General features: G+C 38.2%; 1 protein-coding gene and 3 pseudogenes across 1 annotated transcript; all 4 read right to left on the bottom strand.

Annotated features, from left to right (window-relative positions):
* Positions 1-1,246: 1,246 nt before the first annotated feature.
* Positions 1,247-7,378, bottom strand: LOC138146108 (major histocompatibility complex class I-related gene protein-like; annotated as a pseudogene).
* A 41,412-nt stretch (positions 7,379-48,790) lies between these two features.
* LOC138146105 (transcription factor BTF3 homolog 4 pseudogene) lies at positions 48,791-49,260 on the bottom strand (annotated as a pseudogene).
* A 3,537-nt stretch (positions 49,261-52,797) lies between these two features.
* LOC138145631 (uncharacterized) lies at positions 52,798-54,897 on the bottom strand (annotated as a pseudogene).
* Positions 54,898-58,925: 4,028 nt separating this feature from the next.
* On the bottom strand, positions 58,926-71,578 carry LOC138146098 (zinc-alpha-2-glycoprotein-like). Its single transcript, XM_069067783.1, has 6 exons — positions 71,371-71,578; positions 68,762-69,022; positions 68,080-68,346; positions 66,086-66,364; positions 65,760-65,876; positions 58,926-59,023 (listed from the first exon to the last, which is right to left on the bottom strand). The coding sequence occupies exons 1-6, from the start codon at positions 71,453-71,455 to the stop codon at positions 58,959-58,961; spliced, it is 1,074 nt and encodes a 357-aa protein (XP_068923884.1). The 5' UTR covers positions 71,456-71,578; the 3' UTR covers positions 58,926-58,958.
* Positions 71,579-72,089: the final 511 nt, after the last annotated feature.

The following is a 72,089-nucleotide window of genomic DNA, read 5'->3' as shown; positions in this document are numbered from 1 at the left end:
AATGGCCAGTCAAAGAAGGAAGAGGAGGGGGGGATCTTCCTCAATCTTGCTGCTCATTCTGGGGGTTTGTATGGTATACAGTCTCTCCCCTCTGCCTTTTTTTTGTGATCCAGACCCATGTTGTCAAGGGTATAGGAAAATCTCAGTGAGGAGCTCCTTCTATCAGTGAAGATTTGAACCTTCTACAATTAAGTCTTAGAGAGTTTCCTGGGGATCTCAGTATGACTTGTTCGGGTCACACCATAATTATTTGTCACAAGTAAGACTTGAATCCAGATCTTCCTAACTTCAAGACAGGGTTTCTATTCACTACAACATAATACCTCTTACTGTGATAGTAACATGTACTTAAAAAATATTAGTTGTGAACATCCAGCAAGTGCAGTTTGATTACTAAGGGCCACCATGGTTTGTGATGAGTTGGATGAAGCCATATATGGCATGTTCAACAAATATGGAGATGACTCAAAGCCAAGAGGGATGGCTAATACCATTGTATGAGTATAAATAAAACCAGCGGCCTAATCAGATTAAAAAAGATATTTAAAGGGCATAACAACAAGCAGAATGTAATAAGGTGGTTGTGTCACTCCAATAGGATGAAAATTCATTGAGAGCAGGGACAATTTTTCTTCTGTCTTTGTGTTATAAGAGTCTAGCAATACACTAATCAGACCTTGACAAATGCTTATTAGATTGGATTGGTTTAGATTAAATGTTGTCTTATAGTTGCATCAAAAGTGGCAGTAAGTAAAAAACAAACATACACCCAATATTTTCTCAGTGGAAAAGGGTATAGGACATTTAGGAGACTGAAATCTTAATATAAGTCAACAGTGTGACTTGTCCTTGATGTGAGAGAAAAAAAAATCAGAGTAGTCTCCAGCAGTATTACTAATTAATGATCAACAATGATAACCATAATTAATAATTAATAATTAACAACATTTGCATAGCACTTCAAAGTTTGACTGGCCCTTTATATGCATCATATTACTGTGAGGTAAGTTCTATTATTATCCCCCTTTTACAGATGAGTAAGTTGAGGGTTGGAGAAGTTGACTTGTCCAGTACATTATTGAGGAGTTTTTTGATCAAGTATACTTTGGATTCCATAGCTTCTGTGTCCCACTTTGACCCTGAGATTCTGGTATTGTCTTCTCAAACATTTTCCCAAATCAGTTATTGAGGTTGCTATAATAGCATCTCCTGGCCCCTTGAGGGCTCCCCATCAAATACCTTTCTGTCACCTCTCTCTCATTACATGCATACCTGCCTTCCTCTTCTTCCATGCTATGAAGGCCCCAGCACAGGTTAGCAATAGGATGACAGCCAAAACAATGCCCAGTGCCAGGGCTGTAATAGTAATTGAATTTAAAGATCCCCCTGTATTGGCTTGGTTTTTGGATTGATTGTGTTAAAACCCAGAGCTTGTGAATCCCACTTGTGGGATGGACTTGTTGATGTGAAAAGAGAGTCCTGAACTGGGACGAGCTGGTGACATAAATTTAGAGAGACACAAGCAAAGAGAGAGGCAGAAGAATTTTTTGGAAGCAGAATTGTGGAGGCAGAGAGAGACTGAGAGGATTTCTGAGGGCTAGTTTGAATTGCCCAGGACTTTTGAGACCTGCCACCCAGAGCTGCCAAGGACTGAGGAGACATGGCTGTTATGCTGGTACTTTGTCTGTGTGTTTTGATGTTGTTTTGCCAGATTTGTTCACTGGTGAAAGACAGTCCTGTTGTTGAAGAAGTCCTGGAACCTTGCTATTGGTTCAGAGCTCCTGAGACTGTTCTGCAGACAGAGAGAGAATTCTGTCCACTGGTGAAGGATAGTGCTGTTGTTGCAGAGGTTCTGGAACCTGGCTGTTGGTTCAGAAGCCCTGAAGAAGGATTTTCTTGTTGTATGTTTACAGAAATCCTGGAAGAGGGTCTTGCTAATGTTTTCATGGATCCTAGGACTGTTCTGCAGACAAAGAATGAATTAATGAAGAGACTGGCAATGCATCTTGTGGTCTTGCTAAGCTTTGTCTCCCCAGGAACAAAGATTGCTGAGAACTTGCCTCCTGTCAAGATGAAGAAAAGACCTCTCTTTGGGTATTAAATGCCGTGCTTAAGCTTGTTGTAACTCTGGGGTAGATTTAATTGTGACCCAAGGGTGGGGAACTTTTGACTTTTTGTGCTGTGATTGAACGAATGAATGTACTTTACTTATGATTGGAAACTAATCTCCATTTGAGAAGAGGGGCTTTGTGGTTGACTAAATGAATGTACAGCCTATGGGTGGAGTAGTACTTAGAAGAGGGTCTTTGGGATTGACTAAATGAATTATAATGTCCAGGGATGGAGTAGTACTTGGAGATTATAGAATTATACTTGGTGAATGCTGTATTTTGAATGATGCTATATTTTGATTTTCTCTGTTCTTAATTTTTCACTGAATAAAATGGAGAGCACCTATGCTGGTATTTTGGACCTTGGGAAGTTGCCTTTGCTTGGCATTACAAGGGCCCAAGGCTTCTCCATCATGGCCTTTTCAGGGACTATAGGGAGAAAGGGTAGAATGTAAGTGTGGGTATATTCAGTGAAAGAGGGAAGAAAGGAATGGAACTACACTCTGGGACCTGGTCTCCTGGGGATGTGATGAGAGTGTCTGGCTGAAACACTGACCTGGATACACAGCAGGGGTCTTCAGCTCAATGTGTTCCACCACACAGGTATAAACTCTAGCTGAATCCTCTGCTGGGAGCTCTAAGGTAAGTTGGAGGTAGAAGGTGTCATCCATATTGGGCATGATGCCACTGGAAATCTCCTTTCCCCACACACCAGCTTCCCATTCTTCTCTTAATGCAGCAAGATGGATTAAGGGTAGAAGCCTCTGACTGTACAGGAGAGAATGTTGCTGACTTCTGGGTTGACATGGAGAGACACGGTCACCTCAGGGGGCACTGAAAGCAGAGATCAAGAAAGAAAGCATCGTGTCACTATCTAAGTGAATGTTTGGTGTGTCCCTTGTCTCTACCTTTATTGATGTCCCTGGTCTCCTTAATGTAGTATCCCTTTTCTTATTGGACCCAATGGATCCATCAGTCCCTTGAGAGTAGCAAGATAGTTTATACCCATTTGTATCTCCTTGTACACCCAGGAGAGTGCTAGATAAACACTAGTTACAGAGTCAGCATCTGATGGCATTGATGACCACATCACCAGCAGCTTTCTAAACTATCTTCAAGTAGTTTAGTCTGCTATGATGGATTAAGAACAGAATCTTCTTCAACAGGTCAATATTCTATGTGATCCGTCGTTTTATCAGTGTGGGCCCTTTTAATGGTGAACATTTCAGACAGTCTATGCTTACTAAGCTATCCTTCACTGCCCTCCCAAAATCCAAGAAAAGAAAAATTAAACATTACCTCGTGACCAAATTCCTGGTCATTATGTTCTAAATTTGGAAAGATCGTTCACTAAACAGCAGACAAAAAGTCCATCATTCTTAGGGCTGTACATAAAGATTTTCCAACTTGGTAGGACACAGCAGAGCATTATCCAGCTGTCATAGCCTTTGAACTCCTAAGGTCACTCTCATACCTTGATGAGGAAGGCAGGAGGAATTTAACTTAAGCAAAATAAATTTTTTAAAAATGCTAAGAAAGATAGAAGGAAGGAAAGAGAAAAAAGAAAGGAAAAAAGGAAGGAAGGAAGGAGGAAAGAAAAAGGACAGAGAGAAGAGAAAGAAAGAAGAAAAAGTAGAAAGATAAAAGATAAGAAAAGAAGAACAAAAAGAAGGAAAGGAAGATAAGTGGGAAAGAAAGAAGGTAGGATGGCAAAGGAAAAAGGAAAAAAGAAAGAAATGAGAAAAGAAAGAACAAAGAAAGAAGGAAAAAAGAAAAGAACCTCAACCTTTTTTTCACATTCTCACATTATATGTTGGAGCTATGGTCAGAAGTTATGGATGTGGCATGTTTCTCCAGGGCTTCAGTTAATGATGGGAGTGACCTGAACCTCCTGGGAGGAGATGGAATGAAGCAAATACTCACCATTGTCCCTTAAGCTTGAGTACCCAACAACTTTCCTCAGCATGTCAACACAATAGTGACTCATGAAGTGTTTCCTTAGATTGGTCCAGTGGGAAATCTCCAGAATATGCTGGTGTTTCTTGACTTCAGGCTTTAAATTTTCCCAGTGTCCCTTTTCTTCATCTATCTTGTAATATTCCTCTCCATCCCAAATTAAATGGACATGGCTCTTTACCTTGATGTCATTGTCTATTTCACAGTCTGCAAGGAGTTGCCCTGTGTGGTTTCCTGTGGAGGGACATTAGGGTCGGCTCTTCTGGGACTGGTGAAGAGAGAAAGGCCAGTAACTAGAATCAACTACAAACTCTCTCTAAACTGTGGGCCTAAACATGGGCATAGAGCCCCCAGTTTCTGGGTTCAGGTTTATTGATTGAGGAAGTTTGGAAAGTAGTGAAAGTTCTTAGGCTGAACTCAGAAGTGTTTTAGAAGGATTATAGAAAAAGATGGTGACCCAGGATGTTGAACCTACTGGATGAAACTTAAGGCTCCAGGACAGATTCTTAAATGTTCTTTCTCCAGGTTAGTAAATAATGGACTGGGACAAGGACATCCATTTCAGTGGTATGATCTACGGGGGATGGATCTATTGAACTTAGAAGAGAAATAGACAAGGGATGATGAAAACAGGGAAAGGGGAGATGAATGAATCTGACTTACTGTTATGGTCAGTGTCATTCTTTGCTAAGTGTTGGATGGCCCAGGGGAAATGTTGCTCATGGTCCATGAATAAATTATGTGCCCAGGTGATATAATCGACTCCCAATGCTTTGGAGGGCCAGGGTATTTTGACATTTATTTGCTGGTGTATACTGTTATAGGATACCAGTTCAATATCATCCATGATGCTAATTAGACTTAGGTCTAAGAGACACTGTGCTGTGCCCACTGCAGTGAACTGACCCACATGCTTGTGGTGAGCTGAATTATTAGAAAAAAGGGAAGAAGAGTACAAGGTGTTTCAGGTTACCAGAGGACCAGTGTTTCCTCTAATTTATTCCTGCGTCCTTCCTCTGCCCCCCCCCCATCTCTAAGGGTAGTTATATAAATGACTCCAAAATAAAAATATTCAACTCCCACCCCACTCTGTCTTTCTCTCTCTCACACACACACACTCACACACACACACACACACCTGTACACACTCTAAGTATCACCAGCTAGGTGGTGAAGTGGATAGAGTGCTGTGGTTGTAGTCAGGATGACTGGAGTTGAAATCCAGTAAGCACACACTTATGCTGTGTAACCTGGAGAAGTCACGTAAGCTCTTCAGTTTGCTTATCCATAAAATTGGTACAATTTTGACACCCGCCTCTCAGGGTTCTTGTGATGATCAAATGAAACATTTCTAAAGTACTTACCACAGTGCCTGGCATAGAGTAGGGTCTTAATGCTTTTTAGAAAAAAAAATTTTCTTGTGGACATCTCCAATTAGATTGCCTATAGGCAGCTGAAACACAACATGTCAAAAACAGAACTCATTATCTTTCCTCCTAAAGCCACTTGTCTTCCTAACTTTCTATTTTTGTCAAGAACACCACTAATATTCCAATCAATCAGGGTTGTAATCTCAGATTCATCCTTCAATCTGTACTCTCCCCCCTTCCCCAATAACTGACCAGTGGCTAGGTTCTATTGATTCCACCTCCACAACTTCTCTCAAATTCAATTCTTTCTCTCCATTTATTCAAGTCCCACCCTAGTTCTAACCCTCATCCCCTCTCACCTGGACTTTTGCAGTTTCCTCCTAATTGGGTACCCTTCTTCAATTCTGTCCCCTCTCCAATCTATCCTCCCCAGTCTTCCCATTTTTTATTCCTAAAGTTCCTCACTTCCTTTCTTTAAATAGCTCTAGTGGTCCTGTAAGGCTTCTAAGATAAAACACCATCTTTTCCAGCTAAAGTTACTTAACACCATTCACAACCTAGATCTGATGTGCCTTGGGAAAGTTATTTTATATTCTTCCCCTTCATGAATTCAAGATTTCAGCCAAACTGGTCCATTTACCATTCTTCACATCCAACATTCCATCCTACAGGTCTTTGTTGAAACTGTCGGCTCAGTCTAGAATGTGATCCCTTATCACTTTTGGCTTTGAGAATACCCAGCTTTCTCTAAACTACAGCTTCAGCTACACCTCCTACAAGGTTTTCCCTAATGCATGCATCTGGTAGTGCCAAGTCCTAATCAGAAATTCACATTATTTATACAGGTAATAATTGTTTATTTCCAATCATATGCAAGTTCCTGTCACACAGTAGGGAATTTATGCAGAATGGTGGAAAGAACATTAACTTTGGAATCAGAAGAACTAGGTTTGAATCCCATTTCTAATACTACTTGGGTAACTTTAAGAAAGTCGCATAACGTCTCTGGGTCTGTTTTCAAATTTGTAAAATGACCCTTCAGATCCCTCATTGTTCTCCTCTACAGCCCGTCCTCTTCACACCCACAGCCCTGACCCTACGTTGGGCCCTCATACTTCTCACCTACAATAGCCCTTCACTGGTCTCCCTACCTCAAGCCTCCTTCCTCTTCCATCCACCTTCTCCTCAGCTACCAACATGATTTTCCTAAAGCATTACTCTGACCATATCACTCTCCTTGTTAATAAGCTCCAGCATCTCTCTTTTGTCTCTAGGATAAAGTTCTTTGCTTGGCCTTTGAAACCTTCCAGAAAATGAATACTTCCTGCCATTCTAGCTGAGAGTCTTACAGTTGACTCCCCTGCACTCATTTGCCTATGGAAGATCAGCTTCCTGACTTCCCCACACCTGCACTCTACCCTCCCCCCATCCCCGTGTCCAGACTGTTCCCTGTGTCAGGAATGTTCTCCATCCTTCCCTCCACCTCCTGGCTTCCCAGAATTCCTTCGAGTCTAATAAAATGCCATCTTCAGGAACCCTTTCCTGGTGCCCAGAATTGCAGAGCTTTCTCTCCAAAGTTGCCTTTGATCTACTCTGTATGTATCCTATAGGCATCTCTTTATTTACTTGCTGTCTCCCCCATTAGAGTGTGAGCTCCTTGAAGGCAGGGACTGAGCTTTGTTTTGTTTATTTTTTGGTATCCCTAACTCTTAGCATGTTAGCCAGTGCATACAGATTGTTCAATAAATGCCTGGATTTCCTGAAGATCTTGAATAAAATGACTGAGTTTCCCCCATTAGACCTGAGTCTCTGTGGCCTCTTGCCTGTCTACCTGATCTCTTTCCCCCTAGACTTACCTGCCTGGGTCTCTCTCAAAGTAAATACCCCCAGAATGAAAAGTCATGCTGAAGAGATCCATCTCCACCTTCTCTGGTGCTGCATGATCTTCAGAAGGTGGCTACTTGGCTACCTTACCAACTACATCCCAGCTGGAGGATGCTTTAGTCACTGTCCCAGGCAGTGCCTAAATGGAAATTGAGGCCTCCCATGTATATACCATGGCTCCCTACCGCTATCCCCACACAGACTTGGGTTGGTTCTGCTGAGGCACTGCCCTCTCACTGTCACTAACTTTGTTGGTTATGAGGCCAGAATTTTCCCTGCCTGGCAGCTACGAGAGAAGAAGTGAAACAGAGGTGGTGAGGGCAGAGCCCCTCAGAGAACAGTCATTGTCAGGTGTTGTGTAGGAGGCCCAGAAATAGACTGGTTATATGCCAAACACCCAGTTGTCTTTCCTAAATGTTTGTTGAACCTAGATATTTTTGGGTCTGAAACGATAACCAGGGAGACTTCATTCTACAGGAAAGATATGGGGAAGAGAATCCCGTTCCCCTTTCCTCACACTACCCTACGTCCCCGGTTTAATGGGGAGCTAGAACCCCTGTCCTCATTGAGGGAGCCCCTCAATTTGTGTGGCAGGTTTTCATGGAGTTACCATTCAGAAAGTGTGCTATTGATTGTAATAATAGCGACTATTACCCATTAAGGTTGTCAAAGGACTTCATATATATGATGATGGCGTTTGACCCTCACAACGATCCTATGAAGTAGGTACTATTATTATCTTCATTTTTAAGATATGGAAACTGAGGCTGATGGAGATTAAATGCCTTTCCCAGGGTGACGCCACTAGTGAAAGGCTAAGGAAGAATTGACAGAAAGGTCGCCCTGCCTTTGGTGATGTTATTGACAGTACTCCATACTACCTTTCAATGATGATTAGTTACATTTATATCTATCTATCTGTACCTATTCTCCATGTGGCCAGCAGACTACTGGGTTCTGTTCCAGCATCAGGGAACTGAATCTTAGTTGGTTCCTCCCAGTATTTGTAGACTCACCATCTGGGTGTCTGGCTTCTTCCATTGTGACTATGGGCTGTGCCGCCCTGGCTCAGCCCTAACTCTGAGTCTGTGCATCATTAGCAAACAGCATGTCACTTGTCACATAGTAAGTGCTTATTAAATTCTTGTTGATTAAGTGAACACATACAGTGTAAAATTCGTGGGGTCATTCCAGATGGCTTATGCGCACACCATCAAAAAGTCACCTACCATTCCAAAGACCAAGGCAGAACTAATTATCTTTCTCCCCAAACCCTTCTCTCTTCCCACCCTCATCATTACTGCTGAAGGCACTTCCATCCTCTAAGTCTCCCAAGCTGTCAGCCTCCCCCTCCCCCCTGGCATTCGCCCCACATCTCCAATCTGTTGTCAGTACTGGCTGCTTCTACCTTTTCTACATCTCCCATGAATCCTCTTCCCCCCTTCATGTATCCCAACCTTTAAATAGTCCCTTATCACCTCTCATAGATCACTGAAGTGGCCTTCTCACTGAACTTTCTGCCTCAAGTCTCTCCATACTACATCCCATTCTTCACAAAAGTTCTACCTACTCAATTCTGAATAGCTAGGATTAAGGGGTGATGATGATTTGTCAGTGTTATATTTGGGATTCTTCTTCAAGTTTGGCTTGGTGGTAATTGAGGCTCCTTCTAAATCTGAAAGTCTATGACTATATAATAGGATGAGTGAGCTTGGGGAGTCCTGTTTATATCAGAGCCATGCACTGGCCCAGGGTCTGGTGTGCCTGGATTATTACTGGTTTCTCTTATGGGTCTATACTTGTGATTCTTTATTTTATGTAAGTCCTTATGAAAGCCTCCTGAACCAATACATAATCCATGTTGCCTGAGTTCATCATAGGACATCAATTGCTCTAGAATAAAGAGAATAACTCTAGTTAGAATGAAAGTTTTAACAGTATCCTTGGAGCTCTTTCCTATGTATTATCTGGGGAATGACTTTGTCTAACAGAGGTCCCAAGCCTTTTCTATTATGAGATCAGAATAAGTAGAAACTTTATATGCTGAAGAAATTGCCCTGGGCTATTTATTTGAACTTTTACATCTAGTATCACAGTTTAGTATGTAGTTATTTTAACTATTTAAAAGATTATGAGTCATTTCTTTCCTTACAGCTCCTTAAGGGCAAAGACTGACCCAATCATTTCTTCCCCTTGTATTCCTCACAGTACTTACTTAGCTTAGGCCTGCGTGGACAATGGGTGCTCAAGAAATATTGTATTAATGTACGGTCACAATACTCAGTAAGAATTGATGATGTACACTCAGAGTTAGAACCCATGGATTTTGTTTCTATACTTCTCTGGACTGAAATGTTCTCATCTCAAGTCACAAACCCAGTATGTCTTTGGGGAGAGTGATGGATGCTTCATTCAAAGTGGGAAAAGAGAGAGAGATGGTTAGTGAGAGGGGGAGGAAGTTAGATTGGGGTTTCCTTCTACTCCTAAAGCCTCCCCCTGCCAGGACACAGAAAAGTCCCTATGATCACCAAAGGAAGGACTTTGCTCCTTTAATTGTTTTCCTCATGGACCTTGATCTCAGAGGCCCTTCTCCTGACATCTGAGGTCATTTCCACTTCCAGCTTCTTTCTCTTTGTAATCCTTGGAATCCTGGTCACCTCCCCCAGGGGAGAGGTGGTCCCAGAGGTGGTCACAATGTTTGAGAGTCAACCAGTGATGACTGTCATCATCATCAGTGACCAAAGTCCCACGTCAAGGAGGTGTCTGGGAGAGAACCTGACCACAGGGCAAAGTTCAATGTGGGATTAAAGAATGTCAAGGAGGAGGAAGAGTTGGTCCATTAAAATCCATGGGGAAAAGTTTACCAGTTACCACCCCCTTCCTCTTTGCCCTTTGGGTGATATAGAGCTTTTGTACAGCTGTGTTTCAAGTACCCAGTGCAAGCTATGTTGGCCCAGCTCTAGAGCTACAGTTTCCCAAAATGTCTGCTTCAAGTGCCAATTCTACATTAGATATTTCTTGATCTCTTACCTCTCCTCCATATTTCTCCCTCTCAAAACTCATCTTGTATATGGTTCAGATAAAGCCAAAATGATATAATAATAATAAGAATAATAGATAATAAATTTACCAGGCACTGTACTAAGTACTTTGCTAATATCTCATTTGATCCTAACAACAACCCTGGGAGGTATGAGCTGTTATTCCCATTTTACAGGTGAGGAAACTGAGGCAAACAGAGGTTAAGTGACTTACTCAGGGTCATATAGCTAGTAAGTATCTGAAACTAGATTTAAGCTCATGGCTTACTGACTCTCAACTCAGTCCTCCATTCACTGGGTCACAGCTTAAGTCAGAAGGTTTTTGTGGTTGTTCAGTAGTTTTCAGTTATGTCTCTTTGTGAACTCATTTGGGGTTTTCTTGTCAAACACACTGGAGTGGTTTCTCCAGCTCACTTCACAGATGAGGAAACTGAGAGAAACAGGGTTAATCGACTTGTCCAGGGTCATACAGCTAGTTAAGTGTCTGAAACAAGATTTGAACTCAGGTCTTCCTGACTCTAAAACCAGTGCTTTGTTCACTGTGCCATCTAACTACCCTCAAGATAGAGGACCTGAGTTCAAATTCTATGTCTGTATAACTTGGGCAAGTTATTCAAATTCCCTATACCTCAGTTTCCTCATCTGTAAAATGAGGGAGTTGAGGGGTGGCTAAATGGTGCAGTGAATAGAGCACTGGCCCTGGAGTCAGGAGGACCTGAGTTCAAATCGGGCCTCAGACACTTAACACACACACATACACAAAACTAACTGTGTGACCTTGGCCAAGTCACTTAACCCCAATTGCCCTACCTTCCCCTCTCCAAAAAGCAAAAAAAAAAAATGAGGCGGTTGGGTTTCAGGGTCACTGAAATCCTTTCCATTTTAAAAATTGTGATCCTAAATGTATTTGTGTTATTTACACAGATAGAAGATAAAATTTGAAATCAGCTACTTTTTTATATCCTGGTAATTTGTAAACATTTAATACATGCAGTACATTCATTGACTACTTTTGTTGACCCCATAAAGGAGATAAATCCTATATTGCCATTCTATCCTTACCAACATGGACAGATAAGCAGTGCTTCAAAATGAACTGGCTCTTCCAATTTATTTCATCAACAAACCTTTAACAATCCCCTACAACATACAAGGCAACCTTCTAAATGTATGTCAATAAATGTATGTATATTTCTTTGATCTCTCTATATCACTGAATAGGCTTTACCTCAGGTAAACTGAGACCTGTTAGAGACCTTAGTTTGAAATAACCAAGGTTCCCCACTACAAACTGGGCCATTTCCAGTTGCCCTGATCCATATCTGTTCAATGGTCTCAGGTGGCTCTGGAGGTGAAAGTGAGGCTGCTGACTTTGCACAGTCCTGCCTCACTTAAATCCAATTGATTTGCATGTTATGGCATCACCTCCTTGATGTCATGGTCCTTTTTGAGAATGAAGAGCAAGCAGCAGCAATGTATATATGTACATATTTGTATATAGATTTATATGTATATATTCTTCACACACACACTGACACATTAATCTCAGGGGGATGTGAATTACCACTAGAGTCCCTTGGTTGAAGGGAAGTCAGGCTCACTGGCCCATCACATGAAGACTATTCTTCTTCGTCTTTTGGAACCTGGGGCAGCATTTCACCATCTTCGGTCCTGCAGAACCTGATGTTTGAAGATCACTGTAAATGGTGCCCAGTAAAGTCTTTCATGTCTTTCTGTACTAGAATGTAGAGATCATCTGAGGCAGGAGACATGAATTGATCAAGCTCTTCCTCTGTTTTTGCTGTGCTCCTTCAAGGAAACCAGTTCTTCAAGTCATTGGGTGATGGATCAATCACAAACACCAACCCATGGTTTATAATTTAAACTACTTTTGTCTTAGAGAGAGAGAATTTGGCCCAGCCTTGAGAGTTATTATGTGCAGTTGCTGCTTACCAGCCCTCCAGCTCAGCTGTTTGGTTTCCTTCATCTGGCGATGGTATTGTTAACATGGAGTGATGCTATAGAATGTTGCCATAGAGGCAGAGCAAAGATGGTGGACTGAAAGCAGGGACTCACCTGAACTCTCCACTAAACCCCTTCAAAAACCTCTAAAAAGTGAAGTTGAAAAAATTCTAGAGTGGCAGAATCCCCAAAAAGACAGAGTGTGGCAGACTTTCAGCCCAAGACAATCTGGAAGGTCAATAGGAAGGGTCTGTTGTGCCAGTCTGGGATAGGAGTGCAGGATGGACCAGTATAGACCCAACCATAGCAAAGCTGGAGCAGACCTTGGAGGACTGAATCACTGGCAGCAGTGGTGATTTCCAGACCTCTCAGCCCATAGATGCCAGAGACAACTCAGAAGGTCAACAGGAGGAGGGGTGGTCTGTTGGAACTGGGTGAGAGAGAAATACAGTTCTGTGTAAGGCCTGTGGCAGTGGTAGCAGCTGTTCCTGGGGCTCTGAGCCCACAAATGGAGAGTCACCTTTTTAAACTTCTTGGAACCAAGATGGTAGAGTAAGCAATAAATTGCTCTCACCCTTCCTTCCAGATTTTGGAAAATCCCAGAGAATATTGCTACAGGAAAAATCCTGGAATAGTGGAACCACCTGAAAGACTGGGGTACAATAGTCTTTTAGCTCAAGAAACTAGGGAGATTAACACAAGATTTCTCTCTTGCTCTGGCTGAAGGGTACCAGTGCAGGATGGGAGGTATCCCAGCAAACCAGCAGAAAGCTCCACCTCAGTGGACTAGTGGGAGATCCTGAGCCCCAGGATGAAGGACCAGGCAAGCACCAATGCCAGGAACATACCAACCACCACCACCAACTCCATCTCAGCACCAGGCAGACAAACTAACAGACCATTACAACATCCAGCTGCCAGAACTTGATATTCCCACACAAAAAATAGTATCCAGGCCCCAAGCCCCCCAGCACAGAAAGTCTGGGACAGTGCCCCAGGGGCCCCAAAAACAAAGATCAAATTTAAAAGCCAGAAAAAGACAAACAACATGAGTAAGAAGCATGAAAGAAAAACAATGACTATACAGAGGTATCTTGATGACAGGGAAGATAAAAACACAAATTCAGGAGAGGACAATATGGTCAATGTACCCACATCTGAAACTTCAAAGGGTAATATGAACTAGTCTCAAGCCCCCAAAACCTTCTTGGATGAGCTCAAGAATGATTTTAAAAGTCAAATAATAGAGGTACAAGAAAAAATGAACAATTCCTTTAAAAATACAATTGACAAAATGGGAAAAAATTCACTGAAGAAAACAACTTCTTAAAACCTAGAATTGGTCAAATAGAAAATGAGGTACAAAAACTAAATGAAGAAAGCAATTCTTTAAAAATTAGAATTGGGCAAGTGGAAGCTAATGACTCTATGAGACATTAAGTATCAGTCAAACAAAATAAAAAGAATGAAAAAAAGAAGAAAATGCAAAATACTTCATTGGAAAAACAACTGAATTTCAAAAGTGACCCAGGAGAGATAATTTAATACTTATTGGTCTACATGAGAACTGCTATGAAAAAAGGACCTGGACAGCATCTTTCAAGAAATCATCAAGGAAAACTGTCCTGAGGTTTTAGAACAAGTAGGTAAAATAGTCTTTGAAAGACTCCATCAATCAACTCCTGTAAAAGGTCCCAAATTAAAAATGCCAAGAAATATTGTATCCAAATTCCAGAATTATCAAATCAAGGAAATAATACTGCAAGCAGCCAGAAAGAAACATTTCAAATATCATGGAACTACAGTCAAAATTGTGCAGGACTTTGCAACTTCTACATTAAAAGACTGGGGTGGGGGGCTTGGAATATGATATTCTGTAAGGCAAAGGAGCTTGTATTAAAACCAAGGATCAACTGCCCAGTGAAAGTGAGCATAGTCTTTCAGGGGAGAAGATGAACATTCAATGAAATAAGGGAATTCTAGACCTTCCTGATGAAGAGGCCAGAGCTCAATGGAAAATTTGATCTCCAAATACAAGACTCAAGAGAGACATAAAAAGGACATTGGTTCTCTGTGAGACATTGTCACATGTATGAAGAAGACTCACAGATCTATTTATCTAACCTAAGCTCTAGGACCACATCACCAAATTCTTATTGGACATTTCAAAGTGGCTATTTCATGAAGCATCTCAAACTCAACATAAACACATCAAAATAATCATCTCTCCACACAAAGCTAGCCCTCTTTATAACTTCCCTCTTTCTGTCAACAGGGCCACCATTTTCCCAGTGTTTCAGGTTTATAAATTTGGTATTATCCTTAACCATTCACTCTCCTTCATCCCTCTATCCTTCCATTTAAACCTCTATATCTCTGGCATTCAACCCCATTTTATCTGTTGACACAGCCATCAACAATTCAGGCCATCATCACCTTTCATCAAGATTATTGTAACAGCCACTCAACTCCAGGACATCCTCCTCAGTGCTGCCAATGATTTTCATTAAACATGATCTGAACACATCAGTCCCTTGAAATAAATAAAAGCATATTTAAATAAAACTCACCAATAAAAAAACTGATGTTTTCTCATCCATCTTCCAAGACTAAGTTTGGTCATTGACACTAACCTGAATTCAACTACCTCTTAGCAGAGTTTTTATTTACATTCTGTAATCATTCTTTATATCATCTCCCGTCTCTGCTTATTTCATGTGTATCAGTTCATAGGGCAGCAAGAATGCACAGTCGATAGAGTGCCAAGTCTGGAGTCAGAAAGACCTGAGTTCAAATCTGAACTCTAGCCATGTGATCCTGTCACTTAATCCTGTTTGCTTCACTTTCCTGTAAGTGTTTACTCCAGCTATAAGATGAGCTAGAGAAGGAAATTGTACACCATTCCAGTATCTTTGCCAAGAAACCCCCAAATAGGGGGCAGCTAGGTGGTACAGTGAATAGAGCACCGGCCCTGGAGTCAGGAGAATCTGAATTCAAATTCAGCCTCAGACACTTAACACTTACTAGCTGTGTGACCTTGGGCAAGTCACTTAACCCCAAATTGCTCTGCCTCCCTCCTCCAAAAAGACAAAAAAAATTATGAAAAATAGAAAACCCCAAATGAAGATTTAGACACAGCTGAAATGACTGAATAACAAAATCTGTTCATATATTAGTTGTACTATGTTTCTCTAAATTCTCCATTTTCTTAAAGATAAATTGTCATTCATGGGTACCATGTGTTTCTCCCTCTGTGGGGCTTGCCTGTTTTTCAATGAAGACCCTCTCTTAAAATAGGATCTGCTGATGCTGACTATTTCTTCTTTAATTTTTATTTTCAGTTCCAAATTTTCCCCTTCCATCCACTTCTCCTCTACCCATTGAGAAGGCAAGAAATGCGACACCCATCAGGTACATGCAGTCATGCAAAACATATTTCCACTTAATTTTTGGTATAAAAAGCAAGAAAAATAGAGAAAAATGTGCTTCAATCTCAAAAAAATTTACCTATAAAAAGGAAGCTAAGAGGCAGAGATTGCTATGAAGCATTTGACTAAAGCCCAAGAAACAGACCCTTTAGGCATCATGGTTCAGCCAGTTTGCACATACACACAAATATACAAATATGCGTGTAATACAAATATGCACACTATATATTCACATACACATATATAAACATGTAGGTATATATAAATATGTACCAAAATGTGAATATGTATGTTTATCTATTCTATCTAGCAAGACTGAAGTGTAAGGAGAGGTGGTGCATGATTTTCTATTTGCAGATGATTATACACTCAATGTATCCTCTCAAGCTGAGGCGAAACAAGATATGAATCTGTTCTCTGCTGCTTGTGCTAATTTTGGGCTAACAATTAACACCAAGAAAACACAACCAGCACCACACCATGCATATGTGAAACCACTGGCTACAGCAAATGGAGAAATATTGAATGCTATGTATAAGTTCATTTACATTGGCCCTTTCCAGGGATGTCCACAAAGATGATGAGGTTGACACATGCATTGCCAGAGCTAGCTCAGTGTTTGGCAGGCTCTGAAAGAAAGTGTGGTAGAGAAGAGGCATTAAGCTACCTATCAAAATGAAGGTCTAAGAGCTGTTGTGCTTACCTCATTGTTGTATGCCATGAAACATGGAGACTCTACCAGCCCCATGCCAGGAAACTGAATAACTTCCATTTGAATTGTCTTAGGAAGATTCTGAAGATCACCTGGCAGGATAAGGTATCAGAGACACTGAGGTATTTTATGAAGTTAAAGTGCCAAAAAATCAAATTCTACTGCAGAAAGTACAGCTTTCATGGTCTAGTCACATTTTTTGAATGCCAAATACACATTTGCCCAAAACACTATTTTACAGAGAACTCCCACAAGGCAAGTGCTCACATGGAGGTCAGAAGCAATACAAGGACATTTTGAAGGTTTCTCTGGAGAACTTTGGAATTGATTGAATGAAATGGGAGAGACTGGTAAAAAAAACTGTCTAGCATGGTGTACCCACATCAAAAAAGGTGCTGTGCTCTGTGAGCAAAGCAGAATTGCAGTAGCTCAAAAGAATTGTAAGATGTCAAATTTAGAGACATCTACACTCCAAATATTCATTTGGAATATTTGTGCCCAACCTGTGGTAGAGCATTCTGAACTCATATTGGTCTGATCAATCACTGTTGGACACACTGTAACTTAACTCCAACATAATGATGTTATTTTGGTACTTTCTGAGAACAAAGAACAATAACCTATCTGTCTATCCATCCATCCATCCATCCATCCATCCATCCATCCAGAAACATGGAGGTGAGGCTGGATTTCATTCTGCATCTTTACATCTTCATAGAGGTTGTGAATAGAATAGACAAACAGAACCATCACCCATTTAGGTTTGAAGGGACAAGGTAAGCCCCTCTATGAGGAATAAGATTATACAAACCAAGGCTCCAACTCAATTTGGCCTTTCTATTACCCTGAGCTGTTTGGGCACAGAGGATACTGAGAACATGAGGGCTGCTCCTCTCCTGGGACCCTGGCCAGGTCCTTCAGAAGAGATATGATAACTAACCAACTCCTGTAACTATCCATTCCCAGGAGACATCACACTTAGAGGGGGCTTTGGAGGGATTGGCCCCCCCACCCCAGCCTCACACAAGATACGATACTTGCTAAAAGAAAACCACCTGGCAGTATGTCTTCTTTGTTCTCAGCACTACTTAAACTATAAGATTCAGACCGCCAAATTGGAATCTCACCCATGGAGCAGAGGTCTTGCCTGGGACCCTCTCGTGCAGGATCCTGATGGCTGTACCCGGGATCCCCCAGCTTGTGTGTTCAGGTGTTGGTGCTTCCCCACAACGGTGATGCTTGTGTGTGTGTATACACATTGTTAACCATAGTTGCTCTTATTCTGCTGTCTTTAAGCCTCTTACTCCAGTTTCTTTCTCACTTGCCTATATACACATGTATTCTGAATAAATATTCTAAAGAAATTGCATTGGGACTTCTTGGAGTGCTGAATATTCCATTCACTTGAATCCTGAACCTCCTTAATTGGACATAAATTGGCATCAGGAACAGGGTTCACAGGTAAGAATGCTATTCTTCAAGAAATCCACTGTGGAAAAACTGAAATTGAGTGGTTATTGTTATTGAATTTGAGATGGGCACTGATTACGGTAAAAAATATAGACTATCGTAATTTGTTATCATTTGTTAGAATCAAAGAAAGCAGTTAGAATATTAGCCAAGCATATTTTAAAATGACCTGATTATAATAAGGGAAAAGCAAACTTCTTATAATCTTTTTGGAAGATATAACTGTGAATGGGGAACTGAAATATTAAGGAAAGAAATAAATTTGTGGATAAATTTCCTTTCTGAGGGACAAGGGTATTAGAACTTAGAAATACATAGTCATATGAACAAAGTACATATTATTATTTGGCATTAAGAAAGTGATTCACTGTATGTCACCCTCAAAAAAAAGTTTTATTTACCTTAGTTTACTGTTCAGTAAGGGGATAGTTGGTGGAATACACATCCTAGGGTTTTTTATGGGACTAATATAATTGTAAAGGTGCTTGGTTCAATGCCTGGTATAAAACAGCAATGCTATTTGAGTATAAACTGTGTAAACTAAAAATCAATTGTCTCATGTTTGTTAACCTTATGTGGAATTTTCTTTAGGTGTGAATTTTATGTCAATGATTATGGGATGAATGATTCTCTGTACAAGGTGAATTAGAAATGCATTTTGTAAAATTCTTACTGAGCAAATGATAAACCTTGATAAAAAATACAAGGATGTGATTTTCAAGCTTGCTTCATCTAGGGATGTATTTATGTTAATCTGAAGGTTTATGGATCACCACATTCACCATCTATGTGAGATTCTAGAATGTAATTGATTTGTAGTGATAAGATGATTGGTAGTTGATTTTGATTTCAAAGTTTAAATTTAAGAACATGGTAATTATTTATGATATTGTTACTGGTAAACAATCATTTTAAAAGAAGGTTTCAGTTAAGATTGTTTAAACTTGTAAGATTGTTAACCAAGATATTTGGAGTTATTGCTAAATCAAGTATTTACAAAAGTATGCTTGTGAAAGGTAATTATATGAAGGAAAGATGTGTGAAACCTCCTTGTGTAAGTTTTGTCAATTATTTGGGAAAGATTTTTATGACCAGAGAATTTAGGAATTGTATAGTAGTTAATGATATTAGGATAAACTGTTTTTGAAAAAGTGAAATATTCTTATGAAGAAATGTTTTATAAGATCTTTGGTATGAGATGGTGAGGAACAGATTAGCAGACAAGGAAGTTAAGGAGGCTGCCCTGTCCATAGAATCTATGAAGATGTATGTGTTGAATCCCCAAGTCCCTAAGACAAAAGCAACACTTGTGTTCATAGAAGATGAAAAGTTTGGGAAGATTGAAACTGAGCAAGGCCTTTGGTTATTGCTTGATGGGATAGAAATGGTTAATAAACAAATAATAAGGGAAATTTAGTCAATTTTTCATCAAGGAGTCCACTGGGGAGTGTGATAAGTGTGTCCTAGCTTTTAATAAATATAGATGTATGTAGGTATGTGGTTGTGTATATATATATATATATATATATATATATATATATATATATATATATATAACTATATATGTGTGTATATATATATGTATATATAACTATATATGTGTGTGTATATATGTATATATACATACATATATAGTTGCTAAACAAATTTATTAAGTGTCTTATATGCAAAGAAGTAGACAAAAGGGTATTAAGAAATCAATGTGACTCTCCTGGCAGGAAGGCTAGGAAAGACAGACCCTGAGACTTGAAGAGTGGTGTTTGTGGGTTCCAGAATAGTGTAATAGTTTCAGAAGTTTTATGGGAAAGACTGAGAACAAAATGGGAGACACAAGATAAGTGAGACAAGGAAAACTTTATAATCCAGGATGGGGAAGCAATCTCATCAGTCTTGGGAAAGAAATCAGAGAGACAGGGACAGCAGGTAGAGAAGCCTGCCTGCTAGTGCATTAGATATTATCTGTAGTTAATTGTTTATAATCAGAATGATTTGATGAAACTGTGGGATATTGTTTTAATGCTAAAACCTAAAATTGTTAATTAATTACTGTATGTAGAAAGGAGGAGACTGGATGAAAACTTTATTTTGACTAGTTCTGCTCATTCAGAACAGTTCTCCTGCTACTGTATGATCTTGTAAAACTGCCAAATCCCCTAGAAATTATCTCTATTAGGCAAGATCATTCAGCCTGGGAAAACAAGCTTGTTTTAGTCATGACGCTCCTAAACAATGAAATTAATTTGCTGAGAAGCAGCAAAGTCTATGTGCAAAAGATTAAAAAGGATTTCTATCAATTGGCTTAGATTTGATAAGTTTAGATTTGAAAAGGAAATGGAATCCCTTACATATGTGAGATTTGATAAATCTTCATTGCTCATTGCAGCTTCATGAGAATAAAAATAACTAATTTGTTCTAAGCTGTGATTGGTGGAATTTGCTGTTTAAGGTAAAAGGCACTTGGGACCATAACTAAATTTTGTTTTGAGTTTAAATTTGGGTATAGTTGTCTGCATTAAATCAGTATCTGAGAGAAAATGCCACAAGCTACTCAGAGGGAATGTGATCCTGTACTATAAACAGGTAGAAGTCTACATTTGGTAAATGCCAAAGGGACAATCTTATCCTCTGTCTGGGATGGGATCCCTCCTGGCTCAGTTTACTCATGGGGCTCCTTTGAAAAGGAATGTTTCCCACCTATTCCTGAGTCTAGCTATGAGGTGGAATGGATGCTGCCTGGTTGGATATCTGTGACTTTATCTGAATTTAAACAGAGCCAAGGATGTTTCATCCTATCATATTTGGAATGTCATGTGTCCCTGATTTTTTTCCTTCTATAGCAAATTTCTATGATCAGAGCAAGTAGTCAGTAAAAGATATAAGCTTTTTTGTGTTAGCTTATTGGAAAATCGAACATTATTTTTTCATCCACAATTAAAATATGCACAGAAAGTTATCCAAACTGCTTAAGACTAAATTTTGTGATACCTAGGAATTCTGCAAGTATCTAGGAATTTAAACTGTAATAATACTTTGGGAATTTATGTCACTCAAGGACACTAACTTTAGTTTAATGAATTCCAATTTTAGAGGTTTATTTTTGTTTAAAGAAAAAAGAAAGATATCATTTAAATTTTCCAATTAATTTTTCTTACATAAAGGTTTAGTGATTATTCCTCTTAACACTAGGATAAATTCAAACTGTTTTTTAAGAAAGGAAATACTTTTAGAAGAGATGCTTTGAAAGTTTTTTTGTGTTATACTTTTGAAAGTTTAGTAAATTTCAAGTTAATGCAATAAGTTGTAAATCAGAAGAGATCTTGCTGTTTTAATCTGAATTTGTAGTTATCCCATGATCTAAGCAAAAGTAGATTCAATTTCTGAAGTATCTCTTCCAGAGTGAATATAATCAAAGGATAAACAAGTTTTGTGAAACGAGGATATATGTCTACTACTCAGTTGTGAAGTCCAAATCAGGAACCTCTTTGGTTTAAGGCAGTACAGTTATGTTAGTAAAAGAATAATAACTTATGAGGTATCTTATCTATGTGAAAATGTAAAGGAAAGTGAAATAGTCTGAGTAATGGGTTATACTATCCTGTACTTACCCTACTTATGGTTAACTTCCTCCTACTCCTTTTTGGCCCTTGTTTAATCTCTTTGCCAGATTTATTTCTTCTAGGCCCAGCACCCTTCACTTGCAGGTGACATCTCAGGCTGAGTACCAGCCACTGTCTGAAACCATGACCCATCACCCCTGGACCAGGCATCTACCAAGTTCTGGACAGTGGCTACAGATCCAGCCCCTTGAATGGTGGGACCCTATGAAATAGAGATAGCTCTACGTCCTCCCTCAGCATGAAAGCTTGAAAAGCTGAGACCTTCGTCCCTTATCCCAAATGATTTTAGGTCCTATCTGTTTATGGGGAATGATAGGGTGCTGGGGTGCCTGTGCTTGAACCATAGTTTGCAAAATCACATTTATCCCCAACTCAAGAGCAACATGCCCTAACAAAATACTTATCTCTTTCCCTGTGACAGTGGTCAGTTTCACCTATAGAATTTTGTAGTTTGACCCAACTGTGTACTGGCTGAGGCAGTTGTGTACGGGTAATAATGGATTAGTTTATGGGATGACCACTAAGCAGTTGAAGCCCTGTCTATTGAGCCATTCCTCTAACCTGTGTGATTTGACTCTGTAACTACTTTCTAACTTTTCTGTGTTATATGAAGTAGCTAGCCAACTTATTTTTGTAAGCTCCAATAACAAGACTGATTTATTCTCTATAGGCCAAGAGGCCCCTTTCTTTGGATGTTTGTATAATATAACTTACTTGCATTGGCAGAGTGGTGACTTTTATTTTTCCCCTGACCAAGAGGATACTATTAATCTTGAATGGACCCCTAAGTCTTTGCCCTTACCCCATATGTATCTTTCCCTTGAACCCTTAATTTCTATATTGAATTCTTCCTGGGAACTGAGGCAATTATTGGAGAGAAATCAATGAGTGCTCAATGAGCATCAAATACAAACCCATATAATAGCTCATAAAATATTAGAGGCCTATCATTTAATTATTTCAGACACTAATCATCACTGGTATGATCTATTATTTAGCATGTTGTTAATTCTTTTATTTTTATATAACATCTATATATACTTTGGGATAAGGAAAATATATCGATCCATGACCCCACTTGTAGGGATGGCCTGTGCTTTGTATAATCTAAAGCCAAATGAAGAGGTAAGGTCAGCCCCTTTGTGAGGAATAAGATTATACAAACCAAGGCCCCAACTCAATATGACCTTTCTATTACCCTGTAATGTAACGCCAAAAGAAATGCAACTTCCCAAGGTTCAGAATACCAGCATAGGTGCTATCCATTTTATTCAGTGACAAACCAAGAACAGAGAAGATCAAAACATGACATCATTCCAAATACAGCATTTACTAAGCGTGATTAAATAATCTCCAAGCACTACCCCACCCCAGGACCTTCCAATCATTCAATCAATTACAAAGTCTCTGTTCTAAATACTTCACCACCCCTAGGCTATACCTTAATTAAGTCCACCACAAAGCCCCTCTTCTCAAATGGAGATTAGTTTCCAAACATAAGGTCAAAAGTTCCCCACCCCTGGATCACAATTGAATCTACCCCAGAGTTACATCAAGTTTAAACACAGCACTTAATACCCAAATGGAGGTCTTTTCTTCATCTTGACCCGAGGCAAGTTCTCAGCAATCTTAGTTCCTGGGGAGACAAGGCTTAGCAAGGCCATAAGATACATTGCCAGTCCCTTCATGAATTCATCCTCTGTCTGTAGAACAGTCCTAGAACCCCTGAACACATTAGCAAAGCCCTCTCCCAGGATTTCTGTAAACATACAACAAGAAAATCCTTCTTCAGGGCTTCTGAACCAACAGAAAGGCTCCCAGACCCCTGCAACAACAGCACTGTCCTTCACCAGTGGACAGTATTCATTCTGTCTGCAGGACAGTCTCCAGACCCCTACAACAACAGCACTGTCCCTCACCAGTGGACAGTATTCACTCTCTGTCTGCAGGACAGTCTCAGGGCTTCTTAGCGAACAGCCAGGTTCCAGGACTTCTTCAACAGGACAGTCTTTCACCAGTGGACAAATCTGGCAAAATAACATCAAAACAGACAGACAAAGTACTAGCAAAACAGCCATGTCTCCTCAGTCCTTGGCAGCTCAGGGGGCAGGTCTCAAAAGTCCAGGGCAATTCAAAGCGGCCACCAGCAATTCTCTTAGTCTCTCTCTCTCTCCACGAGGTGCTGCCTCCAAAAAAATCTTCTGCCTCTCCCTTGTCTCTCCAAATCTACGTCACCAGCTCCTCCCAGTTCAGGACTTTCTTTTCACATCAAAAAGTCCATCCCACAGGTGGGATTAACAAGCTCTGGGTTTTAACACAATCAATTTGAAAACCAAGCCAATACAGGGGAATCTTTAATTGCCATTACTATCACATACCCTGAGCTGTTTGGGCACAGAGGATCCTGAGAACGTGAGGGCTGCTCCTCTCCTAGGACCCTGGCCAGGTCCTTGAGAAGGGATATGAAAACTGCCCAACTCCTGTAACTAACCATTTCCAGGAGACATGGCTCTTGAAGGGGGCTTTGGAGGGATTGCGCCCCCCCCCCCCAGCCTCACACGAGATACGATGCTTGCTAAAAACACCTGGTAGTATGCCTTCTTTGTTCTCAGCACTACTTAAACTGTAAGATTCAGACCCCAAATTAGAATCTCACCCATGGAGAAGAGGTCTTGCCTGGGACCCTCCTGTGCAGGACTCTGATGGCTGTACCCGGGTTGCCCCAGCTTCTGTGGTCAGGTGTTGGTGCTTCCCCACAATGGTGATGCTAACTCTCTCTCTCTCTCTCTCTCTCTCTCTCTCTCTCTCTCTCTCTCTCTCTCTCTCTGTATATATATATACACATTATTAATCATAGTTGCTCTTATTCTGCTATCTTTAAGCCTCTTACTCTGTTATCTCCAGTTTCTTTCTCACTTGCCTATATATACATATATTCTGGATAAATATTCTAAAACAATTGCATTGGGTCTTATTGGAGTGCTGAGTATTCCATTCACACAAATCCTGAACCTCCTTAATCAGACAAGGCTGCAGATGAAAAGAATATCTGCACTGGCATCAGAGGGTCTAGGTTCAAATCCCACTCTGATGCTTACTACTTGAGTGCACTTAGGGAGGTCATTTAACCTATTGCTCTAGAACTCCCAAGGAAGAATCTCCCACTATCAGTTAAGATCAGCACCCATTCTGAAGCTTAGTCTTAGGAAATTGTTGCCTTGGATGCTGAAAAGTCAAATGACTTAAACAGTATCACATAGTCAGTATGTGTCATAGACAGAGCTTGAACCCAGATCCATTTGACTCTGCATTAGACCACACTGCCTCTATTAGTGTTATCATGACTACTGACATTTCTGCTCCTGCTCTTGCTGATACTACCACCAACAGGATGTGGTCCCATCTGCTGCTGCCACCATATTGAAGTACAGTGAGCCTACATTGCATGAGTTTATATCACAATAATTTTATTCATGTACAAAACAATAATTTTATCTGTATGTAATCGTCCCCAGCATGTTAAATACAAAGGAATGTGAGCCAGCTAGGTGCTTGTTGCAAGATGATTTCTACCTGAGTCTTATTGAAAAAATTGAGGTTTAGATGATGATGATGATGAAAGTGAGTGTGAAGAAAATTCATCCCCTAGGCCTTGAATAAGCCAGTGAGAGATTGGTGACTGCATGAAGGGAAACTGGGATATTACTAGGAAAGATTATGCTAATGGGACAGGTCTAAGGTCTTCTAACTATGGTCCTTGCTAACCAAAGTATAAGGATTATTATTTTTTTTTTTACAGATAATGACAAGATGTCCCCACTGATCTTTAGGTTGTAGAGGCAACTGGCAGGGGAAGTCTCCTGCCCTTCTCCTGCCCCAATTAGAGAAATTTGAGTGTTTTTTTTTTTTAGTAATTTGTCATATGTGGAAGTTTTCTTTGTGTCTTTGACTTTTTTGGATTATATATGCCTAGCACTAGGGATCTCTGTGTCAAAGTCTATGGAGATTTTAATTACTATATTGATATAATGCTAAATTGCTTCTCAGAATGGTTGGACCAAATCATAAATCCAGCAACAATGCATGAGTGCACTTTGTTTTCTCACAATCTTGAAGGCTGATTCTTGCTTCCTGTCCTTCATGCTACCATTTCTATAATGGATATCAAGGCTTACACACTGTATGTAAAAGAAGAGTTCCTTAGTGCTTCAAGGATTATGATCTAATGGATATTGGTTCTCTTTCCAACGGCACAGTCTAATCCTAGAGTGCCTTATCAGATAGCCTTTCAGAGTTTTGTTGGCCAAAAAATTCATCCCCTTCATCCAGTTTTGTAATGATCCTCTCTGGACAGAGTTTGGCCAGCAACAGATATGGCTCATCATTGGGACAAACTGGGAGCCTCTACAGTTTGGAAGGACTTAAATTCTAATGCTTAGTCTTTGTGAACCCAGGGGTGCCTTTATGTAATAATGGAGCTCTGTAGGGCCATATACAAGTGCAGGAGCAGTGTAACATAATGGATAGGGAGTTAGTCTCAGAGTTAAGAAGATTTGGGTTCAAGTCCAGGCTCTAATAAATATTGTTTAGTGCCCTTGAACAAGTCAATTAACTTTTACTGCTCTAAGTCACCTCTCCAAGACCAAACTGCCAAGCAAGTGCTGACATGGATTAATAAAAGACGTTACATATATTAATGAAATCCCAAACAAGTTCAGTTTCTATCCCCATATACACTCAGTAGATGTTGTCCTTTCTAATGTGGAATTCCAGAAATAGAGCAAAACACACACAAAATATTACTGTTGGATAGAAATGTAGGTAAGTGAAAACTAGAGGAAAGACTCCTGCGTTTATTAATGTTGTTGAAAGAACAACATGGTAAAACATTAATTTTGATCCTCACACTATAAACTCCAACACATTTCATCAGTTTCTTGAATTAATAATATGTGAATGATCTTGAACAGGTTGGAAGAAAAGAGAATAATATATTTATCTTAATTATACAAAGCAAATTCCTTTTTTATTTTTAAGCAAAGAGAACACATTAGAGGAGATGAAGTCTGATGAGCTTATTTAATAAATTTGCAAACTTCTTCACAGCAACAAGTAATTACCAAGGTCAGATTATAAAAATGTGAATCATACACAGAATATAAATGCTTAACACATAAAATTCATGAGGAAAGTATATGAATAATTGAGTGCAATGCCCCATCACCACTGAAAAACTCTAGAATAGGTGAACAGTTTACAAAAGAGGACTTAAAGAAAGCTTGAAGGCAGCTAGGTGGTGCAGTGAATACAGCACTGGCCCTGGAGTCAGGAGGACCTGAGTTCAAATTTGACCTCAGACACTTAACACTTAGTATCCGTGTGACCTTGGGCAAGTCACTTAACCTCAACTGCCCTGCCTTCCCCCCCTCCAAAAAAAAAAAAAAGAAAAAGAAAGCATAGCCGAGGACATTTATTACAACTAAGGGTTTATGATTTGCTTGTTTGGGTGGACACTTGTTTCACTGACACAACCACAACTTCTTTATGAACTAATAGGTAATTTTCACCATGGCAATGAATAAAAATTTGCTTATGCCAGTGAACACTTGGTCCTGAATCTTTGTGAATTCAGGGAGACTGGTTTTGGGACAACAGTCATCTCATCCCATAAATGGGGCATCTTGACCTTGGTAGGACCCACAAGGCTTGTGCTCCAGAGGGAGAGCTTGAAGACTAGATCATCAATGCTATAATGAGGCATCAGCAGAGGACCTTAATGAAGGAGGACAACAGCACAAAAGGGAAAAATGCAACCCAGATAAAAAGATGAAAAGATAGATACTTTCCATGGATTTTTCATTTCATCTTGTGTGCATATTTTGTTTTCCCCCACAATAAAAAGTAAGCTTCTTTGGGACACCTTTACTCTCACTGAATTTGGCTTAAGGAGGAAATAACATACAAACTCAATTGGCTATCTTACCATATAGGAAAAGAGGGGGAAAGGATAGGATGATAGAAGGGAGGGTAGATTGGGGAAAAGGTAGTTAGAAGCAAATATTTTTGAAAAGGGACAGGGTCAAAGTAGAAAATAGAATAAATGTGGGGCAGGATAGGATGGGGAGAAATGTCATTATTGTTTTTCATAATTACACATATACAACCTATGTTGAATTGGTTGTCTTCCCAGTGGGGGTGGGTGAAGCAGGAAGAAGGGGAAAATATCTGGAACTAAAAGTTTTAAAAACAAATGTGTATAAAAAAATTGTTGGGTTTTTTTTACATGCAACTTGAAAATAAGATATACAGGCACTGGGGTATAGAAATCCATCTTGCCTTATTAGAAAGTTGGAAGGGAGGATAGGGGGAGAAATAAGAGAGAACAGATTGGGAGAAGGGGTATTCAGTAGGCTCACTATTTTGGGGTGGGGGTAGGGGAAAGACAGGGAGAAAAAAATGTAACTCAAAATCTGGTGGAAATGAATGTTGAAAACTAAAAATAAATAAATAAATTGGAAAAAAAATTAAAAAATTTTTTTAAAAAGAAAGGAAGATTCTTGAGGGCAGGGACTTTTCTTTTTAGCTTATATTCCAGATACCTAGTATGTAGTAGGCACTTAATAAATAACAATAGTGATAATAATTGTTATCACTTAAGGCTTTAAAGTTTGCAAAGCACTTTACAAATATGATTCTTATTTGATCCTCACAATAACCTGGGAAGGCAGTATCATTATCATCTCCATTTTGAAGTGAACGAAAATGAGGCACAATGTCAGAGGTTGGATTTGAACTTAGTTGTTCTTGACTCCAGGCCTAATACTCTGACAGCTGTGCTACATAGGTGCCTTTACAAGGCTTTTTGAATTGAAATGAATAGAGGAACAAACTAATAGACTGTTGTGGATATATTGCAAATGGGAATTTATTATTGAGTATGAAGGTTTATAAATGAATGTTTGCTTGGGCTTGCAATTTAAAATGAAATGTATATTCTTAAAAATTTATATTTGTGACATTAATTTTCAAAGAATTCTGCCTTGGCCACTGGATGGAAGGATAAAAATCTCTGTGGTGCAGAGAGATCAGCCAGGGACAGCATTAAGATTAATGTTCAGGGAACCCCAAAGAGGACAGTGATTGCCTTGCCTGGAGTCTTGTCCTTGGTATATTCCATAACTCTATGGTGGTGGAGGAGTAGGAGAAGCAGAAGGAAAAGATCCTTCTAGCTGGCCTCTTGAACTCGTGAACAATGGTTTGTACATCAATATTCCCTTATAGCCCCATGCCAACTTCATCATCCATCATGCTAATGGGAGAAGTGGAAGAAGAGATCATAGCTCTAAGATTTCTTACACCTGGAAATATTCTTGTTGCTTCCCAAAGGAGTTCATTTTCATCAATTTTCTTCTTTTGTAACCCACTCCATGCCCTTCATTATTATCCAGACTCTTCTTGGAGACTTGTAACAATGAAGAACTTGCTACTTCCTGAGCTAGACCACCGCCCTTTTGAATAACTCTAATTTAGGAAGATTTTCTTATGAGGAATTTAAATGTGCATCTCTGTAGCTTTTATCCATTGCTCCTACTTCTTTCTATCTTCTGGAGATAAGAACAAATCAGATTCCTTTTCTGTGAGCTACGTATCAAGTTCTTCCTAAGTCTTCTCTCCTTTCTGGTAAACATTTCTCATTATTCTTAGTGACACAGTCTTTAGTATTTTCATTGCTCCTGCTTGAGAAGAGGAATGTATCAGAACAAAATTTGTATTTCTGGGTCACAGCTTCAGATACAGAAATAATAATAGGCTTTTGTCTAAAAATGGATTACATCCAATGAGGTCTGATGAAATACAATTAATTCTAATTTTCCGGATTAGATCAAAGGGACTTATATTAAAATTGGAGGAGGAAGTAAAAAAATGCCAACATTTATTTCCTCAATCATTTTGAAAATGTAGAGAGTAACAGATATGACCTAGTAATAGAATATCCATTAGTTCCTTTGATATTCTTGACTTTTTTTTCTTCCAAATGAATTTTGTTATTATTTTCTTTAATTCAGTAAAATATTTTTGGTAATTTAATTAGAATGGCATAGAATATATAATTAGTTTAGGTGAAATAGTCATTTTCATTATATTGGCCCTGTCTACCCATGAACAATTAATAATCCTCCAATTAGTGAAATGTGCCTTCATTTCTAGAAAAAAAGTTTTTTTTTTATAATTTCATTTTTATTGTTCCTGGGATTGTTTGGCCAGGTGTAGCTGTCTAGAGTTATTTGAAATGGGATATCTCTTATTACAGGTTGTTTTGTGATATATAGGAATGCTCCTGATTTATGTGGATTTATTTTATATCCTGTTACTTTGATAAAATATTAATTGTTTGAACTAACTTTTTAGTGAGTCTTTGGGATTTTCCAATAGTTGATCATATCATCTGCAAAAGAGATAGTTTAGTACTTCATTCCCTATTCTGATATCTTATATTTCTTTTTCTTTTATTATTGCTATTGTTAGGATTTCCAATACAATACTGAATGATATTGGTGACAGTGGGCATCCTTGTTTCATACCTTATCTTATTGGGAAGACTTCTAGCTTAATACCATTACAAATAATGCTTACTGAAGCTTTTAGATATGTGCTTTTTAAAAATCAATTGAAGGAAAAAAACATTTATACCTATATTTTCATGTAGTTTTTGATGACTGCTGCTTTCAATACAGATTAAAATCTGATATGGCTAGGCGGCCTTTCCTAGCATTTCTTTTCATTAATTCCCTTGATATTCTGGACCTTTTGTTTTTCCAGAGAAATTTTGCTACTATATTTTCTAGCTCTATAAAATAATGTTTTGGTAGATTGATTGATATGGCACCAAATATGTAAATTAATTTAGGTAAAATTGTCATTTTTATTATTTTACCTCTACCTCACCACGAGCAACTGATGTTTTTCCAATTATTTAGATCTGACTTTATTTGTTTAAAAAGTGTTTTGTAATTTTGTTCATATAGACCCTGGGTTCCTTTTTTTTTTTTGTCATATTAGTCAATCTGATAGGTGTGAGCTGGTCCCTCAAAGTTGTTTTAATTTGCATTTCCCTAATTAGTAGGAATTTGTAACATCAGGGCAATTTTCCTTAATAATTTCTTGTAATATTGTATCCAGATTCTTTTTTAATCTTAATGTCCATTTTCTAAGGTCATTGGGCTCATAAAAATTGTCCAAGAATTCTTTCATTGTCTCTTCTTGATCTGTTCTCCAGATCAGTTGTTTTTCTAATGATATGTTTCAGATTCCCTTCTATTTTTTCTAGTTGTATTATTTCTTAGTGTTGTCTTATGATGTCATTCAATGCCTTTTGCCCAATTCTAGTTTCAAGCAGTTATTTTCTTCCTTAAAAATTTGGACCTCGTTACATTAGATGTTTGTACAGAACCTTTGCAATTTAATGTAATCAAAATTATCCATTTTGCATTTTATAATGCTCTCTAATTCTTGTTTGGTCATAAAGTCTTCCCCTCTCCACAAATCTGACAGGTAAACTATTTCTTGCTTTCCCAGATTGCTTACAGTATCAGCCTTTATGCCTAGATCATGCATCCATGTAGACTTGATTTTGGTATATGGTGTTAGATAATGGTCTATGCCCACTTTCTGCCATACTATATTCCAGTTTTCAATAGGTAGCATGTATTTAAAGCCATCAGAAAGTATTATATGTAATGGGGATAAGCTAGAAGCATTTCCAATAAAATCAGGGGTGAAACAAGGGTGTCCGCTATCACACCTCTTATTCAATCTGGTACTAGAAATGTTAGCAATAGCAATTAGAGAAGAAAAAGAAATCAAAGGAATCAAATTAGTCAAAAAAGAGACCAAGCTATTATTCTTTGCACATGATATGATGATATACTTAGAGAATCCTAGAGAAGCACATAAAAAAACTACTTGAGACAATAAATAAATTTGGCAAAGTTGCAGGATATAAAATAAGCCTACATAAATCCTCAGCATTCCTGTATATTTCTAATGAAATTCAACAGCAAGAGACAGAAAGAGAAATGCCATTTAAAGTTACTGTAGACATTATAAAATATTTGGGACTCTACTGCCAAAACAAACCCAGGACCTATATGACCACAACTACAAAACACTTTTCACACAAATAAAGTCAGATCTACCTAATTGGAAAAACATCAATTACTTGTGGCTGGGTTGAACTAATATAAGAAAAATGACAATTTTACCTAAATTAAATTACATATTTAGTGTCATACCAATCAATTTACCAAAAAACTACTTTATAGAGCAAGAAAAATCGTAACAAAATTCATTTGGAAGATCAAAAGGTCCAGAATATCAAAGGTTTTAATGAAAAGAAATGCTAGGAAAGGTGGACTAGCTATACCAGATTTTAATCTGTATTATAAAGCAGCAGTCCTCAAAAGTACTTGGTACTGGCTGAGGAATAGAGTAGTGGATCAATGGAATAGATAGGGTACACAAGACTCAGCAGTCAATGACTATAGTAATCTACTGTTTGATAAAACCAAATACCCCAGTTTTTGTGATAAGAACTCACTATTTGATAAAAATCAATTTTAATTTTCAATTCACCCTCATTGAAATATCATTATCATGACTGAAGAGTTGAGGCCACAAGACTGTGGTACTCTTAAGCAAGAATGATTCTGATATTTTAATCAAAAGAGCAATCACATGTTGAATAATGATGATATACTTTGAAGAAGCTGTGATCTCTTTGATGCCAAATATTCCTCCACTGATACCTCTTGCCACTCTTCCATGGATAACTTTTTTTCAATGGTCAGGGGAGCCTCATGTACATTCCTGATTCTGACAAATAAATAAATAAATAAGAAGATATTGATTGTTGAAGTAAAATGGATGAGAATTTTGGGAGGCAGTGACAACACCTTCCTAGCATTCATGAGAGATAAAGAAATTAAAATGAGATCATTTCTGATTGTATCATAGATTTTGAGAGAATGAATGTCAAAGTTTTCAGAGAAACAATAGATAACATCCTATGGCCCATAATTTTGTTAAGAAAATTCTATCAAGAGAGATGAAATGCACTCTAAAATAGATAAAAACAGTTGTGATGAAGAAAATGAAAGAAGCTATTTAAAAGATAATTGTAACTGCACAGGGTACTCATCTCCCAGGGTACTCTTAGTTTTTCCAAAAACATTTATAATAGATGGAAGAATCTGATAACTCTGAAAAAATATAAAAGAATGTTAATGTCAAATAAGAATGATCTTAGGGTCACTGAGCTGAAACTGATGATGAATGCCCAGCCCAATAATAAAGAGCTTTGTACTTTTTAAAACTACATTTGAGACAAGAGAAACCTCAAAGAAGGAATGGGACGGCTTCTCAGATTGAATGGGAATGATAGTAAGAGATGGCAGAACTATAGCTATGACCTAGATTCAAGTCTCTCCCCTTAATGCATTCATCATTTCAGCCAAACTGTCCAACTTACCACTCTTCACACCCAACATTACATCCTGTAGGCCTTTGCTGAGATTATCTGCCTAGCCTGAAATGTGACCCCTTATCATTTCCAGTTTTGAGAATCCCTGGCTTTCTCCAAACTATAGTTCCAAGGCCACTTCCTTTAATACCTGGCACATAGTTGGGAATTTGTGTGCAATGCTGAAAAGAACATTGACTTTGGAATGAGAAGAACTAGATTTGAATCCCGTTTCTAATACTAATTTTGTGGCTTTTAGAAAATCACATAACCTCTCAGGGCCTTAGTTTCAAATTTGTAAAATGATGAGGTTGGACTACATGACCTTTCAGGTCCCTTTTCCCTCTTCAAGAGTTCTTAACCTGGTAGTCCATAACGTTTTTTAAGAAAATATATTTTGATTCCACTACTTATACATAATTGGTTCCCTTTATAATCCTTTGTACTTTATTTTATGCATTTAAAAAGAATGAGAAGATGTTCATAGGTTGTAACAAACTGCTGAAGAGACCCATGACACAAGAATCCTAAAGGATAGCTGGACTAGATCTAGGTTCTTCTACTCCTATATGTTTTCTTTTGCTTTTTGGAGGGCAATTGGGGTTAGGTGACTTGCTCAAGGTCACAGGCTAGTTTTGTGTTAGGTGTCTGAGGCCGGATTTGAACTCACGTCCTCCTGACTCCAGGGCTCGCGCTCTATTCACTGCGCAACCTAGCCACCCCTACTCCTATATGTTTTACAAATGCTTGTTGAATGAATAGACAACAGGGCAACTTCTCTAGGGGACAATTTAGCAAGACTTAGAACAGCCAACATTCCTTAAAGTAAGAACTAAGCACATAGGAAGGCCCAACAAGAGTTTGTGAATTTAGACTAGTACTTTTTCCCTTCTCGAAGGGGAAACTAACAAGTTAATGTTCTCCCCTTTACATTGCTACCATAGCTCATAGAACCATGTACACTGACCTGAAAAGCCGCCTTGTAATTACACTGAGGAGTAGCTTGTGATGATCCTGGGCCTGCAGACTAGCAAATGCTCTATCAGTGTAGGTGCAGTGAAAAGGGCTTTAAACTGAGAGTGGAAGGAGAGAAAAGAAAATTATCTTAATCAAAGATTTTTTTTATTGCCAGAGTAGCAGGTACAACACAGAAAGAATAGCAATGGAAAGACAGGTCATAAGAGAAGTCATCCCTTTTCCCCAGTTCTCCCTTTGCAAATACCCCTTTATTCCCCTCTCTGTGGATATGATGCATCTCTCCAATAAAGTGTAAGGTTCTTTAATAAGGGACTAGTTTTTTGGCTTATTTTAGCTTTGAATCCTCAGCATATAACCCAATTTTTTTCACATAGTAGATGTTTTAGGAATGCTTGTTAGGTTGAGTTGAGTTTTATAATTATGTTAGGCATGAGAAGATGGTAAAAGATCAGATGAGACAACTGTCAGAGATAGGAGTTGAAGGTTGAACTTTGCTGCTACTTTGCTTCTTTCTCCATGAATAAGATTCAACTTCAGAGTAGAAATAAAAATGATTAATAGGGAATTGAAGCCCAAATATTGTCCTGAAATCAAGTGGATTCTACAAATCATATATTTCTAGAATTTATTTTTACACATAGGCATATTTAGGTTTGCTGCAAGGAACATTATCTAAGAATTAAAATGATCTCTAATTAAATGGACTGCCTTGAGTGGTAGTAAGCTCTTTGCTAATGATGATATTCCAGTAGAAGACACCTGATTATCAGCCAATCTGATAGGTGTGAGGTGGTAACTCAGAGTTGTTTTAATTTGCATTGCTCTAGTAAATAGTGATTTTAAACCTTTTCTCTCATAACTAGAAATAGCTTTAATGTCTTCATCTGAAAACTGCCTATTCATATCCTTTGAGCATTTATTAACTGGGGAATGATTTTTATTCTTATAAATTTGACTTGGCTCTCCACATATTTTAGAAATGAGACCCTTATCAGAAACACTGGCAGTAAAAATTGTTTTCCAGCTTTCTGCTTTCCTTTTAATCTTCATTGCATTGGTTTTGGTTGTGGGAAAATCTTTTAAATTTAATGTAAACAAAATTATCTATTTTGCATTTCATAATGTTCTAATTCTCTTGTTTGGTCATAAATTCTTCCCTTCTGAACTTAAAGGTAAAGTATCCCTTGCTCTCTTTATTTGCTTATGGTATCATCCTTTACATCTAAATAATGAATCCATTTTGTTCTTATCTAGGTATGCAATTTGAGAAGCTGGGCTATGCCTAGTTCCTGCCACACTATTTTCCAGTTTTCCCAGTAGTTTTTGTCAAATAGTGAGTTCTTATTCAAGGAGATGGAGTCTGGGTTTATCAAACAGTAGATTACTATGGTCATTGATTACTGTGTCTTGTGTACCTAATCTATTTCACTGATCTATACCATTCTATTTCTTAGCCAGTACCAAATCACTTCGATGATAACCATATTATAACTTCTTTAAAAAATAGTATTAGGTCTGGTACAACTAGGTCACCTTCCTTTGCATTTTTTTTCATTAATTACCTTGAAATTCTTGGCCTTTTGTTCTTCCAGGTGAATTTTGTAATCTTTTTCTAGCTTTATAAAATAATTTTTGGTAGTTTGATTGGTATGGCACTGAATAAGACAAATTAATTTAGTTAGAATGGTCATTTTTATTAGACTGGCTCAACCTACCCATGAGCAATTGATATTTTCCCAACTGTTTAGATATGACTTTATTTGTGTGAGTGTTTTGTAATTGTATTCATATGGCTCCTGGGTTTGCTTGTAAGGTAGAGTCCCAAATATTTTATATTGTCCATAGTTATTTTAAACTAGATTTATCTATCTCTTCTGGGTTTTGTTGGTAATATATAGAAATGCTAATGAAATTTATGTACATTTATTCTTTATCCTGCAACTTTGCTAAAGTTGTTAATTATTTCAAGTAGTTTTTCAGTTGATTCTCTAGGATTCTCCAACTATACCATCATATCATCTGCAAAGGGTGATAGCTTTGTTTCCTCATTGTTTATTCTAATTCTTTCCATTTATTTTTCTTCTATTATTGCTAACGCTTTCATTTATAGTCCAATAATGATAATGGGCACCCTTGTTTCACCCTTGATCTTACTGGGAATGATTCAAAGTAATCCCCATTGCATATAATGCTTACTGGTTGTGTTAGATTGAGACTACTTATAATTTTAAAGAAGACTCCATTTATTCCAGTGCTCTCTAATGTTTTCAATAGGATTTGGGGCTGTATTTTGTCAAAACCTTTTTCACTCTATATTGAGATAACCGTACGATTTCTGTTACTTTTCTTATTGATATGGTTAATTATGCTGATAGCTTTCCTAATATTAGACCAACCTAACATTCCTAGTATAAATCTCACCTACTCATAGTGTATTATCCTAGTGATAAATTACTATAATTTCTATGCTACTATTTTATTTAAAAACTTTGCATCAATATTCATTAGGGAAATTGTTCTATACTTTTCTTTCTCTGTTTTGGTTCTTCCTGGTTTCAGTATTAGCACCATATTTGTGTTGTAAAAGGAATTTGGTAGGATTCCTTCTTTGCCTATTTTCCCAAGTAGTTTATAGAGTGTTAGAGTTAATTGTTCTTCAAATGTTTGGTATAATTCACTTGTAAATGCACCTGGCCCTGCACATTTTTTCTTAAGGAGTTCATTGACAGTCTTTGATTTCTTTGGAGTAGAATCTCTCTGTCAAAGTCTATAGAGACTGTAGTTACTTTGTCTGCATTGTTCCAGAATTCTACTTCCCAAAATGTCTGGATCAATTCATAGTACCAGCAAGAGTGTATTTGTGTACTTTACTTTCTCACAAACTTTAAGACTGATCCTTGCCTTTGTAACAAAATTTCTTCAATGACTATGAAGATTTATACACTTCATGAAAACAAGTCTTTCTTCAGTGCTTCAAGGATTATCATCTAGTGGATATGGGTTTTCTTTCCAGTGGCACAGAGTCTAATCTTGCAACACCTTATCAGATAACCTTCAGACTTTGGTTGGCCAAAAACTTCATCCCCTTTACCCAACTGTGAGATAAACTTATCTGGACATAGTTTGGCTGACATCAGACATGGTCCATCACTGGCTCAAACTGGAAATCTCTTCAGTTTGGAAGGACTTGCATCAAATTGCTTAACCTTCAAGAACCCAGGGGTTTCTCTATATAATAATGAAGCACGGGAAAGCTATATACATGTGCAGAAACAATATGGCTTATGTAATTCCATGCACAGAAACTTTCCAGAAGAACTGCTACTGCGAACAGCTTTTTTTAAGGTTCTGATTACTCAGTATAGTGATCACTCTGTTCCATAACAAAAGCAAAACATCCATGGAAAATCAAGGTACAGCATAATTCAAAATACAGCATTTACCATATTTCACCTTATTACAGAAAATCACAATATTATATTCATAACATAGTCTCAAAGTAAAATAGTCACTCTTAAGTTAATTCAATCAGTCACTTATCAGTAGTATCAAAGCACACAGTTGAAGTCTTCCACTCTTGGGGCAAAGTCTTGTTTAACTCAATGAGTCACTTACCAGTAGTCTCAAAGTCTTCCACTCTTGGAGCAAAGTCTTGATTAACTCAATCAGTCACTAATCAGTAACAATAGTCACAGTACTCAAAGTACAATCAGTCACTTATTCAGTAAAGTCTTACTAAGTATCATCCACAAAATTCTCCACCCCTTAGGTCACTAGTAAACTATAATTCCATAATTACTCAGTACCCAAGGGGAGGTATTTTCTTCATCTTGACTTGGGGCCTGTTCTCATATTCCCTGAATCCCCTTCCATGGCCCCAGATTCTACCTGGGTTCAATGGCAGACAGCTCCCAGCTCCTTGGCCAGCTTTCTGGGCAGGCCCTTCTCCACACTGGAGTTCACAGGGTCTGATCCATGTCAGCTCCTTCACCATTTCTGCTCCAAGGAATTCAAGGCTCAACCAAGCCACAAACAAACAAAGTCTCAGCATCCTGGTCATGCTTCAGTCACCTGGGCTCCTGGCTCCTGGGCTTCTGCCTCCTGACTCCTGATTCCTGGCTCCTGGGCTCCTGGCCTCTTGGCTCTGGGCTTCTGGGATCCTGTTCAGAAGAAGCTCTACCAAGACAAGTTTTCGGGACTCAGTTCTCCATTCTTCTGTAGCTGTTCTGCCACCAGATCTCAATCTCAAGGCAATTCTGACTGTACCTCTCTGGGGCTTTTCTTATATACACAGTATTACCTCCATCACTTCCTTCAGCCAACTTCCTGTTACATCAGTAACAAGGGACAGGAGTTCACACTTTATGTTCCCCCAATCAGAGGCTTGATAAGTTACTAAGTGTTAAGTAAATGATACTTTTGCTAACTCAAAGGGATCTTGAAATTCAAAATTGCATTACCATTACAGCATAATGCTTAGGGTTAAACTCAGAGCTAAGAAGACCTGGGTTCAAGTTCAGAAAATATTGTTTAGTGCCCTTAGACAAGTCAATTGAATTTTTGCTGCCCTAAGTCAACTCTTCAAGACCAAATTGCCAAGCAGGTTCTAACATACATTAGTAGAAGGAGTTACTTCTATTGATAAAACCACAAGTTCAGTCTCTATCCCTATATACACATCAGTATATATTGTTATTTAAACTAATGCAGAAATCCAGAAACAGAACCAAACACATACAAAATATTAGTGCTGAATAAAAATGTAGGCAAATGAAAACTAGGGTAAAGATTCCTGAGTTTATTAATGTTTGGGGAACATCATGGTGAAATATAAATTTGGATCCTTGTACCATAACCTCCAACATATTGCATCTTATTCATTGAATTAAAAACATGAGAATGAATATTAAAGAGGTCAGAAGAAAAGTGAATAGTATATTTGTCTTAATTATATAAAACTGATTTCTTTTATATTATTAGATAATTGAACAGATGAAGACTAGTGAATTTATTGCATAAAAATTCAAACTTTTTCAAAATAACCAATAATTACAAGGTCAGATTTGAAAAATGTGCATCAAATATAAAAGATAAATGCTGAACATACAAACATTTTAAAATTAAATTTTATGTTTATTTTTCATTCATTTGCATAAAATTTTGAGTTACAAATTTTTCCCGGTCTTTCCCTCACCCACTACCCCAAAAGAGCAATCCCACTGCATAACCCTTCCCCATTCTGCTTTCTCTTATTTCCATCATCTCTCATTCTCCCTCTGACTTTCTGGTAGGGCAAGATGGATCTTCATACCCCAGTGCTTGTATATCTTATTTCCCAGTTGCATTTAAAAATAATAATTATGATAATAATAATGATAAATTTTTAAGCATTTGATTTTAAAACTTTGAATTCCAGATTCTTTCCCTTCTTCCCTCATCACCTACCCTTACTGGGAAGATAAGCAATTCAATTTATGTTGTACATGTGTAGTTACACAAAACATTTCCATAGTGGATATATTGTGAGTGACAATATATCTCTCCATCCTATCCTGACCCCCGCCTTGTTCTATTCTCTACTTTGACCTTGTCCCTTTTCAAAAGTGTGCCTCCCCCACAATCTGACCTCCTTTCTATCACCCCCCTCTTAATCCCTTCCCCCCTACTTTCCTGTAGGGTGATATCCAATTTAGTGTGTATGTTATTCCTTCCTTAAGCCAAATTCAATAAGAGTAAGGTCGACCCATTCCCTTTTGCCTTCCTGTTCTTCCCTTCCATTGTAACAGTTTTCCTTTGCCTCCTTTATATGAGATAATTCGATCTATCTTGTCCTCCCCATCTCCTGTCATTATATTCCTCCCTCACATCTTAATTTTATTTTATAAATATAATCCCTTCCTATTCAATTGATCCTGTGCCCTCTGTCTATGTTCACCTGTACACATATATACACACACTCACATGTTTATTCATATGCACATATACCCCCCTACATAGACATATATATGTATGTATATATACATATATGCATTTTTATGTCATTCAACTATCCCCATACTGAGAGAAGTTTCATCAGTTACAATGTGAATAGCTCAACTTTGATAAGATCCTTATGATTTCTTTTTCCTGTTTACCTTCTCAGGCTTCTCTTGCTTATTGCATGTGAATGTCAAATTTTCTATTCAACTCTGGTTTTTCATCAAGAATACTATTCCACTGAATGACCATATTATCCCCTGAAACATGATGCTCAGTTTTACTGGGTAGGTGATTCATGGTTTTAATTACAGCTCCTTTGACCTCCAGAATATCATATTCCAAGTCCTTCAATTCCTTAATGTAGAAGCTGCTAGATCTTGTGTTATCCTGATTGAGTTTCCACAATATTAAAATTGTTTATTCTTGGCTGCTTGTAATATTTTCTCCTTGATCAGCGAACTCTGGAACCTGGCTATAATATTCCTAGGAGTTTTCTTTTGGGGACTTTTTTCAAGAGGTTATTGGTGAATTTTTTCAATTTCTATTTTGCCCTTTGGTACTAAAATATCAGGGCAATTTTCCTTGAGAATTTCTTGAAGGATGATTTCTACCTTCATTGTTTGGTCATGGCTTTCAGGTAGTCCAATAATTTTTAAATGATCTCTCCTGGATCTATTTTCCAGGTCAGTGGTTTTTCCAATAAGATATGTCACATTGCCTTCTATTTGTTCATTGTTTTGGATCTGTTTAATAGTATCTTGATTTCTCATAAAGTCACTAGCTTCCATTTGTCCCAATCTAATTCAGAAGGAATTATTTTCTTCAGTGAGCTTTTGAGATTCTTTTTATATCTGGAAATTCAACTTTTTTTAAGCAATTGGGGTTAAGTAACTTGCTCAAGGTTACACAGCCAGTTTTTTTTGTGTGGGTGTTAAGTATCTGAGGCTGGAACCAATCCCAAGCCTCCCAACTCCCGGGCTGGTGCTCTTACTCACTGTGCCACCTAACACCCCGAAATTCAACTTTTTAAGGCATTCTTCTCCTCATTGGCTTTTTTTTGTGCCTCTTTTGTCATTTGAGTTAACCTATTTTTAAGGTGTTATTTTCTTCATTCAGGTTGTTGACTCTCTTTTCATGATTTTCTTACATCATTCTCATTTCTCTTCCCAATTTTTCCTCCACTTCTCTTACTTGATTTTTAAAATACTTCTTGAGCTCCTCCATGGCCTGTAATCAGTTCATATTTTTCTTGGAAGCTTTTGACTCAGAAGTTTTGATTTTGTTGTCTTCTTCTGGTTCCATCTTTTGATCCGTTTTGTTCCCAAAAATGGAATCTAAGATTTGATTACTGTGCTTTCTTTGTTTCCTTTTCTTGTTCATGTTGCCACTCAATTACTTGACTTTTGAGTTCTTTGTCACAGTAGAACTCTGCTTCCAGAGAAGAGAGCTTTGTTTCAAATTGCTGGGGTTTTTTGCAGCTGCCGGAGTTATTAGGTGTGTGACCTCTCTGCTGACCCCACAAGCTCTGGCTCACTGGTCATATACTTTAGGACCACAATCCAAGATGGCAATCGAGATGCAAGCAGGTTAAAGCAAGAGTGATTACCCACTGAATGGTTGCTTGGTCCCCCTACAATCTGCAGGCCAGGAAATCTGAAGTAGCCAGAGTTAGGTAGGAGGTAGCTGCACAGCTTTCACTGCTTCTCTCTCTGGGGCCATAGGCCAGACAGGCTCCTCCCCCCCCCCCCAGTTCCAACAGAGTTCCACATGGACCTTTTACATTGTCTTCGACATTTATGGGTTGATATTTCTGGAAATCACCACAACTGCTGTTGATCCACTCTCCTGAAGTCCTCTCCAACTGGGCCATCCTGGGGCTATAACCATGGGCTCACATTGGGCTGGGCTGGGCTCCCAGCATGCTGTGATGGACACTTCTTGTCCACCTGCCAGGCTGCCTTCAGCAGGAGATTTGTTTCTCTCTTGCACTTTGTGGGTTCTGTAACTCTAAAATTTTTTAGAGTCATATTTTATATGTAACTCTAAAATTTTTTAGAGTCGTATTTTATAGATATTTGAGGTGGTTATGGGGGGAGGTCACAGAGTTTTCCTGCTTCTATGCTGACATCTTGGCTCTCTGAACTTATAAAATTTGTAAGAAACACATCTAAATATTTGAGTGCAATGCCTAATCACCATTGCAAAACTGTAAGATGGGTGAACAGTTTGCAAAGAAGAACCCAAAGAAAGCATAGCAGAGGACACATTGATTACAACTATTCTTCAGTAATTGAAGGATTTGTGATTTGCTAGGATGGGCACTTGTTTTACTGACACAAACCACAACTTATCTATAAATTAATAGATAATCTTCACCATTGTTATTGGTAAAAATTTGCTTGTGCCTGTGGACAACCTTGTAGTGAATCTTTATGAATTAATGGAGGGTTAGTGTTGGAACAACACCTATCTCATCCCATAAATGGAACTTCTGGAGCTTTGTAGGACCTGCTAGGGTTTGTGCTCTACTAGCCGAGCTTGGAAAAGACTAGATCACTAATGCTATGGTGAGACATCAGCAAATGACAGTAGTAGAGGAGGACAACAGCACAAAAGAAAAAATGGAAACCTAGATAAAAATGATGAAAAGATACTTTGTATGATTTTTTCATTTCATCTTACATGTATATTTTGTTCCCCATCTCTTCTCCATAATGGAAAGTAAGAATTTTGAGGTCAAGGACCTTCCTTTTTTGTATATATTTTTGAGACACCCAGTATACAGTGTGTGTATAATAAATTATGGTAATAATAGACTAGCCAGCACTTATAAAACACTTTAAAGTTTTCAAAGCACTTTACAAATATGATCTTATATGATCCTCACAATAACCAGGAAGATAAGTGTTTCTTTAAAAAATAGTTATAAAATTGAATATAGTAGTAACAACACTGCTATGCTTTCATCTTCTGTGTTTTAAGCTGATTCACTGGCACCCTGGTTTCTTGAGCACTGGCACCCCAACACTTTTCTGCTCTTCCCTGTTTGTTTTTGTGAGGCAATTGGGTAAAGTGACTTGCCCATTGTCACACAGCTAGTAAGGGTCAAGTGTCTGAGGCTGGACTTGAATTCAGATCCTCCTGACTCCAGTGCCAATGTTCTATCTATTATTATCTCCACTCCATAGTGAAAGAAAATGAGGCAACAGTGTCAGAGGCTGGATCTGTACTCAATTGTTCTTGACTCCAGGTCTAATGCTCTGTCAATTGAGCTACATAGGAGCCTTTAAAATGTTTGTGGAATTGAAATGAATCAGGAATAATCTAGATCATTGTTGTAGGCAAATTATACACATTCATGTCTTATTAACCATAAATGATTTTGAGTGCAGATTTGTGCTTGGTATTTAAAATAAAATCCATAATAATGCTTCAAAATGAGATATTTATAACCTATTGCTTTTCAAAGAAATCTCCCTTGGCCCCCATGAAAGGACAGCAATCTTTCTGGTAGAGAGAGATCATTCAGGGACAGCATTAAGAGTAGTGTTCAGGGAACCCCAAAGAAGACAATGAATGACTTGCCTAGAGTCTTGTACTTGGTATGTTCCATTCCTCTTGTGTAGTAGAGTAGGAGAAGCAGCAGAAGGAAAAGATCCTTCTGGCTGACCTGTTGAACCTATCAGCAAAGTCCTTTATGTTGCTCTTCTGTCAGAGTCCCATGCAACCTAGCCATCGACCATGCTAATAGGAAAAGTGGAAGAAGAGATTATAGTACTGATATTTCTTACTCATAGATAAAATCATATGCTCTTCTTGGTTCCCAAAAAGTTAATTTTCATTAATTTCCTTCCTTCCCATCCCACCCCATACATTTCCCCACTATCCTCTCTGTTGTAGTTCCTTTATTCTTCCAAACAAGTACAGAAATTTCCAGAGGATGCAGAGCCTGCTGAATCACTTGAGAAGTCATTTCATTTGGCTTCCTGTCTTCAAGCAGGGCCACCCCTGACCTCAGAATCTGAGCTCCTAAATCTGTCCAGGGTTCCTCTGGTTTAGAGACCTGCTAGACTTATGTATTTTTTCTGTCACTGAGGGCAATACCCAATAAACTCTCCCTTAAACACTTTCCTAAAAGTTCCCTTTCCCCCCACATTCTCATAATAATGATAATAATAACAAAAATAAGAGGAACAACAACAATAATAATGGAAGACAGAAGGATAGTGATTTGGCCCAAGACCATTTCTCTCTGAGCCCCATTAGAAAAGATGAGAATAACAAGAAAACCATAACACCCAGGATGGAACCATCAGAAGTTCTCTCTTTTTAACTGACAGACAAATGATAAATCCAAATGCTGAAAGTACAGACTTCAAAATATTCTTGAAAACTCAACCAATAAATGGTAATGGAATGATCATAGCATTACCCAGATCAAATGATTGGCCACAATTGCCTGGAAGTAACATTGATTCATAAAAATTTAAAAAATATCTTTTAAAGATGTCAGTATGCCACATCATAGCTTCTGAGCTATATGGAATGAGAAGCAAAAAAATATAGAGACCCTAGCTGAGGAAGTAGAAATTGTGTGAGACCAAGATCATGGACCTGTCATTTCTGACATATTGTTTGTTATTGGAATTACTTCAGTATCCACTCAGTGATGGGGATGAACTGACACTCTAATAACTTCATTCAACTGTAAGATGTAGTTATTTTAGTCACTTGTGTAGTATTCCACAGAGTGGTCATTATAAAAGAATAATCCATTCTTGCTAATAGTTCCCAATATTATTTCTATATCATCTTTAATGAAGAAGACAAGAAAAAATAACAACATTCCCTTAAGTCAAAAAGGTAGTCTCTCCACTGATGCAGAGGACATTAGTAAATGACTAATTTACTAATTAATAGTAATTGACTTAGTAAATGGACCTTTCATGAATTGCTGAGGCCAGGGAAAATCATCACCAGGTCTCTTGCTGATGAGGTACTCTTCCTTTATCTAGAATTGAACTTAAAGAACAGAAGAACAGAATACTATGGGGGCCATACTTGGGACCTTTCCAACTGGGTCAAACTAGGGAGAGCTTACACCCTTCTTCAATAATTTCTAGGAATTTCAGATCACGCCCAGATCCCAGTGTGACATGACAAGAGGACTTCCAAAGAAAAATAATAATAGCTAACTTTGTGTAGAACCTTATGGTCCCATATAAGTATGATAAGGCTCAGTTAGTTAGTGCATGATGTCAATCATACCATGGCTAGAGGAGTAAGCTCCACATGGGATAGTTTATTAACACCAAGATGTACTTATCCAGAAACTGAAGACTCCATGGATCTTTGTGCTAATGGAATCTTAGGACTGGAAGAGACTTCTAATTCAACCCTTATGTGACCTGGGTGTCTCTTTAAAAAACTGCTGCCAAGCAATTATGCAACTTTTTCTTGGAGACCTCTGGCAATGCCAAACTCACTGTTTCCTGAGTCAGACCACTTCCCTTTTGAACATCTTGAATTTTGGAAGGTTTCCTTATGAGGAACCTAAATATGTATCTCTGTGTAACTATTACCATTTGTTCCTACTCCTTTCTGTCTTCTGGAGACAAGAACAGATCCCTTTTATGTGTATCATGTATATAAACAATATCATCCTACCTAATCCTTCTCTCCTCTAAGATAAACACCTCTGATTATTCTTAGTGATGCAATATTTAGTGTTTTCATTGCTACTTCTTAAGAAAATAAATAAGAGAATAAAATTTGTATTCCTGGGCCACAGTTTCAGATTCAATAACAGGGGCTCTTGACTAAGAATGGATTAATTGAATGAGGTCTTGTGAAACACAGTTACTTGGAGTTTGGGGGATAATATTAAAGTGACTTTAAATGGAAAGTGGAATGGGAAAGAGAAAAATGCCAACATATATTTCCCCAATCATTCACAAAGTAAAGAGAGTAGCAGATATGGTCTAGGAGGTGGAATATCTAGTGTTTTATTGGAGGCAATATCCAAGTAGAGAAGAAATAATGAAGTCAAGCATCTCATATGATTATATTGAAGTGTGTTAAATATGGCTTGCAAACAATTAGAGATGTTAATGGTATTGGTAAATAAAATACTCCATTATAAAGCAGTATAAGAAGCATGAGAAGGAGAAGAGACTTCTAAATGGCCTGTTAAAACTAGGGGAAAAGATCTCTAGGTGAATTTCCTTTTATATTTCCATGTCCAACCTAGTTATCCACCTTGCTCATGGGAAAAGTAGAAGCAAAAGAGATAAGAATTTTAGAATTTCTCACGTCAGGAAAACCAACTTTTTAGAAGGAATCAAATTAGACCTTACCAACATTTTACTGTAAAGAACTTTGGATCCTAATGCCAGATCTGTTATTTATTGTCCTTTTTATGTTAGGCCAGTCACTTTCTCTTTCTAAGCCTCAATTTACTCAATATTTAAAATGAAATGTAGAGGATTATTCCTGAAATCTCTATGAATTCTAAATCTTATGAATATCATGACATCATAGCGATTTGGAGGAATATAGTTCATATCTGCACTAGAAGTTAACCTAATTTAAAAAGGAAAAAATAAAATCTACAAGATGCAGTCTTGTGGTGAAATTTATAATTGTGAGAAAGGTTGAGAGCATCTTGATGATGACTGATGGTGGGAGAAACACAAGGAGTAAGATGGTGGGATTATACTCCAGACCACACAGCAAGAAACAGGAAATAGATAATGAGTTTGAAAAATAGAGTATGAATGTGGCACACTGTCACAATATGTTACTGGTGGGGAACTTTATCAGGATAACTGTAGGAGATTTTTCTTCTAAAATCACAGCAGATGAGATACTTGTGTTACTGATAACATTTTTCTCTCTTTTTTCTTCCTTGATTTTCAATGCATTTGTTATTCTTTCTATCCATACTCTCCCAACATGCAACAGAAAAGACTGAATAAGTTTTAAATGTCTTCTTTGGGGCCAAGTTTGATTGTATTTTTAGTTACTGTAATTAGTTTTTTACAAAAACTCTTATGTCATCAAAATACTTCTTTGTTGAATTATCATTATTATAACTGAAGAGGAGAGGTCACAAGACTGGTTCTCTCTAAGCAAGAATGATTCTGGCATTTCAATCAAAAGAGCAATCATGTGCTCAATAATGATGATATACTTTGAAGGAGCTGTGATCTCTTTGATGTCAGTGATTTCCCCACTGATACCTCTTGGCACTATTCCATGGATAACTTCTTTCAAAGGTCAAGGGAGTCTCTTCTGCAGCCCTGATTCTGACCAATAAATGAGAAACCGACATTGAAGTAAAATTGATGAGGATCTTGGGAGGCAGTGACATCACATCCCTAGTATTTATGATAGATAAAGAAATGAAAGTGAGACTATTTCTGATTGCATCATGGATTTTTAGAGAGTGAATGTCAAAAGTTTCAGGGAAGCAATACATAACATTCCATGGCCCACAATTCTACTAGGAAAATTCAATCAAGGGAGATGAAATGCACTCTAAAAAACATACAATTATGATGATGAAGAGGAGAGATTCTGTTTAAAAGTTAAATGTAGCTACACAGCATACTCATTTTCCTATTTCACTTTTTCAAAGCTATTTATAGAAGATGGAAGAATGTCGCAATAAAAAATTAACAAAAAAGGCCAATAACAAATATAGATTTTAGTGTAACTGAACTAAAACCGATGGTGAATCCTCAATAAAATCATAAAGAGCTTTGTACTTTTTTTTAAGCAATCAGGGTTACGTAACTTGCTCAAGGTTACATGGCCAGGTGTTCCAGGGTGGAACTGAGCCACCTGGCCACCCCAGAGCTTTGTACTTTTAAAACTACATCTGGGGGGCGGCCAGGTAGCACAGCGAGTAAGAGCACTGGCCCCAGTGTCGGGATGACCTGGGGATCGAATCCAGGCTCAGACACTTAGCACCCACCAAGAAACACCTGGTCGTGTAACCTTGAGCAAGTTACTTAACCCCGATTGCTTAGGGGCAGCCAGGTGGCTCAGAGAGTAAGAGCACTGGCCCCAGTGTTGGGATGACCTGAGGATCGAATCTAGGCTCAGATACTTAGCACCACACCTAGAAATAACTGGCCGTGTAACCTTGAGCAAATTACTTAACCCCAATTGCTTTAAAAAAACTACATCTGACAAAAGAACAAGGTCAAAGAAGGAAGGGAGCACTTATCAGAATGAATGGAATGATGCTAAGAGAAGACAGAACTACAGCTAGGTCCCAGTAAGTGTGAATAAGGAATCCAGTGAAGTGTCCCATTATTCAAATTTGCATTACATGATTCTGTTGAGTTGAAATTAATGACCATTTTATTTTATCTTATTTTATTTTTTAGACTTAAAGAATTGTTTTATTTCCTACTGCGGGTAGGGGAGGATCGATAGAACTATTATCCAATTTGCTCTCAGCTGTACACACCCACCTACATGCTCATACACTCTCACACAATGCATTCAAGAACACACAAAAATCCTCAAAGTTGCACCAATACTTCTTATTTTGACTAAAAGAGTAGATACTAGGAGTAGTGCAAAATGCAAAATCAAAGGACAGAAAAATGCTGAACAAATGACACCATCAATATACAAAATATTTATATTACTGAACTATTAACAGGAGATGTTTTCTGTCACAGTACAGCTCTGGAGTCACCCACTCCTTTCTCCAGCTCAGTCCGTGTCTGCCGACAAGAATCAACAGACTCTAGTTTGCTTCATTCTTTGATGCTTCCTCAACATTTTCTATGACATCTGGTGCATTAACCTCCTTTTCCTCATTGTCTTCAGGCTTGTGTTCTTTACTATCCAACAGTTGCCTTGGAAACTGTCCAGCTAACTCTGTAAAACTTGTTAAAACTGTCAGCTCCAAGCTGGCTTAATATTCTAGGGAGCTTTTCTATGATTGGCTTTGCTTCTGCATGGCCCAGTGATTGCAAAGGTGTTGATGGAGAGAGAAGCCTGGACTTTGGGGTTATTGAATTGAATAACCACCCCATCATTTTTAATCATATTCATCTCTTAAATAGCAGCAATATTATTAACAGTCAATTTTTTGAGAGAACTGTGAAGTTTCTTCTCTTCTGTTGTGGCCATGCTATGGACCACCTTGTTCTTTCTTCATGTGGTGCCCTTGCCTCCTATCTCAACCTGAGCCTGAAGCTTGGCTAATTTCTCTTGATTTGTGATGCTGGTGGATCTGAAGCAGAAGTGGGGGCTTCCTCTGATGGCAACATGCAGCAAAGATAATTATAATTTTAAATGGTATGAAAATTTTTCTGTTGTTTCTACCAAGAAAAATAGTGCTAGAACATGGAGATAATGAACAAAATGGTTAAGAAATAGTGAAAGCCTATGTGAGATGGTAATTAGAGAGCTTCTGAGTATCTTAATCAAATTAAGTCATCAGACTTGTATTAAAACATCTCAGGATATTAAAACAAACAACCAAAGACCCCTTGATGACTTATTGCCAAGGTACTGACAGTGATCTCTAAAAAATAATGGTGAGTGAGAGAGGACCTGCTGGTCTGGAAATTGACATATGACCCAACTTTTTAAGGGAAGGTCGTGGACACTTTACACCATAAGCCAATTAACTGAACTTCAATTACCAACACAATTCTATTAAACATTACTAAAATGCCTCCTTTCCCCTCCCCACATTATTTTTGGTTCCACCCAAGCTATCAGGGGTGTAGGAAAATCTCAGTGAGAAACTCTCTCTACCAGTAAAGATTTGAACTCTACAATTACATCTTGGAAAGTTTCCTGGGGATATGGGAGTGACTTGTTCAGGGTTGTGCAGCCAGAATGTGTCACAGGTGAGACTTGAATCCAGGTCCTCCTAACTTTAAGACAAGGTCTCCTCTGTTCACTATAGGAAGTTACCTCTTACTTTAATAATGACAAGTAATATATATATATATATATATATATATATATATATATATATGTGTGTGTGTGTGTGTGTGTGTGTGTGTGTGTGTGTGTATACATATATATATTTATATTTGATAATTAGTTGAAAGGAATGAGTGACTAATTTGTGAACATCTAGAAAGGGCAAGTTGATTGCTAAGAGCCACAATGATTTGTGGTGAGTTGGATGAAACCATATATGGCATGTTCAACAAATATAGAGAGGATTCAAAGCCAGGAAGGATAGCTAATGCCATTGGATGACTATAAATATTAGATGACCCAATCAGATCCCAAAAGATGTTGAAGGGGCAGAACAACAGGCATAATATGATAAAATGAAATTTCATAGGAGTTTTGCATGCTGTATGACTCAATAGAAGGAAAGTATAATGAGAGCAGGGACTATTTTTTTCTTCTGTTTTTGTGTTACAAGTGTCTAGCAATGCACTAACCCGTCCTTGACAAATGTTTATTAGACTGGACTACATCAGAGTGTAATATAATTAAAGGTGTGTATAGTCTAATTAAAAATATTAATAAGTAAAAGAGATATTAATAGACACATACACACTCAAAGTTTTCTGCAGAAAAAAAGACATAAGGAATTTAGTAGACTGAAATTTTAGTGAGAAAGAGAAAAAGACCAAAGTAGTCTCCAACTGTATTATAATTAATTTATTAATGATCAATAATAATGTTGTATCCACATTTAATAATAATTGCCAACATTTATGTAGCACTTCAAAAGTCTGACTGGCCCTTTATATGTATCATGTTACTGTGAGGTAAGTGCTTTTATTATTTCCCTTTACAGATGAGTAAGTTAAGGCTTTGAGAAGTTGACATTATATGAATTGGTCCTACCCGGAGAATGTAGAGGTCTGGGCAGCTCCTAGCCCCTTATTCCAGCTACTAAAGACTAACCTAACTACCTTTAATGTAACCGTCACTCCACCACCAGGAGCAAATATTTCTTGTACCATCACGAACTTATCACTTATTACCCACCTTCCTTTCAACCGAATACGGCCACCAGCAGAAGACACAAGGAATTGGACTAATGTGTATTTCGAAGCCATGGCCTTTACTATTTACATGCCAGAAATGAACAATAAGTACCTATATTGTCATAATGCTACCCCGATAGTGGATCAGCGGTATAAAGAATGGTATAATAAACTAATATGGACCAGACCAGCTACTCCAGAGTTCCCTGGAATAGTTCATGTTCCTAAATCATGTACTAATACTTCTATCTCACAACATAAAATAGTGTTTCACTATAATGTGACTTTTCCCCCTTTAGCAAATTGTGTTAGGAAAAAAAGGGCCTGGTATGATACATTGCTTGGTGGTGTAGGAACCGGGTTGGGTGTAGTGAATTCTGTAGACCTTGAGGCCTTGGCCAGCAGACTGTGCAGTGCTGGACAAAATGTTTCTCAAGCTTTAACTGTAAATGCCCAGTGGTTACCCACGATGATCCTACCACACCAAAACACACTAAGATACCAAGGCCAATTTTTACAAGTCTTTAATGATAGTACCCTCATTAATTTAGATCTTATGAAAAATATTAGTATGCTATTTAATTGGACTAAATGTTCCTTGCGAAATCTATACACCCTTATACAAAAGGAAAATGCCCAAAGATTATTACAAGAAGGTAATTCACAAATGTGGAACAATATACTTGACTTGTCAAATGTATGGAAAAAACAACGACCTGAGAATATTGAATGCACCCCGTATTGGTGCACTGGGACCGTTGTACTTTATCAAGTTAAAACCTGGACTGTCATGTGTCAATTTCATGTAATACCTTTTGTCTTGCATAGATTGGTATAATGTAACTCATACTTTGTCTGATTGTGCTGTAACTAGTGGAGGGATTGTTTGTGGGATGATGACTCGGCAGATGGAACCCTGCCTTCTCTCACATTCATCCAATTTGTGTGATTTGACTTTGTATCCAGTGGATAATTTTTCTATGATATATGAAGTATCTACTCGGCATATTTGTATTGCCTCTAATAACCTTACTGACCTTCTATCTGTAGATGTTACTGCTGCTCCATTTTCCGGTTGTTTATCCAATGTGTCCTTCCTACATTGGCAAGGAAATGATTTTTACTTCTCACCAGATACTGACATAGTTATGAACTTTGCTTGTGTATTAGTATGATTTAATGAGGTTCGGATCCACTCCTATAAATGACACTCTTCAACACACCACAAAAATATAAAATAGAAATTTATTCAGAAGAGGCAAGGCACAGATAGCTTAGATTTGCATAGGAAGCATGTAATGATAAGAATAATCAATAACACAATACCAATCAAGATAATCGGTAAAGGAAGAGAATACATCACCAATTCAAGGGAACCTCCGAAGTCAATCAATGGCTGGGAGCCCCATTACAGCCTACGCAACTTGAATTGTGTAAAGAGTTTTCCCGGGTGAAGCATCCTTCCCGCGGGTGAGGCTCAGCGGGCTTACAGGACACAGGTTTTTTATACTGTTCTAAACAAAGAAGGCTTGGAGCCAAAAAATTTCTGGCGCATGCGCCATTCGTTCAGTACACATCTGGCCCAGTCACGTTCCATCCGCCTGAGGCTTGGTATTTGTTTTTTGATAACTTCACGTTTCGCAAGGAGGGAAGCCAACCCTCCAGGTCAACGTGACCTAGGAATGGCTAGTTCCTGGAATGCTAAGCCAAGAACACTCGGGGTTATGGAACGGTCATAGCCGGGAGTTGAACTGAACCTATTTATTTGAGTGATCTTATTAATTTAAAGGGGAATTTCCAATTTCCATTTCATGGGGGTGAGCTGGACTTCCTGGGAGGAAATGGGAAGAAGCAAATCCTCTCCATTATCCTTTAAGCTTTTGTACCCAATGATTTTCCTCATCATGTCAACACAATATTTATTCATGTAACATTTCCTTATATCTGTCCAGAAGGGGCTATGCAGAGCATGCTGATATTTGTGAATTCAGACTTTAAATTCTCCCACTGCCCATCTTCTTCTTCTATCCTGTAATATTCCTCTCCATCCAAAATTAAATGGATATGGGTCTTTTCTTTTATGTCATTGTATATTTCACAGTCTGCAAGGAATTGCCCTGTGTGGTTTCCTATGCAGGGACATTGGAGTGGGCTCTTCTGGGACCAGTGTAGAGAGGGAGACCAGTAAGTAGGATCACCTATAGCCAATCTCTAAGCAGAGGGTCTAACCATGGGTATAGAACCCTTAGCCTTGGAGTTCAGCTTTATTGATTAAGAAAGTTTGGAGAATAGTGAAAGTTCTTGGGATGGAGGCAAAGCTATCTTAGAAGAATTAGAGAAAGAGATGGTGACCCGGGATATTGAATCTCTTGAATGAAGCCTAAGCCTCAAGGATGGATTCTTTAATGGTCTTTCTCCAGGTTAGTAAATAAAAATGGACTGGGACAAGCATATCCATTTCAGTCATCTGTTCTACTGGGGATGAATCTATTGGGCTTTGTAGAGAAATCGACAAGGTATGATGAAAACAGGGACAGGGGAGATGAGCGGGTCTGAATTACTGTTATAGTTAGTATCATTCTTTGCTAAATAGCACATCATCTAGCAGAGATGTTGCTCATGGTACACCAATAAATTATGTATCAGTGATGTGATCGACTCCCATACTTTGGAGGCCGAGGGTATTTTCACAATAAATTGCTGGTGTTTATTGTTGTAGGATACCAGTTCACTATCATCAATGAAGCTAATTCCAGTTAGTTATGTACAAGATGGAGTAGGTTGTGCCCACTGCAGTGAACTGACCCACGTGTTTGTGGTGAACTGAATTATTAGAAAAAAGGGAAGAAGAAAACATGGTGTTTCAGGTCAACAGAGGACCAGTGTCTCCTCTGATTCATTTCTTTGCCCTTCTTCTGCTTCCCACCATCTGTAAGGGGAACTATATAAATGATCCCCAAATCTAAATATCTAACTCTCTCCCTCTTCCTCACTCTTTCTTTCCCAAAGAGTCATCAGCTAGGTAGTGCAGCGGATAGAAGAGTGTGATTGTACTAAGGAAGACCAGAGTTGAAATCCAGCAAGCACGCATTTACACTGCAACCCTGGGAAAGTCACTTAAATTCTTCAGTTTAGTTGCCTATAAAATTAGCACAATTTTGACACCTACCTCTCAAGGTTCTTGTGATGATAAAATGAAACATTTGTAAAGAATGTACTACAGTGTTTGGCAGAGAATAGGGACTTAATAAATGCTTATTTGAAAAAAAACATTTCTTTTGGACATCTCCAATTAATATTGCCTATAGGTAACTGAAAAACATCATGTCAAAAACAGAACTCATTATCTTTCCTCCTAAATCCACTTGTTTTCTTAACTTTCCATTTTTGTCAAGAACACTAATATTACAATGACTCAGGTTTGTAATCTCAGATTCATCCTCCAATTTTCCCTTTCTCCCTTCTTTCTCTAATATCTGACCAGTGATCAAGTCCTACTGATTCCACCTCTTCAACTTCTCTCAAATTCAATTCTTTCTCTCCATTTACTCAACTCCTACCCTAGTCCTAACCCTCATCCCCTCTCACCTTGACTTTTGCAGTTTCCTCCTAATTGGTTTTCCTTATTCAGTTCTCTTTCCTCTCCAAGCAGTCCCCCCCAACCTTCCCTTTTTCTATTCCTGAAGTTCATCACTCCCTTTCTCTAAATAACTCCAGTGGTGTCCTAAGGCCTCTAGGATAAAATACAAACTTTTCCAGCTAATTGCATTTAACACCAGTCATAGCCTGGGTCCAGTTTACCTTTGGAGAATCATTTTATAATCCTCTCCTTAATGTTTTCAACATTTCAACTGGATCTCTTACCTTTCTTCACATCCCACATTCCATCTTCTATGTCTTTGCTGAGACTGTCTGCACAGCCTGGAATGTGACATCTCCTCACATCTAGCTTTGATAATGCTCACCTTTCTCTTAACTATAGCTCCTGCCCCATCTCCTACAAGGTTTTCCCTAATTCCTGCAACTGATAATGCCCTGCTCTAATCACAAATTAATTTGTATTTACTTATACGTGTAATGTTTATTTATTTCCAATCATGGAAATTCTTATCAGGCAGTAGGGAATTTATGTGAAATAGCAGAAAAAGCATTGACTTTGAAATCAGAACAACTAGGTTTGAATTCCATTTCTAATACTAATTGTGTGACTTTAAGAAAGTCACATAACCTCTCTGGGACTCAGTTTCCAAATTTGTAAAATGACCTTTCAGATCCCTCATTGTTCTCCTCCTCATCCTGTCCTCCTCACTCACACAGCCCTGACCCTAGTTTGGACCCTCTTACCTCTCACCTGTAATAGCCCCCTCACTGGTCTCCCTACCTCAAGCCTCTTCTCTCTTCCATCCACCTTCCCCTCATCTGCCAACATGATTTTCCTAAAGCATTACTATGACCATCTCACTCTTCTGGTTAATAAATTCCAACATGTCTCTTTTATATCCAGGATAAAGTCCTTTGCTTCACCTTTGAACCCTTTCAGAGCATGAATACTTCCAGTAATTCTAGCTGAGAGTCTTATACTTTACTCCCTTCCACTCATTTGCCTACCCAAGAGCAGCTTGCTGTCTTCTCCACACCTGCACTCTACCCTACCCCTCCTCCTCTTTGTCCCAACTGTTCCCTGTGTCTGGAATGATCTCCATCCTTCCCTCTACCTCTTTACGTCCCAGAATTCTTTTGTGTCTCAGATAAAATGCCATCTTCAGGAAGTCTTTCCTGGTGCCCACAATTGCCAGATTTCTCCTTTCTAAAATTACCTTTAATTTACTCTGTATGCATCTTGTAGGCGTCTTTTATTTACTTTCTATCTGCCACATTAGAGCATGGGCTCCACAAAGACAGGGACCAGGTTTTATTTGATTTATTTTTTGGTAACCTTAGCACTTACATGAGGGAATGCTTTGTCAGACAGAGTTCATCAGACTTTTCCATTCAGAAATCAAAGTAGACACTTTGTGTGCTGAAGAAATTGCCCTGGATTAATTCTTTGAATTGTTATAGGTAGTATCACAGTTAATGATACAGTTATTTTAATCACTTAAAAATTCTGAAATATTTCTTTCCTTAAAGCTCCTCAAAGACAAAGTCTGACCAGATCTCCTCTTCCTCTTGTATGCCTCACAGTAGCTAACTTGGACCTTAGTGCACAATGGGTGCTAAAGGAATATTGGATTACAATAGGTTGTCTTCAAAAAAACCTGGAAAGATTTATTTGAACTGATGCTGAGTGAAATGAGCAGAACCAGGAGAACATTGTGCATAGTAAAACCCACAATGTGCATTGAGTGATTTTTTTCATAAATTAATTTGTTCATTTACTTTTAGTTTACAACATTCAGTTCCACAGTCCCTTGAATTTCAAATCCCCCCCTTCCTTCTGATCCCTCCCATTATGGCGACATGCACTCAAATATAAGATCTACAAATATATTTATATTAATCATTAGTGAGGTTGTAAAGAAGGATTATAACTGATGGAATTGTCAGTGGGAAAGATGAAATAAAACAAAACAAGAAAAAGAAACAGAGAAAGTAGTTTGTTTCAATCTGCATTCAGACTCCACAGCTCTTTCTCTGGATGTGGATATCTCTTTCAATCATGAGTCTTTTGGAGTTGACATTAACTGATTTTGATACTCTTAGCTCTTCTTAGTAATGCAAGAATATAAAACAATTACAAAGTACTCATGATGGAAAATGCCATCCACATTTAAAGAAAGAACTATGGAGTCAGAATGCAGGGAAAAGCAGACTATTTCCTTTTTTTTTTGTTATTTTTTGTTTTCTTTCTCATGGTTTTTCCCATTCATTATGATTCTTCTCTACAACATGACTAATGTGAAAATATGTTTAATAGGAACATATATGTAGAGCCCATATCAGATTGCATACCATCTTTTGGGGGAGGGGAGAATTTAAAACTTATGGAAGTGAGTGTTTAAAACTAAAAATATGTAAATTAACTAATTAAAAAAAGAAATATTGGATTAATGTATGATCACAAGGCTCAGGGAGAATCAGTGACATAAACCAAGACTTAGAGTCCATGGAGTTTGTTTCTATACTTCTTTAGACTGAAGTTATTTCTCACCTCAAGTCACAAACTCAGTATTACTCTGGGGAGAGTGATAGATGTTTCACGCAAAGTAGGGAAAGAGGAAGAGGTGGTTGGTGAGAGGTGGAAGAAGTAGATCAGATTAAGGTTTATTTCTACTCCTATATCCTCTCCCCGCTAAAATACATAGAAAAGTCCTTATGATAACCAAAGAAAGGATTTTGTTCCTTCAATTTCAATTGTTATCTTTACTAATGTGGAATCTCAGAAATAGAACCAAACGCTGGCAAAATCTTAGTGTTGAATAAAAATGAAGGCAAGTGAAAACTAGTGGAAAGATTCCTGAGTTTATTAGTGTTGCTGGGAGAAAAACATGATGAGACATAAATTTTGATCCTTGCCACATATGCTCCAAAAACTTCCTTCTGGATCATTGAATTAAAAATATGAGAAAGAATCTTGAACAGCTTAGAAGAAAAGAGAATAGTATACTTTTTCCAATTATATAAATCCAATTCCTTTTAAATTATTAGACATTAGAGCAGATCGAAAGCTGGACAATTTATTGTATAAAATTACAAACTTTTTCAAAACAACCAATAATTATCAAGATCAGATTTGAAACAGGTGCATCAAATATAAAAGATAAATGCTGAACATATAAAATGTATAAGGAACATATATGAATATTTGAGTCCAATACCTAAGCACCACTGTAAAACTCTAGGATGGGTGAATAGTTTGCAAACAAGAACTCTAAGAAAGCATAGCAGAGGACATTGATTAAAACTATTCTTTAATAATTGAAGGGTTTGTGATTTGCTTTGGTGGTTGGGCACTTCACTGACACAGACCCCAATGTCTCAGTGAATTAATACACAATTTGCTTGTGTCACTTGACAATCTGATAGTGAATCTTTATGAATTCATCAAGGTTGGTGTTGGAACAACAGCCATCTCATCCCATAAATGGACCTTCTTGAGCTTGGGAGGACCTGCTAGGTTTTGTGCTCTACTGCCACAGCTTGGAGAAGCCTAGATCACCAATGCTACAATGAGGCATCAGCAGAGGACATTAGTGGAGGGGGATGACAGCAGCAAAGGGAAAATGCAAACCTAGATAAAAAAGATAAAAAAATACTTTGTATGAATTTTTCATTTAATATTGCATGTATATTTTGTTCCCCCCAATGGAAAGCAACATTTTTGAGTACAAGGAATTCCTTTTTTTGTATTTATTTTCCAGATACGTCGTGCATAGTAGGAATGTAATAAATAAAAATGATAATAATAGCTAGCACTTATAAAAACACTTTAAAGTTTTCAAAGCACTTCACAAATACATTATTTTATCCTCACAATAAACTGGGAGGCAAGTGCCACTATTATCTCCACTTCACAATGAAAGAAAATGAAGTAAAGTGTCAGGGATGGATTTGAACTCGGTTCTTCTTGACTCCAGGCCTAATGCTCTGTCAATTCCACTACATGGGGGCCTTTAAAATGCTTGTGGAATGGAAATGAATCAGGAATAAACTAATGCATTGTTATACGCATGTTATACAAATGAATTTCTTATTAAGTAAAAATGGTTTTAAATACATATTTGTGCATGTTATTTAAAATGAAAGACATAATAATGTTTCAAAATTTGACATTCATAACCTATTATGATTCATAGCATTCTGCCTTGGCCCCATGTAAAAGAACAAAAAATCTTTCTGGCAGAGAGATGAGCCAGGGAAAGAATTAAGGCTATTGGGCAGGAAACCCCAAAGAAGACAGTGATTAACTTGCCTGGAGTCCTCTCCTTGCCATATTCCATTCCTCTACTGTGGTGGAAGAGTAGGAGAAGCAGTAGAAGGGAAAGATCCTTGTAGTTGACCTGTTGAACCTGTAAACAAAGGCCTCTAAGTTGCTTTTCCCTCAGAGTCCCATGCCAATCTAAACATCTACCATGCCAAGAGGAGAAGCAGAAGAAGAGACTATTGTTCTGAAATTTCTTACTCATAGATAAAACCATATTTTCTTGTTGCTTCCCAAAAGAGTCAAATGTCATGGATTTTCTTCCTACCCATACCACTCTATACCCTCCCCACTATCTTCTGTATTCCCATTGAAGTTCATACATTCTTCCAAAGAAGTAGAGAAATTTCCATAGGATGCAGCATCTGGAAACACTTGAGAAGTCATTTCATTTGACTTCCCGTCTCCAAGCAGGGCCACCTCAACCTCAGAATCTGAGCTCCTAAATCTGACCAGGATTCCACAGATTTAGAAAAGTTGACTTGTATGCTTTTCCTGTCACTGTGGCCAATACCCAATAAGCTCTCCCTTAAACATTTTCCTAAAAGTCCCCTTTGCCCTCAAATTTCTCACAATAATTATAATACCATTAACAGAAGCAATAACAATAATAATGGAAGATAGTAGGATAGTGACTTGACCCAAGACCATTTCTCCCTGAGCCTCACCAGAAAAGATGAGAATAACAAGACAACCACAACACCAGCAATGGTACCATTAGAAGTGCTCCTTTTTCATGGACAGACAAATGATAAGTCCACATACAGAAAGCAGAGACCTCAAAATATCCTTGAGAACACAACTGATAAATGGTAATATAATGATCATAGCATGACCACAGATCAAATGATTATGCACAAGTGCCTGGAAATAAAATTGATTCATAAAAAATTAAATGATATTTTAATAGATGTTATGCCACATCATAGCTTCTAAGCTATATGGAATGAGAAGCTAGGAAAATATAGGGACCTAGAAAATGAGATGAAAATTATGTGGGAACAGGATAAGGTGCCTGTCATTCCTGTCATGTTGTTTTTTATTGAAGTCATGCTAAGTGTTCCCTCAGTGAACTTCCAGGGTATGAACTGACATCTTAATATCTTCATTCAACTCTAACATGTAGTCATTTTAGTCACTTGTGTAGTATTCCATAGAGCGCTCATTATAAAAGAATAATATATTCTTGCTAATTGTGCCCAAGATTCTTTCTATATAGTCTTCATTGAAGAAGACAAAAAATAACAATCTCTCTCTTTTTTTTTAAAGCAATCGAGGTTAAGTAACTTGCTCAAGGTTACATGGCCAGTTATTTCTGGGTGGATGCTAAGTGTCTGAGTCTGGATTCGATCCCCAGGTCATCCCGACACTGGAGCCAGTGCTCTTACTTGCTGAGCCACCTGTCCTCCCCTAAGCAATTGGGGTTAAGTAACTTGCTCAAGGCTACACTGCCAGGTGTTTCTGGGTGGATGCTAAGTGTCTGAGTCCGGGATTCGATCCCCAGGTCATCCCGACTCTGGAGCCGGTGCTCTTACTCGCTGTGCTACCTGGCCACCCCTAAAATAGCAATCTCTTAAATCACAAGGGAAGTCTCTACACTGATGCAGAGGACAGTCTCTTCCTGCCTTAGTAGACAGACTTTTCATGAATTGCTGAGGCCAAAGGAAATCATCACCAGGTCTCTTGATGATGAGACACTCTATTCCTATATCGAATAGAACTCAAAGAACAGAATCACAGAATGCCATGGGGGCTATCCTTGGGGCTTTTCCATTTGGGTCAAACCTGGCAGAGGTTACACCCTTCTCCAATAACCTCTAGGAATTTTAGGTCACCTCCAGATCCCTGTGTGACATGTGAATAGGACTTCCATAGAAAAAATAATAGCTCACTTTATGTAGAACCTTATGGTTACATATAAGTATGATAAGACTCAGTTAGTTATTGCATGATGTAAATCACACCATGGTTAGAAGTTTGAGCTCTAGATAGGATAGTTTTTTTTAAGACCAAGATATACTCATCCAGAAACTGAAGTCTCCATGGGTCTATGTGATCATGGAGTACTAGAACTGGAAGGAACCATAGAGGCCATCTAGTTTAGCCATTACCTGAACTGGATTTCTCCTGACAAAATTCTTGCCAAGCAGTTAAGCAACTTCTTCTTGGAGACCTCAGAAAATCTGAACTCACTGCCTCCTGAGTTAGTCCACTCCCCTTTTGAACAGCTCTAATTTAAGAATGTTTCCTTACAAGGAACCTAAATGTGCCCCTGTTTAACTTTTACCCATTGCTCCTACTTCTTTCTCTCTTCTGGAGACAAGAACAAATAAGATCCCCTGTGTGCCATGCATATAAATAATACAACTCCTACCTGAGCCTCTAGGATAAACATCTCTGATTATCCTTGGTGACATAATATTTAGCATTTTCATCACTACTGCTTGAGAAGAGAAACATAGCAGAACAAGATTTGTATTTCTGGACCATAGTTTCAAATGTAGAAATAATGGCCTCTTGACTAAGAAAGGATTACATCTAATGAGGTCTGGTTAAATATCGTTGCCTAGATTTGGGTGTATCAAATCAAAGGGGCTTTGAGTGTAAATTGCAGTGGGAAGGAGAAAAATGCCAATATATTTCCCCAATAATTCAGAAACTACAGAGTAGCAGATGTGAAATAGTAAGTAGAATATCCAGTGTTTTATAGGATGCAAAATCCAAAAAGAGAAGAAATAATAAAACCAATGGTCTCATATGGCTATATTCAAGTGTGGTAAATATATTATTAAAATTAGAGATTTTAATGATATTGACAAATATAATCCCTCCTTGTGGAGCAGTATGAGAGAAGAATATATTTCTATCTGACTTGTTAAACCTGTGGGAAAAGGTCTTTAGGTGAATCCCTTTCTAAATCTCCATGCCCAACCTAGCCATTCACTATGCTCATGGATAAAGTAGAGACAAAGGAGATAAGAGTTCCAGAATTTTACATGTCAGGAAAACTCTATATTTACAAGGAAGCAAATTAGAACTTCTCAACATTTTAGTGCAAAGAATTTTGGATTCTGAGGAGAAAAATGTCCTAGATCTGTTATTTCCACCCCCACCCCACCCCCCACCTTTCTCACCCTGGGTCAGTCACTTTCTCTTTCCAAGCCTCAATTTCCTAAATATTTAAAATAAGGATGTAATGGATTATTCCTAAGATCTCTGTGAATTCTAAATCTTATAAATATGATATCACTGAGATCTGGAGGGATGTGGTTCATATATGCACTGGAAACTAAATCTAATTTAAAAATAAAAAAAATCTAGAAGATTCAGTCTTGTGGTGAAATTCAGAATTGGAAGCAAGCTTGGGAGCATTTGGGTGATCACTAATGGTGAGAGAAACACAATGAGTATCAGTGGGAGAATACTCTAGACCATACAGTCAGAAATAGAAAATAGGTAATGTGTTTGAGAAATAGAATATGGATGTGGCAAACTCTCATGATATGGGGGACTTTATCAGGATAATTGTTGGAAATCCTTCTGCTGAAATCAAAGCAGATAGGAAAATTCTTGCCTTACTGACAACTTCTTCCTTACTTTGTTGATGCTTCAATGCATCTCATATTCAGTCTATTCAGAAAATCCAACTTGCTTAAGAAAGGAGGGAAGTATTTTTAATTATCTGTTTCACAGGGCCAGGTTTGGTCATATTTTTAGCTTAATATAATTCATTTTTAATAAAAACTTATATGTCATTCACATCTCTCTTATATTTTTTTGAATTATCATTATCATAACTGAAGCTCTGGGGGCCACAACATTGTGGTACTCTCTAAGCAGGAATGATTCTGGCATTTTATACAAAAGAATAATCATGTATTGAAAAATGATGTTATACTTTGAAGAAGTTATTATCTCTTTGATGTCAATTATTCCTCCACTGATACCTCTTGATAGTCCTCTATGGATAACTTCTTTCAAAGGTCAAGGGAACCTCTTCTGCAGCCATGATTCTACCCAACAAATAAGAAACTGATCATTGAAGTAAAATTGATAAGGATCTTCAGAGGTAGTGACAACACCTTCCTAGCATTCATGATAGATAAAGAATTTAAAGAGAGACCATTTCTGATGGCATCATAGATTTGTTAGAGGGTGAATGTCAAAGGTTTCAGAGAAATAATAGTGTCCCATGCTCCACAATTCTATTTGGAAAATTCAATCAAGGAAGGTGAAATGCACACTAAAAACACAATTATTATGAAGAATAAAAGTAGAGAAGCCATTTAAAAGATACATATGGCTACACAGGGTACTCATCTCCCCATTTAGCTTTTCCAAAAATATTTGTAAAATATGGAAGAATCTGGTAACTAAAAAAAAAGAAGTCCAATTTCAAATAAGGATCATTTTAGTGTCACAGTTGAAAATTATGATGAATGCTCAGCACAATCACAAAGAATTTTCTACTTTTAATTTTTTTATTTTAATTTTTTTTTTTTGCTTTTTGGAGGGGGGAAGGCTGGACAGTTGGGGTTAAGTGACTTGTTGAAGGTTAAGTGTTAAGTGTCTGAGGCAAGATTTAACTCAGGTCCTCCTGACTCCAGGGCCCATGCTCTATTCACTGCACCACCCTAGCCACCCCTGCTTTCTACTTTTTAAAACTACATTTGACACAGGAGAAAACTCAAAGAAGGAAGGGAACCACTTCACAGAGTGAATGGAATGATACAAGAGAAGGCAGAACTACAGCTAGGTCCCAATCAGTGTGAATAAGGAATCCAAAGAAATGTCACATTATTCAAATCTGTACTGTGTATTTCTATTGTGCTGGCACAAATGCCGACATGAAAAACATAATTCTAACTTCAAATGATGTGAAAATTTTTCTGTTGAGTCTACCATGAAAAATGATATTAGAATATGGAGATCAGGCACAGAAATGGTTAGCAAAGAATGGAAGCCCATTGAAGATGTAATATGTAAGATAGTAATTAGAGAGTTTCTGAGCACCTTAATAAACTTAAGTCACCAAACTTGGATTAAGGACATCTCAGAGGGGGCATCTAGGTGACATGGTGGGTAGAGCACAGGTCCTGTAGTCAGGAGGACCTGAATTCAAATCTGCCTCAGATACTTAACACTTACTACTCTGTGACCTTGGGCCCCAATTGGCCCTGCCTTCCCCCTCAAAAAAAAAAAAGAACATCTCAGAGTACTAAAAACAAGCAAATAAACAGAAAAAGCAACCTTGATGACTTATTGCCAACCCATGGACAGTGATCTCTTAAAAATAATGGTGAATGAGAAAGAACTTGCTAGTCAGGAAATGGAGATATAACCCAATTTTTTAAAAAGAGAAGGTCATGGACACTTCATACCTTTAGTCAATGAGCTGGAGTTCAATGATCAATGTCATGCTACTAAAGATTTCTAAGGTATACAGTCTCTCCCCCTCTGGATTTTTTTGTGATCCAGACCCATGATGTCAAGGGTATAGGAAAATCTCAGTGAGGAAATTCTTCTACCAGTGAAGATTTGAAACTTCTACAATTATGTCTTAGAGAGTTTCCTGGGGATCTTAGAATGACTTGTTCAGGTCACACCATCATTATATGTCACAGGTAAGACTTGAATACAGATCTTCCTAACTTCAAGACAGGGTCTCTATACACTAAAACATGATACCTCTTACTATGATAATAACATGTACTTAAAAATATTTCTGGTAATAAGCTGTGAGCATCTAGCAAGGTCAGTTTTGATCATTAAGAGCCACCATAGTTTGTAATGAGTTGGATGAAGCCATTGATGACATGTTAAAAAATATGGAGAAGACTCAAATCCAAGAAGGATGGCAAACACTATTGTATGACTATCAATAAAAAAGTGGCCAAATCAGATCCAAAAAGATATTTAAAGAGCAGAACAACATATATATATGAACAACATATAATAATATGAAATTTCATAGGAGTTTTACAAATTGTGTCACTCCAATAGAATGAAAGTTGTTTGAGAGCAGAGACAATTTTTTCTTTTGTCTTTGTATTATAAGAGTCTAGCATTACACTAATCAGCCCTTGACAAATGCTTATTAGATTGGATTGGTTACATTAAATGTTGTCTTATAGCTGAATTTAAAATAGCAGTAAGTAAAAAACACATCCACACAATAATTTCTCAGTGGAAAAAAGTATAGGACATTTAGTAGACTTAGAGCTTAATATAGGGGGTGGTGAAGTGGTGCAATAGAGCACCGGCCCTGGAGTCAGGAGGACCTGAGTTAAAATTTGGCATTAGACACAACACAAAAACTAACCATGTGACCTTGGGCAAGTCACTTAAGCCCAATTGCCCTCCAAAAAGAAAAAAAAAAGCTTAATATAAATGAAGAATGTGAGTTGGCCTTGATGTGACAGAAAAAAAGATCAAAGTAGCCTCCAGCTGTATTACTAATTAATTAATGATAAACAATAATAAATGTAATTAAAAATAATTACCAACATTTGCATAGCACTTCAAAGTTTTACTGGCCTTTATATGCATCATATTACTGTGAGGTAAATGCTATTATTATCCCTCTTTTACAGATTAGTAAGTTGAGGCTTTGAGAAGTTGACTTGTCCAGTACATTATTGAGAAGTTTTTTGACCAGATATGCTCATAGCCTCTGAGTCCCACTTTCACCCTAAGATTCTGGGATTTTCTTCTCAAACATTTTCACAAATCATTTATTGAGGTTGCTATAATAGCATCTCCTGGCCACTTGAGGGCTCCCCATCCTATAATTTTCTGTCACCTCTCTCTCATTACATCCATACCTGACTTCTTCTTCTTCCATGCTATGAAGGCCCCAGCACAGCTTAGCATCAGGATAATAGCCAATACAATGCCCAGTGCCAGGACCCAAGGCTTCTCCATTGTGGGATTTTCAGGGACTATAGGGAGAAAGGATAGAATGTAAGTGTGGATATATTCCATGAAATATTGTATCTTTTGTATTTTATATAAATATTTATTTATATAAAAATATGATTTTGTATTCCATGTGGATATATTTCCGATGAAAGAACGGGGAAGTGAATGGAACTACACTCTGGGACCTTGTCCTGGGGATGTGTTGAGAGTGTCTGGCTGAAACACTGACCTGGATACACAGCAGGGGTCTTCAGCTCAATGTGTTCCACCACACAGGTATAACCTCTAGCTGAGTCCTCTGGTGGGAGCTCTAAGGTAACTTGGAGGTAGAAGGTGTTATCCACATTGGGCAGGATGCCACTGGAAGTCTCCTTTCCCCATACACCCAGTTTCCCTTCCTTCTCCCAACGCAGCAGGATGGATTGAGGGTAGAAGCCTGTGGCTGTGCAGGAGAGAATGGTGCTGCCTCCTTGGTTGACATGATGAGATACAGTCACCTCAGGGGGCACTGGGAGCAGAGATCAAGAAAGAAGACCACATGTCACTATCTCAGTGAATGTTTGGTGCTTCCCTATTTTCTACCTTTATTTATGTCCCTGGTCTCCTCAGTGTAGCATCCATTTTCCTATTGGACCCAATGGACCCATCAGTCCCTTGAGAGTAGCATGATAGCTTATATCCATTTGTATCTCCTTGTACAGGAGAGTGATAAACAGTAGTTATAGAGTCAGCATCTCATGGTATTGATGACCACATCACCAGCAGCTTTCTAAATAATCTTTAAATAGATTAGTCTGCTATTTCAGATTAAGAACAGAATCTTCTTCAATAGGTCAATATTCCACATGATCCATGATTTTATCAGTGTAGGTCCTGCTAATGATGAATATTTCAGACAGTCTATGTTTACTAGGCTATCTTTCATGAGTTTCTTTCACTGCCATCCCAAAGCCCAACAAAATAAATTTAAACAGTACCTCATGAACAAATTCCTGGTCATGATATTCTAAATTTGGCTAGATGACTCACTAGATAGCACACATAAAGTCCATTATTCTTGGGGCTCTATGTAAAGTTTTTCCAGCTTTGTAGGAGATAACAGAGTACTATTCTGCTGCCATAGCCTTTGAGCTCCTAGGATTATGCTCATGCCTTGATGAGGCGGCAGGAGGAGATGAATTTAAGCAAAAGAAATAAAGAACAATGGATGAAAAGACAGAAATAGGAAGGAAGGAAAGAGATGAAAAAATGGGAAAGAGGGGAAGGAGGGAAGAAAAAGTACAGAGAGAAATGAAAGGAGGTAAGAAAGAAGAAAAGATGGCACATGAAAAAGTAAAAGAAAAAGAAGGAAATGAGAAAAGAAAGGAAGAACACAGAAAGCAGGAAAAAAAGGAGCCTCAAAGTTTCTCTTCAAGTAGATTAGTCTTCTATGTTGGATTAAAAACGGAATCTTTTTCAACAGGTCAGTATTCCACATGATCCATGGTTTTATCAGTGTGGGCCCTTCTAATGGAGGATATTCCTTCATGAGTTTCTTTCACTGTCCTCCCAAAATACAAAAAAATAAAAATTAAACATTACCTCATGACCAAATTCCTGGTCATGATGTTCTAAATTTGGCAAGATGGTTCACTACATGGAAGACAAAAAAAATCCTTCATTCTTAGGGCTGTACATGAAGATTTTCCAACTTGGTAGGACACAGCAGAGTATTATCCAGCTGTCATAGCCTTTGAACTCCTACAGTCACTCTCATACCTTGATGAGGAAGGCAGGAGGAGTTTAACTTAAGCAAAATAAATAAATATGCAAAGAAAAATATAAAAAAGAAGGAAAGAAAGAGAAAAAGAAAGGAGAAAATGGAGGAAGGAGGGAAGAAAAAGGAAAGAGAAGAGAGAAAGAAAATGAGAAAGAAAGAAGAAAAAGTGGAAGCTAAAGACAAGGAAAGAAGGGCAAAAAGAGAAAAAAGATAAGGAAGATAACTGGGAAAGAAAGAAGAATGGCAAATGAAAAGAACAAGGAAGGAAAAGAGAGAAGAGAGAAAGAAGGGAAAAAAGAAAAAAACCTCAACCTTTCTGACATTCTCTGATTTCCCCAATGTAAGTTGGAGCAATGGTCAGAAGTTATGGATGCTACATGTTTCTCCAGGGCTTCAGTTAATATACAGAATGATGGGGATGACCAGGACCTCCTGGCAGGAGATGGAATGAAGCAAATACTCACCATTATCCTTTAAGTTTGAGTACCCAACAACTTTCCTCATCAAGTCAACACAATATTGATTCATGTAGCTTTTCCTTAGATTGGTCCAGAAGGGATTATCCAGAATATGCTGGTATTTCTTGACTTCAGGCTTTAAGTTCTCCCAGTGCCCAATTTCTTCATCTATCCTGTAATATTCCTCTCCATCCCAAATTAAATGGACATGGCTCTTTACTTTGATGTCATTGTCTATTTCACAGTCTGCAAGTAGTTGCCCTGTGTGGTTTCCTGTGGAGGGACATTAGGGTCGGCTCTTCTGGGACTGGTGAAGAGAGGAAGACCAGTAACTAGGATCAACAGCAAACTATGATTATGTAGGTCTAAGCCCCCAGTCTCTCAGTTCAAGTTCATTGATTAAGAAAGTTTAGAAAGTAATGAAAGTTTTAGGCTGAACTCAGAAGTGTTTTAGAAGGATTATAGAAAGAGATGGTGACCCAGGATGTTGAACCTACTGGATGAAGCCTAAAGCTCCAGGATGGATTTTTAAATGCTTTTTCTCCAGGTTAGTAAATAACAATGGACTGGGGCAAGGACATCCATTTCAATGATATGATCTACTGGGGATGGATCTATTGAACTTGGAAGAGAAATAGACAAGGGATGATGAAAAAAAGGAAAGGGGAGATGAATGGATCTGACTTACTGTTATGGTCAGTGTCATTCTTTGCTAAGTATTGGATGGTCCAGCGAAAATTTTGCTCATGGTCCACTAATAAATTACGTATCCGGGTGATATAATCGACTCCCACTGCTTTGGAGGCCCAGGGTATTTTGATATTTATTTGCTGGTGTATACTGCTATAGGATAGCAGTTCAATATCATCCATGAAGCTAATTCCACTTAGTTCCAAGAGAGAGTGGGCTGTGCCCACTGCAGTGAACTGACCCATGTGCTTGTGGTGAGCTAAATTATTAGGAAAAAGGGAAGAGAAAGTATTTCAGGTTACCAGAGGACCACTATTTCTTTTAATATATTCCTGTGTCCTTCCTCTGCCCCACACCATCTGTAAGAGTAGCTATACAAATGCCTGCAAAATAAAAATATCCAACTCCCACCCCCCACTCTCCCCTCCCTCTCTCTGTCTCTCTCCTCTCTCTGTCTCTCTCTCACACACACACATACACACACACACCTATACACATTCTAGCATCACCAGCTAGGTGGTGCATTGGAGAGAGTGCTGTGACTGTATTCAGGAAGACTGGATTTGAAATCCAGCAAGCAAAAATTTATGTTGTGTAACCCTGGAGAAGTCATTTAAGTTCTTCAGGTTGCTTACCCATAAAATTGGCACAATTCTGACATGTGCCTCTCAGGGTTCTTGTGATGATCAAATGAAACATTTGTAAAGAACTTACCACAGTGCCTGGCAAAGAGTAGGATCTTAATACATGCTTTTTAGAAAAAAAAAAAGCATTCTTTTGGCCATCTCCAATTAGATTGCCTATAAGGAGCTGAAGCAGAACATATCAAAAACAGAACTAATTTTTCTTCGGAAACCCATCTGTCTTCCTAATTTTCTATTTCTGTCAAGAACACCACTAATATTCCAATGACTCAGGTTTGTAATCCCAGATTCATCCTTCAACCTTCGCTCTCTCCTCTTCCCCAATATCTGACCAGTGGCCAGGTTCTACTGATTCCACCTCCACAACTTCTCTCAAATTCAATTCTTTCTTTCCTTTTATTCAATTCCCACCCTAGTTCTAACCCTCATCCCTTCTCACCTGGACTTTTGCAGTTTCCTCCTAATTGGTTGCCTTCTTCAAGTCTCTCCTCTCTCCAACCTATCCTCCCCAATCTTCCCATTTTTTATTCCTAAAGTTCTTCACTCCCTTTCTTTAAATAGCTCTAGTGGTCCCCTAATGCCTCTAAGATAAAACACAAGATTTTCCAGCTAAAGGTATTTAACACGATTCACAACCTGGATCTGATTTGCCTTGGGAGAATTATTTTATACTCTTTCTGAACTTCATGAATTCAACATTTCAGCCAAACTGGTCCATTTACCATTCTTCACATCCAACATTCCATCCTGCAGGTCTTTGTTGAAACTGTTGGCCCAGTCTATAATGTGATCCCTTATCACTTCCAGCTTTGAGAATGCCCAGCTTTCTCTAAACTACAACTTCAGCTCCACCTCCTGCAAAGTTTTCCTTAATGCATGCATCTGATAGTGTCCCATCCTAATCAGAAATTCACATTACTTATACAGGTAATGATTATTTATTTCCAATCATGTGCAAGTTCCTGTCACACAGTAGGGAATTTATGTAGAATGGTGGAAAGAACATTGACTTTGGAATCAGAAGAACTAGGTTTCAATCCCATTTCTAATACTAATTGGGTAACTTTAAGAAAGTTACATAACCTCTCTGGGTCTCAGTTTCCCAATATGTAAAATGACAAGGTTGGACTCCTTGACCTTTCAGATCCCTCATTGTTCTCCTCTACATTCTGTCATCTTCACTCACATAGCCCTTACCCTAGGTTGGTCCCTCTTACTTCTCACCTACAATAGCCTCTCACTGGTCTCCCTACCTCAAGCCTCTTCCCTCTTCCATCCACCTTCCCCTCAGCTTCCAACATGATTTTCCTAAAGCATTGCTCTATCTCACTCTCCTTATTAATAAACTCCAAATCTCTCTTTTATCTCCAGGAAAAATTTCTTTGCTTAACCTTTGATACCTTTCAGAGCATGAATCCTTTCAGTCATTCTAGCTGATAGTCTTATACTTATACTTTACTCCCCTCCACTCATTTTCCTACTCAAGTGCAGTTTCCTGACTTCCCCACACCTGTACTCTACCCTCCCCCACACCCTTTGTCCTAACTGTTCCCTGTACCCGAAATGTTCTCCATCCTTCCCTCCACCTCCCCACTTCCCAGAATTCCTTTGAATCTCAGATAAAATGCCATCCTCAGGAAGCCTTTCCTGGTGTCTGGAATTGCCAGAGCTCTCCTCTACAAAATTACCTTTCATCTACTCTGTATGCATCCTTTAGGCATCTTTTTATTTACTTGCTGTCTCTCCCATTGGAGTGTGAGCTCCTTTAAGGCAGGGACTGAGTATTGTTTGATTTATTTTTTTGTATCCCCAACTCTTAGAATGTTAGCCAGAGCCTACAAATTGTTCAATAAATGCCTGGATTTCCTGAAGCTCTTGAATAAAATGACTGAGTTTCCCCCACCAGACCTGAGTCTCCATGGTCTCTTCCCTCTCTACCTGATCTCTTTCCCCCTAGACTTACCTGCCTGGGTCTCTCTAAAAGCAAATACCCAGAGAATGAGAAACCAGGCTGAAGAGAACCATCTCCTTCTCCTCTGACACTCCATGATTTTCAGAAGGTGGCTTCCTGGCTACCTTGTCAACCACACCCCAGCTGGAGGAGGCTTCAGTCAGTGTCCCAGGCAGTGCCTAAATGGGAATTGAGGCCTCCTATGTATATATCATGGCTCCCTACCGCTATCCCCACCCAGACTTTTTTTGGTTCTGCTGAGGCCCTGCCCTCCTCTCATTGTCACCAACTTTGTTAGTTATGAGGTCAAAACTTTCCCTGCCTGACAGCTATGAGAGAGGAAATGAAACAGAGTCTGTGGAGAAGGCAGAGCCCCTCAAAGAACAGTCATCATCAGGTGTTGTCTAGGAGGCCCAGAGAAGGGCTGGTTAAATGCCAAACACCCAGTTGTCTTTACAAAATGTTTGTTGAACCTAGATATTTTTGTTTGTGGAATGGTAACTAGGGATTCTTAATTCTGCAGGAAAGATATGGGGAAGAGATCCCATTCCACTTTCCTCACACTACCCTCAGGAAGCCCCTAGTTTAATGGGAAGGTAGAATCCCTGTCCTCATTTAGGGAGCCCCTCAATTTATATGGCAGATTTTGATAGAGTTAACATTTGGAAAGGGTGCTATTGACTAAAATAACAGTGACTATTACCCATTAAGGTTGGAAAATGACTTCATAT

Source organism: Petaurus breviceps, unplaced genomic scaffold (assembly GCF_028583685.1).
Source record: "Petaurus breviceps papuanus isolate PSGF00001 unplaced genomic scaffold, PetGlider_PUasm1.0 139, whole genome shotgun sequence".
NCBI lineage: Eukaryota > Metazoa > Chordata > Mammalia > Diprotodontia > Petauridae > Petaurus > Petaurus breviceps.
Note: the sequence above shows the minus strand (reverse complement) of the source record. Positions and strands in the feature narration are given on the sequence as shown.

Coding starts and splice junctions, on each gene's coding strand:
- LOC138146098 (XM_069067783.1), bottom strand. CDS start 71,455: ATGGAGTGTCAGAGGAGAAGGAGATGGTTCTCTTCAGCCTGGTTTCTC. Junction 65,877..66,085: donor GACCCCTGCTGTGTATCCAG/GTCAGTGTTTCA, acceptor TTCTCCCTATAG/TCCCTGAAAATCCCACAATG. Junction 59,024..65,759: donor ATGGAAGAAGAAGAAGTCAG/GTATGGATGTAA, acceptor CTTTGTTTACAG/GTTCAACAGGTCAACTACAA.